Source organism: Cornus florida, unplaced genomic scaffold, assembly GCF_030987335.1.
Source record: "Cornus florida cultivar Cherokee Brave unplaced genomic scaffold, ASM3098733v1 CherokeeBrave_3.0.0_Hap2_Chr11, whole genome shotgun sequence".
Lineage (NCBI taxonomy): Eukaryota > Viridiplantae > Streptophyta > Magnoliopsida > Cornales > Cornaceae > Cornus > Cornus florida.
This window is the reverse complement of record NW_026775581.1, coordinates 115,661,916-115,734,004: the sequence shown is the minus strand read 5'-3', so window position 1 is coordinate 115,734,004 and position 72,089 is coordinate 115,661,916. Positions and strand designations below refer to the sequence as shown.

The 72,089-nt window shown below is 36.4% G+C and overlaps 7 protein-coding genes across 9 annotated transcripts; 4 read left to right on the top strand and 3 right to left on the bottom strand.

The window, feature by feature from the left end:
* Positions 1–7,949: 7,949 nt before the first annotated feature.
* LOC132284570 (F-box/kelch-repeat protein At3g23880-like) lies at positions 7,950–9,981 on the top strand. Its single transcript, XM_059786680.1, has one exon. The coding sequence runs from the start codon at positions 8,281–8,283 to the stop codon at positions 9,616–9,618; it is 1,338 nt and encodes a 445-aa protein (XP_059642663.1). The 5' UTR covers positions 7,950–8,280; the 3' UTR covers positions 9,619–9,981.
* Positions 9,982–18,002: 8,021 nt separating this feature from the next.
* LOC132283976 (U-box domain-containing protein 38-like) lies at positions 18,003–20,275 on the top strand. Its single transcript, XM_059786036.1, has one exon. It carries the CDS (start codon positions 18,365–18,367, stop codon positions 19,976–19,978), a length of 1,614 nt encoding a protein of 537 aa, XP_059642019.1. The 5' UTR covers positions 18,003–18,364; the 3' UTR covers positions 19,979–20,275.
* A 2,181-nt stretch (positions 20,276–22,456) lies between these two features.
* LOC132285247 (peroxidase 41-like) lies at positions 22,457–23,801 on the bottom strand. The gene has a single exon (XM_059787417.1). It carries the CDS (start codon positions 23,638–23,640, stop codon positions 22,654–22,656), a length of 987 nt encoding a protein of 328 aa, XP_059643400.1. The 5' UTR covers positions 23,641–23,801; the 3' UTR covers positions 22,457–22,653.
* Positions 23,802–38,762: 14,961 nt separating this feature from the next.
* On the top strand, positions 38,763–57,206 carry LOC132286686 (alpha-mannosidase I MNS5). Of its 3 annotated transcripts, XM_059789051.1 has the most exons (15): positions 38,766–39,062; positions 41,110–41,152; positions 41,239–41,304; positions 41,385–41,446; positions 41,818–41,917; positions 43,404–43,586; positions 47,506–47,554; positions 47,642–47,821; positions 48,037–48,157; positions 49,723–49,804; positions 49,887–49,972; positions 50,766–50,866; positions 55,129–55,270; positions 55,468–55,615; positions 56,309–57,206. In XM_059789051.1, exons 1-15 carry the CDS (start codon positions 38,923–38,925, stop codon positions 56,534–56,536), a joined length of 1,731 nt encoding a protein of 576 aa, XP_059645034.1. In that variant the 5' UTR covers positions 38,766–38,922; the 3' UTR covers positions 56,537–57,206. The 3 variants fall into 3 exon arrangements, with proteins under 3 accessions (XP_059645035.1, XP_059645034.1, XP_059645036.1); XM_059789052.1 differs by lacking the exon at positions 55,468–55,615 and having other exon boundaries at positions 38,763–39,062; positions 56,309–56,508; XM_059789053.1 differs by lacking the exons at positions 38,766–39,062; positions 41,385–41,446.
* Positions 57,207–60,285: 3,079 nt separating this feature from the next.
* On the top strand, positions 60,286–61,549 carry LOC132286190 (gibberellin-regulated protein 11-like). The gene is made up of 4 exons (XM_059788469.1): positions 60,286–60,370; positions 60,482–60,526; positions 60,689–60,731; positions 61,065–61,549. The coding sequence occupies exons 1-4, from the start codon at positions 60,314–60,316 to the stop codon at positions 61,334–61,336; spliced, it is 417 nt and encodes a 138-aa protein (XP_059644452.1). The 5' UTR covers positions 60,286–60,313; the 3' UTR covers positions 61,337–61,549.
* Positions 61,550–65,220: 3,671 nt separating this feature from the next.
* LOC132281919 (uncharacterized) lies at positions 65,221–65,607 on the bottom strand. The gene has a single exon (XM_059783571.1). It carries the CDS (start codon positions 65,605–65,607, stop codon positions 65,221–65,223), a length of 387 nt encoding a protein of 128 aa, XP_059639554.1.
* A 15-nt stretch (positions 65,608–65,622) lies between these two features.
* On the bottom strand, positions 65,623–66,003 carry LOC132281918 (secreted RxLR effector protein 161-like). Its single transcript, XM_059783570.1, has one exon. The coding sequence runs from the start codon at positions 66,001–66,003 to the stop codon at positions 65,623–65,625; it is 381 nt and encodes a 126-aa protein (XP_059639553.1).
* Between the last annotated feature and the right edge of the window lie 6,086 nt (positions 66,004–72,089).

The following is a 72,089-nucleotide window of genomic DNA, read 5'->3' as shown; positions in this document are numbered from 1 at the left end:
CACAACACACAACATATATATATATATATATATATATATATATATATATATATACACACACACACATACATTAAATCATAACCATATATAACACATTAAATAAAATAAATATGATACAACTGAATCCAATTAAAATCCCCATATGCAACAATTCCGGTAGCGGGTCCTACACGGAACCGTCCGGCCCCAAAAATTGAAAAATGTCAAAATGATCACCCTTACATTTCAAAGAGTCCTGAACTCAATGAAATGCCCCATCCAACTCTCCGACACACCCGGCACACCTACAGTGTCTGGTATGCAAAATGACAAAAGACGAAAATGCCCTCGCAACAACAAAATTTTCAAAAAAATGAAAAATGCCAAATATTAGAAACATCATAATCTCCCCAACTTAAAAGGATTTCGTCCCCGAAATCAAGCCATACCTAGGGAAGAAAATAGCGCTAGGTACTTGGAGCGAACCTCCTGTTCAAGCTCCCAAGTAGCTTTCTCGACTCCGTGGTGTCTCCAAAGAACTTTCACTAACGGTATCGTCTTATCCCTTAATACCCTCTGCCGTGTGTCAAGGATCTAAACAGGTCCCAATCCAGAACGTGAGATAGATCCGGTTCATACTTCCGTAACATCGACATATGAAAAACATTATGAACTCTGTCCATCTGCGGTGGCAAAGCAAGTCTGTAGGCAACCTCTCATACACGGTCCAAAATCTCAAACGGTTCAATGAATCGTGGCGACAACTTGCCACTTTTCCCGAATCTCATCAATCGCTTTTGTGGAGAAACCCGTAGAAAAATATGATCTCCACCTCAAAAGATAACAGTCGTCTCCGCCTATCTGCATAGCTCTTCTGTCAGCTCTGAGCTGTGAGCAATCTCTGTCTGATTAGCTTAATCTTCTCAGTAGTCTCAAGTACTATGTCGGGCCCTAAGGCGGTTGTCTCGCCTACCTCAGTCCAACATACTAGAGACCTACAAAGTCTGCCATACAACGCCTCAAATGGAGCCATCTCAATGTTCGCCTGATAGCTGTTGTTGTAGGCAAACTCAATAAGTGGAAAGTGAACCTCCCAACTACCTCCCAAATCAAGCACACATGCCCGAAGCATATCCTCCAAGATTTGGATGGTACGCTCCGACTGGCCGTCCGTCTGTGGATGGAATGCCGTACTAAGATGCAACGCTGAACCGAACGCTGCTTGAAGTCCTTCCCAGAACTTCGAGGTGAACTTGGCATCCCTGTTCGAAACAATGGTTATAGGAACTCCATGTAACCTTACAATCTCATTCATATAAAGCACAGCAAGTGCCTCCGCATCATCTGTTGCCTTAATAGGCAAAAAGTGAACCGTCTTGGTCAATCTATCAATGATGACCCATACGGCTTCATTGCTCCTCCGAGACTTAGGAAGACCTGTCACAAAATCCATAGCAATCTGTTCCTATTTTCACTGTGCTACAGGCAATGGCTACAACAAACCTACTGGTCTCTGATGCTCGGCCTTCACCTACTGATAAGTAAGGCACTTAGCCACAAACTATGCAACATCTTTCTTCATCATGTTCCACCAATATTGACGTTTCAAATTGTGATACATCTTGGTACCTCTTGGATGAACTGCAAAGCGGGAAGTATGGAACTCCCGTAGAACGTCCTCACAACAAACTGTGGGAACAACTAGCAAATCCCTGAACCGTAGACCTCCATCTACATGCAAGGTCCAATCTTTCACCGTCTCACCAATGGAGATTAAAGTGTGTGTAACGACCTAAACCCGTAGGTCCGAACCGTTAGATGGGTCCTTTACCGAACCCGAGGTCAACTAGAGACAACATCATTCTTTCCTATATCAATACATATTATACGTGTCATTTCGGATTTATAAAAAAAATAAGTAATAATAAAATGAGATTATAGCTACAAAGTATGTCAAAACGGTCTACTAACCTATTAAACCCTGTGGAGGAGCGTCGTCCGCCACTTGCCATCCGTGTCCTGAAAAATGTTAAATGTAATGAGGTGAGCAAATTGCTCAGTAGGTAACGCCTAAGACCCACCTCTTGTAGTCCCGTCAATCCAAATAATGAATAGGACAATAGGGAACGGGGTCATACAAAGCCGGGAAAAAATACAATATACATTTTCAAGTCTAAAACAAAAGAATGTCGTGCCATGAATGCAATATCATGCATGTCACTCCCCATTTTTCAGAAAACTTCCATCATTTCACAAACTGTTAATATAACCCGCCCTTTGGTGACTCCGCAGCGATACGAGAGAATGATTGGCTACTGTCCCTGACCTTTGGTACCTCCACAGCGTCATTTGGGGCCCAGATAGCTCAACCACGCTAGGGCAATCTCCCTAGTTCACTCTAGGCTATATTAACACATCGGCCCTTTGGTGACTCCGCGGCGACCGAGTTTTCTCAAAACTATTTCATCAAATTCTCTCCAAAAATCCCCGTTTTCATTCTTATCAAATCATTGTACCATTTTTCATGCACATGCTATGAATGCATATCACATGTCTTTTTAATATTATGGAAATTGAGAGAATTATAATCACACAATTAACATACTTCCACATAAAATTTCCAATAATTTATTAAGCATCATAGGCATGAGAAAATTAACATATTAAGCATACTTTACAATAATTCTTAGAAAATTTCCATATGCTTCCATGTATCATTTTTAACAATTTTGTCAACACAATAACATATAGAAATCAATAATGAACCATGACAAGTAATTCTAAGGAAATTTTCCTAAGCTTCCATATATCATTTCTAACCAATTTAACAACATAATAAGTATAGAAAATTAACATTCAAACATATTTTCTATACAAATCCAACAATACACCCAATAACATGCTTCACATACCCAAGTAAATCACTTTTTAAAAAATAATCAACTCAAATTAAACATATTTAACATGGATTATAGTAGAAAATTCACAAAGGTGCAAGAAAAATGGGAATTAGAGACCCCTACCTCAATCTAAGCCAAAAGCTCCAATTTGTGCCCTAGATTTCAACTCTCCTAGAGTACACCAAACACAAAATTGCTCTGATTAACTTAAAGATCTCGTTATGGGCCTCAATTTGCCGCAAACGGCTTCTAAAAATTCCAAGGATTGGTGGAGAAATCAAACTCTAAAGCTTTGATTAAAAAAGAAAAAGAAAAGAAAGTAAAGAGCAGAGAGAGAAAACCAGCGGGGAGAAGAGAGAATGGAGACCAAACATGGTCTCATGGCATTAAGTTTGATATTGATGGGTCCCACCATTTTTATTTTATTTTTCCTTTTTCCTTTTTATTTTTAATTTACACCACACACACACATAATTACACATGTAATTTGCAATTACTCAAAACACAATAAATAAAAATAGATATGGTGCAAATAGACCCAATCAAAATACCCGTATGCAACAATTTCGGCAACAGTCCCACACGGGACCGTCCGGCCCGAAAAACTGAAAAAAACAAAAATGACCATCCTTGCATTTCAAAGAGTCCCGGACTCAATGAAATGCCCCAATCAACTCTCGGATATAACCGGCACACTCCACGGTGTCAGTTCGCAAAATGTGAAAAGACAAAAATACCCTTGCATGAACGAAAAATTCCCAAAAAAAATAGAAAATGGAAAAATTCAGAAATATTACAATCTACCCTCCTTAAAGAGATTTCATCCTCGAAATCTACCCTCGTTAAAAGAAGGAGGCTCACAGCCACACACTTTTCGAAAACACCTCACAAAACCCGGAGACTAAGAACTCAATAACCATATTGTCTTTAACACCGGCGCTAACATGCAATCACACTCTGCCGCCAGAAAACCCAATGATCACCTTCTTATGAGGGTACTCATCACTCATAACATCATACACAAAACCCGCTGAATTCTACACTGGACTTAAAACCAACACTGGTCCCCGTTACACTGCTACACAAGGCTCGAAAGAAGAATGGTCGCAATACTCCTGAACATGACAACATCCTATCTCAACTCATCCCTTTAAAAGACACATAAGTCACAGACAAGGAACCCTATCCACCACACAATCAGACTCAAACTCAGACCTACACCTTTCAGTCAGACCAACACTTGCCATCCAACATACGGCTATATGACTACAAAATCATACAACGACCACCAACTACACTAACGGGCAATTATTATACTGATCAACCTCAAGATAACTAAATGATGAATCTCCCAACAATTATACAATCATGAGCCACCAAACCGATAGAGCGTACCCTCCTGTGCCCAGGACTCAAATCCTCAAAACCAGATCTTTAATAATGAAGCGGATTGGACACTTGGTTCCACCTAACACACCTCGTCACCCGAGACAACTTCCTGAATCCACACCCTCACATTGACACAACACCCAATACCATACTTTCACTATTTATGACAACTCGAAACAATCATTGACCTTCAAAATATCATTCGATTCAATTCTGACCTCGTCAAAACACACAATACAACTATCTTATACCTGAGATCTCAAAACCAGAATCAATTATTCCTATTATCCTCAATGGAATCCCATAATTATTCTCCAACTGCATAATATTCAACAATACCAACACCTGTCCCCAAGACATTGCTAGAATCAATCACCTATAAAAATATTTGAATACATAAGTCACATCACATCACCTAATCATCCTCAATCTTTCATTCATGACAAATTCCTTGCGGCCACCACCAGTACCTGACACTGAAAACATACAATCCCTATTAGACAGCTCGTGCCTCACACACCACCAGTCAAAACCACACTCAAAACAGGCACTACAGAAACCCAAGACTCCACCTCCCTCCGAGGGAGTGAGTCGACCCCTTTTTATCAGAGTTTCTACCATTAAACCCTAACAACATAACAAACTACACACAGGTCCGTCCACCCACGAACGCACACCACTCCTAAAGGGAGAACAAGACTTATGACAAAAGATGTCCTTGCCAGGACTAGAACAAGTGGAAAGGGTAACGAACCCCACTCTCACAAAAGACTGACAACTCGTACTTGAATGCACTCGACACCCTATCACACGTTACTCACCAATCGTCCAGCCATGAACACCCAATCTCACCTCAGATGAAGTGAACTTCCTATACACAAGGAAATAACTAACTGAAAACATATATGGGACTACGATCCCGATTCTAGGCGACCTCGCCACTAACGAACCGTCACACTCTATCAACACAGAAACCTCGCACACTCTTCTCCGCAACACTATGTTAACCAAGACCAATCAGATAAAAACACCAACACCCTTAACATACTAACACTAGAAACCATCATTGCATATTGGACACCGCGTCCCATCCTACCCAATAATCTCCTAATAAGAAACTCTATGCAATACAATGACACCTGATCATCCATTCCACCTCTACCCTTTGAAAGCGACACTGCCTCAACCACCATACACACAAGACCCATGACCTCGGTCACAACAACCCACTAACTATTCAAAAGAAAAAAAGGCCTATCTAGCAACACCGCTCTCACTGGTTCTAAAAACTCATCTATCTGCAATCGCCTCAACTAGCGCACAATCCCATCACCTACCTATCAGCACATAACAACAGCTTATAATTTCTAATCCATCCTCAGATCATACCTTAAACTATCATGCTCATCAACACTAAACATCACACCATGACACCATAACACCTCCACTGTCACTCATTCCAACAACAGTTCAAACCTCTTATCCCATCGGATCATCAAGTCACTACTAAAGGAGTTTTTCCTTGAACATCCTTAAGATAATATCATCGTAACAAAAGAACAAACACAACCTTCGATACTCCCCATAACAATCACTATTTACCACTAGAAAAGAATCTCCATACAACAATGCCATGCCAACAAATCCTCGAACAAAATGAGGACAAGATCCGGAATGCTCAACACCCAATTGTCTCCTTAAAATCATTAACGATGCAATCATTCACAAACGCCTAACTAACTACTTAAACCACTCTTTCTAATGCGATCTACGTGCCTAACCAAGGAAACTTCACACATTAGGTTCAACATCATCATTTCTTCTCCGCACTGTTCCTCAGAACACCTTTGGCCCCAACAAAAGTCAAATGGTCTACCAACTAAACCTACAAGATCAACCTCGTCCCAATCATTCTTATAACCAGTCTATTTTTCCGAATCCTCAAACACCAAGCACTATCTCCTGATACGTCAGACACAATTTAAAATATAACCCCAACCCGCAACTTCCAACATTTAAAACACAGTCCATTTGGTAACACACACTTACTATCGATCACTTCATCCGCAACAACCGAGCACTTCAATAACCTCAAACAACATGCCTTATAGTACAATCCTGCGCTATACGACTAAAACTAACCATTATACCTCACCTCGAGACCCTCTAGATAGCCGTGCTAACCCAAAACCCCGCTCATCAACTAAGCAATGCAACCGACTCACCGAAAGTCGATTACCCGCAACACGTTCCCGTAACAATCCTAAATGAGAATCACTCCTCGATAAACTAGTCTCCAAAACAGATTCCTTTAAGACCATGAAATGATCCACATCCGACAACCGGTCCTAAATCACCCTAGACATTCAAAATCCAACAAGTCCCCATGACAGTCAGGATCAACACGTTTCCTTAGACCGTACCACAAGATACACATTTACAACTCGTAAACTACATTCGTGACTTAAACAATCTTAATCACACTTACCACGATCGGTTCGATAAGAACCTCCGCACCAAACCGTAACCCAAGTCACTAACACCAACATCTTATAGCCATACCAAAGCCCTCACTCGCACACCAGACCTCCGTGGTCACTAGAACCCACACGCCAAAACATGAAACTCACACACGACACGGTCACAATGCCTTGAAATACAACCCGTTCGAGGTCGTGCTCTAAGCACCACACAAAATGCAACAAGAGGATAAAAATATCTACACACCAAATAGCTCAATCCACGAGCTAATAGACCAAGCCATCCATTCGATAAGAACTGAGCAACCGAGCTTTTTACCAACTCAGGTCAAAATCCACACAACCATCCCATGCTCGACCGTATAAACACATAAAAATATAGATATGCACGTATACAAAATGGACAAAACCACAATACCATGCTCATTATTTGTCACATTAACATAAAAGAAAATTGCATTGACCGTGCTTACTTCTCGCCACCATCGTATATCTCATACTTTCCGCCCCATCATATATGGCATGCTTGCAATTAACATAAACACTTTATTTACATGTATCACAATTTAAACACGTATACACTTAGCAAATAGGCATGTCTTTCAAAACAATAAACATTTAAACAATAACTAATTTTCAAAACTTTTGAAATGTAAAAAGTCAAAATAAAGTTATCAAATTGATTTTATTGCCATTAAAAAATAAATAAAATAAATAAAAGACTTCAAAATATCAAAACTGAAAATGTTACCGAGCTAAGTCTTTAACCTGGCCTAGTGAGTTAGTGCTTCTGGTGAATTCTATTATAATTCTTGTCACGATTTTTCTCTTCTTTAGAGTCTTTTCCTTGAACTATAAATTATAATCCTCCTCAGTGACAACAACTTCTATTATATTTCTTTTTGTAATGAGATTTAGCATACCAATTTTTAAAAAAAAATCTTACTATATTATTTATTATTTTATTTGTATATTAAAACAAAATAGATTATTTTGGATTTAGTGATGTATTTGTTTGTAATGTTGACATCATTCTAAAGTTTTATTTAACGACAATTATAAATTTATTAAATAAAATGCTTATGAGTGGATATTTAAGTTTTTATATTTATGATAATAATAGTTTAAGAAATTATAATTTATTTCATCATATATTCATGGTTTACAGTCGCAATATTGTTGCGATCGCTATGTAATAGATTCTAGGACCAATATTAATGTAAATTGGCCAGAGCACGAAGGTGTTCAACGGTATCCGTACATCACGATCACACTCCAGGCATGAACAGTGGGAGCAGTTACCCACCACTACTTGGACTCCTATCCCACATCAAGGATCGCACCTTCGAACCGTCTCTTTTGCTTTATATTTCGTCGTCTCTCCTCTTCCATAAAAATTTCCGATCATCGTTTTAGTTCTCTCTCCCTTCATAGCCTTACAGTAAACATTGATCAATACAATCAACACATCACAATAAGTTTCACAGCATTGGTTGAACGAGAACCAAACACTTCGCCGTGGAAGATCAAAGATGTGGGCTGTGTACTTAGAGAGGGCTCGAGCTCTAGAAGTCCATGCTTGTCTGTTTGTATTTCTTTCCTCCATTGTTGTTGTCTGGTTCATTGAATTATTTTGTCTTTCGTGGTTTCGTTCATGCACTTTGCCTCGCAATGTTGAAAATGGAATACCTAAAACACAAACACACCCAGATGGGGAAAAGGGGAAAAAACGTAAAAATAAGAGAAGGAAAAGAAGAAGAAAATTTTATTTGCCCGATGATGTTGTGATTGGAATTCTCTCAAGATTGCCTGTGAAATCTCTGATGAAATTCCGATGTGTCTGCAAATCATGGCATGCTTTTGTCACAAACCCTAATTTCATCTCAATGCACTTGAACAATTACACTCGCTCGTCAACCTCCACAACCACAAGTGATGGTTTTGCCCAGCTGGTATTTGGGCCTCTTCAGAGCAATACACGTGAACCCATCTTCTCTTTAGTCTCCTTTAATAAACTTAAGCTCGATACTGCAGTTTCTGTAGTTAAATTTGATCTGTCACCATTCATAAACGGCTACCATTTCGGTGATCCGGCACTTCATGGTTCTTGTGACGGCATAGTTTGCTTATATGGTCTAAAACCGGGTAGCATTGCTCTGTGGAATCCTGCAATTAGACAATTCAAGATTCTCCCTGTATCCCACATACCCCTTCCGCCCAATTCAAGAGTTGTTAATGCTAGTGTTGGACTTGGTTTTGATTCAACATCTAATGACTACAAGGTTGTACAAGTTTTTCGTTGCCACATAAACTATGACCCCACTTTCCAGGTTGAGATATACTCCCTAAAAACTGATTGTTGGAGAAAATTAGATGTCATTGTGCCTGCTAAAATTACTCACAATTGCTGGAGCTTGGCGTGCACGAACAATAGAATCATCTGCTGGTGGGCTGTGGTAAAAGACTTTGGTGGGGTGATCCTTTCGTTTGATGTGTCTAATGAAGTGTTCCTAACCACACCAGTGCCATCATTTCCTGGAGCTTTCGTGGGAAAGGATAAAGCTACTAGAGCCATTGTGGCTTTCGATGAGTCCTTTGCCCTGGTTGCTTTTACTCCATCCCATGACCAAGTCCATGATATATGGGTGTTGAAAGAATTTGGTGTTCAGGAGACTTGGACTAAACTATTATCTATTGATTCTATTTCAGAGCCCTACAAACCGATCGGCTTGTGGAAGAATGGTAGGTTTCTTCTCTACGATAGCTCTGAACAGCTGGCCTTTTATAATCGGGTACTCAAGAAATTAAATATCTTGGAATTCGAGGAAGAGCACCCTTATTGGATGCTCTTGTTTACAAGGAAAGCTTAGTTTCAATCAATGGAAGAAATGTGTTACAGGAACAAATCTTTTGAGTGACATAATTTAAAGATGGACACCATCTATTTGTTTGCGAACTCCAGTAGTAGCTGTATCAAAGCAATTCCAACTCCACTACTCCAGTTTAGATTATGTCCTCAATTCATCTAAACAGGTAAAATGATATCCCCATTTGTGCACTAATATTCTTTTTGAGTTATTTAATTCTCAACAATTTTTGTGTTGAACTCACAACCACAAGGGCCTGCATTTTTAAGTTAGATCGAGATCATTAGAACTCTCTTTAGCTTGTAGTTTAATCATACTAATATATACTAAAAAAAATTCAGGTGTGTCCGCTTTATATTTATCTCTTCTTTGGTTGTTTTCTGGTTGATATTCTTTTATCTGTGGTGGTTCCTTTGTTGCCTTTTGTCTGGCAGTGATGGAAAATAATTAATACAAAGAAATATTAAACAAAGAAAAGGGAAAATGTAAAAAGAAGAGAAGAAGAAGGAAGTACATGTCCAATACCTGGTGATTGAAATTCTGTCAAGGCTGCCCATCTAATCTCTGATAAGATTCAGGTGCATTTGGAAATCATGGCACACTCTTGCCACTAAGTCACTAACCCTAACGTCATTTCACTCGATCCTCCACTTCCAACACCAATGCCATTGCCCATATCCTTGTTGGCCCTTGCTCTATGGAATCCTGCAGTTGGACTGCATAATTTGTTTATATGAAAACTAAGGAACATCTGTGAAACCCTGCAATTAGAGAATTCAAGATTCTCCTTGTGTTCCACCTACCTTGTCTGCCCAATTCCGACATCATTAGGTTAGGCTGATATTCAGTTTGGTTTCTAGTCCAAAACTATTGACTACAGAACTGTAGCATTGCTTCTCTAGCAGCTGCATCAACTGCCCAACTTTGTAACCGTCTGCTGGTGGGCAGAGGAAAGGCGTGGTATTAGGTGACCCTTTCCTTTGATGTTTTCTAATGAATTTGCACCCGTGAAGGCTACCCTCCATTAACTCTAAATTAGTAACTTGATTATCTATTTAGTAACTTGAGTAATTGTTTGACTTTGTGAGGTCCTCAGAACACACTAATTATCTTTTTAGTATCTTGAGTGTACAAGTCAATAATTCTATTTGTATAATATATCCCTCCCTCCCTCTCAGAACACACTGATTATCTTTTTAGTAACTTGAGTAATTGAGAGTATTGTGGGAGGATTGTCTTGACTGACTATTTCAACAACTTGGTATACGTGGATATTGGTTTGCAATTTTGTATATTATTAATAGGTTTTGGTTACAAATTGAGTTTCCTCATCATAATTTATTATCAATGGCTAAACATTAGTGTGCTTGGTATTGATAAATGTATTCAGTTCTCAGCCACTTGTATCCATAAATGAGAATATATAATGAGAAAAAGAAATTTGCATATTGTTTTCCTCGAAGAACAAATGAGGTTGACAGCCATTTTGTGCTTAGTAGTGTCAAAACTCATAGGCTAGGTCATTTTTTCTCGAAAAAGGAATGGGCAAATGATCTTTTCTTAAGGAAAGAGGTTGGTGGCAAAGTTTTGATGCTAAAAGTATTTAAACCTCTACCCTTTTAGGAGGTAAGCAAACCATGTAATGGTCCATATGGATTATATCTGGTTGTTAATTGTCTTCATCATTGTTTAAAACCCTCTATAACTTTGGTTCCCAATATTATGCTTTGTTTACCCATAACTTAAATTTTTTTATATATACAAGGAAAAAATTCAAAATGAAGTGAACTATAAGTGAAATAGAATAGTGGACAGTAAAATGTTCTATTAGCTAATTTAGCTCCCAGTTTTCAGCCATTTGTAAACATGTCAGAATTTGGACTGGAAATAATAAAGGAGGAGATTCCATTAACAAGAATTAGTAAATGCTTTTGAACTTTCAAAAGAAAATGAAAAGATTTGAACCCATCAAAATGTGGAAATAAAATATGATTTACTGGGTTAGGCAGTAGAACAACTTCAACAAAAGGGATTCACAGAAGAAGACATAAATCAAAGACATGGGATGAATTATTACTTAGCCCATTTTTGTCCTATTGGAGAATGGAACATTCCATAATATTATATACTACTTGAGCTATGCCTTGATGGTAATTATATGGATACTTGCTAAACTATAACCCTAAACATAAACAGAGATTCAAGCAAAAATAAATCAATCCAAGATATAGAATTAGTTATATGGGCACTTGCTAAACTATAACTCACATCTATAGCCCTTTCCATCTGTCTCTGTAGAAAATTGGCTTTCAAATGTACTATACGGAACTCAGCTTGATTGGGCCAGTTTGTCGTCACTGTATTCATAGACTCTCTGTGTCTCCTCTCTCCTCTTTGTGTATCCATCTAGTTTCCTCTTGCTTCTCTCCTTCTTCTTCTTCTTCTTCTTCTCATTTTTGGTTTATACTCTGATTATGGTTCAGACACATCTACATATTCGCTCTCTCTCTCCCCCCTCACAAGCCATACCTTTTGTTCCACCTAATTGAGCAGTGCCAAACCCTATTAAAAACCACCACCACCCTCCAACTCCAAAATTACCCTCGAGGAATCTTAACCAGAGTCTGGACACCATGGTTAGCCACCTCCTACAAACTCCAAATCGGCTTAAACCGATCACCGTTATCTAAACCATTAAACTTTTGTGCTAACCAGCATGGCCTCTCCTTGGGGATTCCACTACCTTAAGCTTTTGGAAATAAGGCAAATTGATGGACTGTGTGATACGCAGCTGCTTGAAATGTGATGGTTTGCATATTTGGGGAAGGATAAAGCTGCTAGAGCTATTGTGGCTTTCGATGAGTCCTTTGCCCTTGTTGCTTTTACTCCATCCCATGACCAAGTCCATGATATATGGGTGTTGAATGAATTTGGTGTTCAGGAGACTTGGGCTAAATTATTATCTATTGATTCTATTTCAGAGCCCTACAAACCGATCAGCTTGTGGAAGAATGGTGAGTTTCTTCTCTACGATAGCTCTGAACCAAGAAATTAAATATCTTGGAATTCAAGGAAGAACACCCTTATTTGATGCTCTCGTTTACAAGGAAAGCTTAGTTTCAATCAATGGAACAAATGTGTTCCAGGAACAAATCTTTTGAGTGACATAATTTAAAGACGGACACCATCTATTTGTTTGCAAACTCCAGCAGTAGCTGTATCAATAGAGTTGTAATTCACTAGTTATTCCATATGCTTGCCAAATCTATAAAAAAAAATCATTAAGTATTTTTATGGATTGACATTTCATTTAACTAAGCAAAGAAAGAAGGGCTACCTTTGTCTATATAAAGGGTAAGTCTATTGTGTAGCAAAACAATTGTTACTGTTGAAATACTTGTCCATCAGTTGTTGAACTAGCAAGTGAAATGGGCCGAGTAGGACGTTGCACGACTAGTGCAGAGAATTTATATTGAGAGACTTTCATAATAGTGTATAGTACTTTAGAATGGTGTAATATTGTGTATGGAGTACTAGTAGATAGTATTGTGTATGAAGTACTAATAGCTTGTAGATGTGCATATATTTTTGTATAGAATTTTAGAGGAGCAATCTTAACCATTGATTGAGATGCATCTTAGCAGTTCATTGATGAAGGAATGTCTATAAATAGGTAGGATGTCTCATTTGTAGACAAGAAGTTCTATGGGGTGATTGAGATGCATCCTAATGGTCTATTAAAGAAAGAATGTTTATAAATAATCCACAGACATGTCATGGTAACGGAAAATTCACAGATTTTCCAGATTTAAAATCTATTTTACATTGTTTTTGCATACAAAAAAAATAAAAATAAAAAAATACATTATATTCTCCAAAACCAGCTCATGAGGTCATGGATGATTCATGAGCAAACACAGGCTGAGTACACATTGAGCCGATTATGTGTTGAAAAACATTAAACATCTAGAACAATTTTGGTGAATTGAAAAGTGAAGCAACAAGCTGGAAATACTAAAACATTAATTATATCGTTAATTTGTAAAATTATGTCTCTTTAGTTAACAAAATCAGATTTTGCAATGAAATGTAATTAGCTTAAATTTTATATTTAATATGATATGCGTAATTAAGATCAACAAATATTAATTTAAATTTTAAACTACATTTTTTCTGATTTCAAACTTAAAATATTGATTTAATAATACTCTAAAACATAACACGATATTCTCATATTTGAACGACATGTATTTGTAACATGTACAAACAAATAAAATTTTCTTATGCTTGATATTCGATCAAGAAATTCACATAAATGTTTGGACAATTAACAATTGAACATAGAATATTTCTATTTGCTTGAAAAAAAGAAAAAAAATCTGTAAAGAAGTAAAAGACCAAAGTAGAGTTTACTAGAACCAACCTTGGAAGTGTATGAGACACATTCTTTCAATCTTTAATCCAGCCTTGCCTGACAAGTGACAAGACACCGGTACTGCATAAAGAATTGATCATTTATTACAAAAATAAAAAATAAAAATAAAAATCATTTATATCCACAAGATTTGGCTATTTAATTGTGAGACTGAGACACAGAAGCAAGACATACTTTTCCAATTTATTGGAGCCTAATTAACACACATTAACCTTCCCTTTAAGTTTGAATTTTCCTTACCTTTTGACCAAGCCGTAACCAAAAGATTCATGAATGTATTATTTGAGAATTCATTTGATTAGTATTAAAACATACATTAAAAAACGCTCAATCATTATATAATTATGTCTTCCGATAGTGTCCAAAAGTCTTGAAAAAACTGTAGGAAACACTGACCTAATTCCATGACAGATACGTAAGTCTATATAATATACATTGTTATTAGTTTGTGACTGTACATTATCTAGTTCAACAAAACTCGCAAACAACACGATGTAAGGGTCTTTAATATATATATATATATATATATTCTTTACCAGACAAAAGAAATCTAATAAGATATACTACGCTTTACGGTTTAAAGTTTTAAACAGCAAGCAAAAGTTGATAGTTTGGTAGACTTAATTTAGCTCTATATAAAATGTTACCAGCCAATGTTAAACATGTTCTAGCTGCAATGTATTGAAATTAATATATATATTGTGTATCGTTGATTGTGCTGTCGAGATTTTTAAAACATTTAATAATTCATCATTCGTTCCTCGTCTCATATGCATTAAGCAATTATAGAAAAATTGTATGCATAAACTTAGAAGCCCGGCATAAAAAAATCTAGCTAATTTGGATGGACATGAAAACAGTTTTTTTTTTTTGTGGACACACAACAATCTTTATGGAAGGAATTGTCCCATTCATAAAATTATAGCAAATACTCCAACCTAGTGACCTGTTGCTTCCATTTATTTAAAATTGAGCACCATGTGTGTGTTTGTATATATGACTTTATAAGTTACAAAAATATTAAAAACAGAGTGATAGAACATGCAACATATATCAATTTGTAACACTACTTCTATAAAAATAAGTTCCCTTGGTATTTGGCTGCTCTTCAGCTTTTTAGCACCAAAATCACCATAACTTTATTCCAGGTCAATGATTTTCCACTTGCACTAAGTGAAAGATTTTAAAAATAATAACAACACGGAAAATGAGTTGAACATAACCATAATGTATTCAAAATGCTTGCTTTATTACAATTTTTTTTTTTTTTTTTTTTTTTAATGTCAAGAATGGTTTAGAAACTGTCTAATTAACTAAAACAGTTTTTTAAGTCTTCAAAAAATTTAAGTTTATTAGAAACTAATACATAAAATGCTTTCAAAATTCATGGATTTCAATTTTTAAGATTTTAAAACTGAAAATAAAAATGGCCAATTTTAGAATTCCCATGAGTTGATAAACATGCGCGGTTGTTGATGAAAAGACAAGAGGCATCAATTGTAATTGAAATTTGTATAACAAGTGTCCTAAAAAGTTTTGGATTTAATTGAGTGAACTTCTTCTGTTGACAGGAGTGTCACTTAAGCTGAATCCATTAATTACCATACATTTTAAAATAAGTGGATAGAATAATTGAATTGTTGGTGGAAGAATCTCCACTTTTTAGTACCAATAAGACAAGCCCTCTTGTGCTTCCTCAAGACTTTGTCATTCATATAAAATTATTAATCAACACAATCTTTGCTGTCACTGCAATACACAACACAATCACCACTTCCTTAAACATGAACATAAATATGTGTGTCTATAAATTATTTATTTGTGTCTAAAAAAATGTAGACATTGCACCCAACAAAATAAAAATTAATATATAATTAATAGATATTTAATACTTTGATGTGCAATGCGTATAGTGGGTGTTGATTATCAGACCTTTCTTCGGGAGAAATAGAAGGAAATTGGACCACGGAACCTTCTTTCCCATTCGACGACCATGAACCTTCTCCTCCATTCGACAATTATGTCAACACCATATAATTGTCGAACGGGGAAGAAGATTTTGTGGTCCAATATATACGGGTCAAGTGGAGAAAAAAAATTTGTATACTACATGTATAATATATAGTGCTTTCGCTTGGTAATTCAATCTTTTACAATTTATAAGAGGTGTTGACAAGGTTGTCGAATGGGGGAGAAGGTTCCGTGGTTCAATATATATGGGTCAAGTGAAAAAAAAAAAAAAAAAAAAAAAAAAAAATTGCATACCATTGATATGGTACAAAAAAATTCATGTGTAGTTTATAATTCCTTATATTATTGATTTGGTGCAAATATTTCTCTCAAGACTTAAAATAACAATAATGCCCTCATACTAGTAGAAAAAATTAATAAGTAGAAATACTAGTCATGTAAAATGATGATTTTGTCCAAATGTTATAGGAGTTTGTTTGTTTGAGACAAGAATAAAATAAATCTCATTAAATAATAAATCACAAAACAAAATTAAATAGATAAATAAAATATATAATGACACAAGCAAAAAAAGGAAAAGCAATAATCTAGTTATAGGGAAAGAAAAAGAGAGAAGGAGAGAGGAAAAGGGCGTATAGGGAGTGTTTATTTTTATCTTTTCTGAAAAATAGTAACTGAAATACACATTTTTTTGAAAATTAAGAACTGACGGGGCACAAGTTTGAAAGGAATGGTGCATTATGCACAAAACCTGGAATTTTTTTATATTATATCCTACATCTGATGAATTCACTATGGTTATTTTATATCCTTTTTTTTTTTTTTTTTTTTTTACTCACTATACCTATTGTTATATCATTATAAATTATATTGTTACTCTTGCTTCGTCGGAATAAATCTGACCCCTTTCCCTTTTTCTACCTACCTATGTAGGATATTTTAAGAAGTGTAACATCTTTGGACAGATGCTTTGGTATTTTCCATGTGAGGATGATATATTAAAGATTAGGGATAGAGACACTTGACTTTTAGTTTTAGCCACAAAAATAATTGGAATTTGGATCCTTCTCTTCTCTTCTCCACCATGATTCGGAGACCAGCAGTGACATTGAGTGCTTACAACAAAACGTGTCAATCACTAATTACAACTATCAACCAAATTTGACCGCGTAACAAGCTTGGCTGCTTAAGCAAAATTAGCTTTAATAAACCCCACTATTTTGCCCCATAAACCGATAAACGGTACGTCTAAGTTTCATAGAATTATAATGATGATGCCAAGTTAATTGTGAATGGACTTATCAAATACTCTGTATGTGATAAAATTATGAAAAAATTATATTTAGGTATATTTGTTCCATAAACATACACATTTTTTTATTGATTGATGGTTTAACATGCATACATACGGATCAAAGTGGATCCCATGTTAAATCATCTAGTCCGAACACGTGACAACTAGTATAAGTCATAACTAATTTTAGAACCCTCATGTCGTAGCTGAAACCAGCCCATTTCCTAAAATGCCAAACCAAAAGGTTCTAATCGGACTTTTAAGCCAATTTAATCAGGTACAAATTAGCCGAGAACCGATCTAATCATCTGTTTTTTTTTAATCTATTTTGGAGGGTTGAATTAGATTAACAAATTACTCTGTAAAATACTCCAATGAACGAAGCTTGACATTCCAACACTCCTATTATCAATTCACTTATAACCCTAACAATGCCCAAGTTTAGTAAAGGAAAGAGAGGGTGTTTAACATATTTTAGTCACACATATTTGTACTAATTAAAATCAAATGTCAAAATCAAATGCAGCATATTAGTAAAAGTGATATCATGACCCGTGACATTTTAATTAAAGTTTAAAGGATTGTGTTTAGGGATCAATTTTTTTATTGCAAGGTGAAAATCAAAATCAAAATCAAAATCGAAGACTATAATTTGTTACTACTAGTTTAATCCAATAAATTAATCGTCGCAGACCATAGTAATTGTATAACCTAAAGCAATAGAGTTGTTTCGCGAAACGTCATCTGATCGATCCACTCTGTCTTGCTTCTTCCAACGCAGTCAATTCACCTCTCTCTCTCCCTCTGTGGGACTCGGTCTCAAAGATATAGTCTTCATTCACCAACTTCAGAGCTTCATGGGGTATATAGATTGAACGATTTGGAAATTCCTATATTCCCCTAAAAGGTTGTTGGATTTTCATCTTCTAGCTCTATCAATCTCAGCAACAGTTCTTCAAGCTCTGACTGTAATCGTTAAATTTAAGTGTATAGATCAACAGAGCTTGTTTGTGTTTGTGTAGTGTGTGCAAATACTTATATGTACGCAGATGGGTGGTAATGGCAAGCACCGGTGGAAAATCTCCATACACAGGTCATCGTCTTCGTCCACTTCCAAGCTCGAAAAAAAGCATCCTCCCACGGAATTCGTATGTCCGATTTCTGGGTCGTTGATGTTCGATCCGGTCGTCGTCTCCTCAGGCCAATCCTTCGAGAGAAACTCCGTCCAAATCTGCCGAAATCTAGGGTTTGCTCCAACCCTAGCCGATGGCTCCAAGCCCGATTTTGATACAGTAATCCCCAATTTGGCCCTCAAATCCACCATTCTCAGCTGGTGCAACACCTCTGGTGCGGAGCGACCTCGCCCACCCGACTACAGCTCCCTGGAGGACACCGTCCGTGCAATTATGGACTCGTCCAGAGAGGAAGAAACAGAGGATGTAAACAATTCGAGAATTAGGGTTTCAGAGAGGGAGTTGCTGAGAGGGGTGGCGGAGAAGCCGGCGGTGATGTTCTCGCACGCCGCCACGGAGGTGAACCACCGAGCGAGTCACTTCTACTCATCCAGTTCCGAAGAATCGGTCATCGCCAACGGCGCGATGACTCCACTTCTTCCTTTCACAACTCGACCCCTCTGTTACTCCTCTGCCTCGTCGTCGTCGGAAATCACTTCCGACGACACCCTAAACCCTAACATTAATTCCGAAGACGAGGAGTTCGTGGTCAAGCTGAGAAGTTCTGAAGTCTTCGAGCAAGAACAAGGCTTGATTGCTTTGAGGAAGCTCACGAGAACAAAGGAAGAAGCTAGGGTTTCGGTATGCACGCCGCGCTTGCTTGCCGGACTCAAATTGCTGATCCCGTCGAGGTACCACGGCGTGCAGGTCAACGCCGTCGCTTCTCTGGTCAACCTCTCGCTCGAGAAGGCCAACAAGGTGAATATCGTACGGTCGGGGATCGTCCCGCCGGTGATCGACGTGTTGAAGGGAGGATTGGCTGAGTCGCAGGAACACGCTGCGGGCGCACTCTTCAGTTTAGCTCTGGAAGACGATAACAAGACGGCCCTGGGCGTCCTCGGCGCGTTGCAGCCGTTGTTGCACGCGCTGAGGTCGGAGAGCGATCGGACTCGGCACGACTCGGCGTTCGCGTTGTACCATTTGACTCTGAATCAGAGCAACCGAGCCAAGCTCTTAAAACTCGGCGCTGTGCCGACGCTGTTGTCGATGGTGCCTGGCGGTGAGTTCGGAGGGCGAGTGCTGCTGGTGCTGTGCAATTTGGCGGCGTGCGAGGAGGGGAGAGCGGCAATGCTTGACGCGAACGCGGTGGAGACTCTGGTGGGGTTGCTAAGGAGGGGGAGCGAGTCATCCTCTGAGTCGACTCGGGAGAATTGTGTAGCCGCGTTGTACTCACTGAGTCACGGAAGCATGAGGTTCAAGGGACTGGCTAGGGAGGCGAGGGCAGCGGAGGTGTTGAGGGAGGTGGTAGAGAGAGGAAGCGAGCGGGCAAGGGAGAAGGCGAAGAGGATACTGGTGACGTTGAGAGGGAGGGACGAGGAGGAGGATGGGGAGGAGGAGGTGGATTGGGAAGGGGTTATGGAGGGAGGGGTGAGTCGGAGTCGGTACCGAGTTGGGAGGAATGTGTACGGTGCCAACTCAACCGAGTTTTGAATTTGATTGTTTTACTCTTTTGTTTTTTTTTTTTCTTTTTCTTTTTTTTTTTAAAAAAAAAAAAATCTTTCCAACTAGTAGGGGTTTTGTTTGGGTACAGGGGCGTTGTATTTATTGGTGGATGATGTTGATATTCATGCTTATTTTCTTTTCTATTTTGTGATTAATTTTTAGTTTAATAATTATTTGTGCGCTATATTTCTGTGAATGTAATTATGAGTAATTATTTGTGCGCTATATTTCTGTGAATGTAATTATGATGTAAATATTAGATTTTGTGAGAGGGATTTTGAACTTTGGCAAAGGTTATTCGAATTTATAACTTGTAATGGAGTTTCATAATGCACGATATTTATTGGCAGCCTAATTTCATTATATCTCATAATTTTGGTAATTAAAAATAAAACAAGAGGTGTGGAGGGATTGACCTATTATCTTCAAGGAAAGGAATGGATGTGCATTCGTTCTCCAACCCAACATGTTATTATTCTTATGTCAAATATTGTATACAGGGTACAACTGTTTTTCTTATTAATGTAATAGACTAATACGGAGTGTGGAATAAAATAACGAGAGTATTTCATTGTCTAAAATATTAAAACTAATTTAGTCAAAAGGTTTTGGTGGGTCTAATATTCAGTTTCCTTCACACACACAATTTTGACGTAGAAAGTAGAAAGTAGAAAGAAGGAAGAAAAGGTTAAGGTTACAAAATACACACAATCGATCAATAGCTTTCCGACATTCTCATTGGTTGCTATAGTGAGGTTTCATTACACGGACCAATTAATTTTGCCAAACTAAATGCTCACTCTTTTATTTTATTCTTTTTTAAAATAAATATTCTTAAAATGTATTTTTTTAACATTATTAATTTAATCTCCCTATATTTAATTTATAAAAAAATAAATTATTACGTAAATTTATTGTGTATATATTTAATAATTCATTCACTATTATTATAATAAAAATATATAAAAACTCAATATCTTAAAAAATTAAATTTTTAATGAGCCAACTAAAAACTATAAACCTAATATTTTCTTAAATACCAGAGCGCACTAAATATCAGACCAAATGATTTTATCAACTTGAGTAAAACTCGATTTAATACACATTTCAATAGAATCGGCAATGGCGAATGAGCATGGCCCCACCACAATGTCATCACATCATGTGAGGTCCACGCCTCACTACTGTTAATGTTTTGAACTTGTCCGAAAACAGAATCAAATTTTTTTTTATTTTTTTTATTTTTTTTTATATGTTGATTAGTGATGGACTAAAACCAATGATGATAAATATCGTACAGTTAAATAGTCAATTTAGGGCACTAAACAACACATTTGTCTATTGAGTCTTCTTTTTTTATTTTCTTTAAAAACAAAGGTTTTAGTGTTTGGGTTGTGTGTAATGAGAGAGGGGAGTGAGTTTTAGTGTTTGGGTTGTGCATTGTTTAGTCCTATTATCAAGTAAACTGAAGCAATCATAACAGTATGTATTTTTTCAAACACTATCATATACTATTGTGTATTCCTACTATCATATGATATATATTGGATGGGGGTAGAAGGGGAATGGATGATATTATAAGAATAACTAAAACTAAAGAAACATCACATATTTGGGTCGATTAAGTGAAAGACACACATTGACAAAGAAAAAAATTACCAGATGAGGATGATGATGAGCCCTGTGGATAACAAAATAATCCAAACTTTTAGTTTTATATATAAATGGATAGAAAGTCTTACGCAATAACTTAAATGCATATATTTTTTTTATTATTATTTCAAAAAATGCATATTCCATTGCATGAATGCAATTTTAATATTATAAAAAAAAAAAGTAAGAGTAAATTATATTGATCTCTCTTGACTTTTGAATAAATTATATAAGGATCAATCTTATTAACATATTATTGGAAGTCTAAAACCATAGAAAATCAATCTCTGTAATATGAATTTTTATTTCTATCGAAATATTTATACTATGTAATCCCAAAAAATACGCTAGATTTTCGTTAGCAGTAGAGAGAAATAAAAACTAGATTAAAGATCGGCTGAATCCACTATAATGTCTATTTAATAATATTTTAAATTTGAAACATGTGTCATTATTTACTTGGTCTCTATAGAAATATGAAAACCCAAAAACCGTAAAATTCAATTGAACCAAATTCCGATGAATACGTTTGGTTCATTTAAGTTCGGTTCACGTCCCCAGTTGGATTACCAGTTTGATTCCAACATATCGGGTCCCCCGTTCGATTAAATACGACGGCTACCCAGTTTGATTCCAACATATATGAAATTATTAAAATTTGTTTGGTTTTAATTTATTATTTATCTCGCAAGTAACCATAATGACTATCAATAGTCAATGTAAAAAACAGCATCGACCATTGCCGATCCGGACGTTTTATTGTAACAAAGGGTACCATTAAATCCGAAAAAAAAAAAAAAAGAGAGGACACTATTTTAAACCATAATACGAATAATATTGATGCATTAATACTATATAATCATGATGACTATTTATCAACCTCAATACATCGATCATGTCATCTCCCACCTCCAATCAGATGGTTGAAAAACAATTTCAAGCAAATCAAAAAATAAAAAATAAAATAAAACTTCTCATTCCCTCCTTATCACATCCATATTGTCACTTAATTACTTGGTGTTGAACTTATCGCATCTGTGCCTTATTTCCCCATCATTTCCTGTCTTGATTCCAATCATACTAATCTTCACCATTGCCTTAGCAAATGCCTGGAAGAATTCAGTCTCACTTTTGGCGAACTTTTCGCATAATGGCTTTGTCCTGGGATCAGCAATCAGTAAATGGTCGGACGCCAAGAGCCCCCATCCCTTGAACAAGTTCTTGAAGAACATGTTGTCGAATTGTCCCGGTGTCTTCACATCATTGAAAGCTGCAATGGTCCCATCTTTCTGGTAGTTAGCACACAGCTGTTTCAATCTCGCAGCATATGCAGGATCAAGAGCTGGATCGATATCCGCGGTCTTGCTGAAGTTAAAGATCCTGTCGCTGAATTCCTTGCAGTGAGAGAAGCCGATGGTGTGTCCCCCGCCGGTCGACGCCACCATATCCTCAACGTTCAACCCTTTACCTTCGAATTGCTTGATCATGGTGTCCATCGAGAAGTTTGCCCTAGCTAGGTTTCCATCGACACGCTTAGCATCGGAGACTAGGCCGTCCTTTCGCCCTAGTGACACGTTGTAGAACGGTCCCCCGACCATTTTGACAAGGTTACGGGTGGTGAGAGCGAGTATGTCTGCGCAGGAGACGACGCCGGGGCAGGCGAGCTCGAGGGCGGTCTTGGCGCGGGTCACCACGTCAAAGCCGTCCCCGGCCAGGGACTCGTTCATATCGTTCTCTTTTTCGGCCTTGCCATTGGGTACGGAGCCGATCAGGACGGAGGCGTCACAGCCGTCGACCATGCAGTCATGGAAGAAAATGCGGAGGGTTGCGGCGGCGGTGACGGGGTTAGTCGTCTGCTTGTTGGTGACAGTTTCTTGTATGATTTGGTCGAGCCTGGGACATGTTTTGGCGTAGTAATCGACGGAGAGGGGGGTCTGGGAATGAGCTAAAGATGAGAGTGATGCGAGCACAAGAATGAGAAATAAGTTGGAAGCCATGGCCGGAGAGATCGAGAATGAGGAGGAAGGAGGTGTGAGAGAGACACCTGCTTCCCCACAACCAAAGTTGATCAGGAGAGTGTGGAGGAAGCAAATATTAGGTTTGATTAAAATTATATAAAGAGTCGCTTGAGAAAAAAAGGAGTGTTGTGGAGGTGAGGGGTTTTAGGAGAAGGTTGGCTTATATTGAGAAAGGGAGGCATGGGTTGTTTTTTTTTGTGCATGCAAAGGGATGGTGGAGGTTTTGGGTTGAGCGCCAAATGCGCTGGTCCTTTGGGAAGTACTGCTTTGATTCATTTGTTTTAGTAAGCACAACACGTACGAACCTAATTGTAATGGGAGTATATATATAAATAAATAACAAAATCATAGACACAATTATTTACTTTTTTAATAGTTGATTGTTTATGTTGATCGTTTTATTAATGATTTTTTTTTAAGAAGAAAAAAAGTACAATTATTTAGTGAGAGTCCTGCCTATTTAATTAAATTATTTATTTTTAGAGTTCAAACTAATGCATAGACACACTTAATATTGTATTTGACCTATTTTATTTATTTATTTTTTTTCTTGACAAGAATGTTAGGAGTTAGTGGTGAGAGAGGAGGGAAAAAGTGCAAGACTTGAACACGGGAAGTAACATAATCACTCAAGTAACACCACCTGCATGTTCATAATTGCAAAATTCGATTAAATTTCTTTTGGTGTGTAATTATATATATATATATATATATATATATATATATATATATATATATATTGTTTTCAAAAGTTGTCTTGATCAATAAAAGTTTCTTTGGCCTTCTTCAAAACAATAAAATAAAATAAAAGGTGATATGAAAATTTAAAAAAAAATTGCCTAAAACAATAAAAAGAGAAATATGAACCAGAATACCATTAATTTAAAAAATTATGCATAAGCCAGTTTTACTTTAGAGAGATTAATTGAAATGGCACCGTTCTAGAAAGTTAATTCTTTTTTTGCAGGAAAATCTTTAATTTGTAAAGCTCAGTCTCAATAATAAATTATTTTTTTTCAAATTTTTTCTTCCTTGCTATCCAAACTCTTAAAATATAAATATGTTTACAATTCGTTCACTTTCTATTAAATTTCATCCAAAACGAAACCAAAAGAGATAATAAAAAGAATAGATAAAAAATAAATAAAAATTATAAATAACAAAAATCTAAAAACTCAAAATAAAAAGGAAAGGGGAAAAAAAAAAAAAAGAAATAAACTATATAAAAAAATAAAATACAAAAAGTCATTTATAATATATGATTGATTTAAATAGACATATAGCGGGATATAAAATCTATCATTTTAAATTTATTTTTTAAATAAAAAAAATATAATAATATCAAACCAGTCCCACACTGCACTTCTTTATGCTCCGTTTGGTTGGAGAGACCGAAAAATGGATGGCAGGGAGAGGGGGAGGGATAGATGAGGCATCCTAGTGACGGTGTCTCACTTTTTTTTTGTTTGGTTAGATGGAATAGATAGGAGAAAGAATATATGCGTGATATGTATGTATATATATATATATATATTTGAAAGGAAGAGAAATAGAGTTTTTATATTATTTTTACCAATTTACCCTCGTTAATGTAATAAAGCTTAACAAATAAACTATTTTGCAGGTAAAAAATGTAAATGATATATTTGTAGCTTTAACCTTCTTTCTCTCTCATTTTCCTACCAATTTCGAGTGGATAGGAAAACACAAATGAATGAGGGATGCTTTTCCCTCCTTGTTTCCTCCCTATCTTCCCTTTCCTCCAACCAAACACGAACAAATTATTTTATCCCTCCTCTCATCCATTTCTCCCCAATCCTTCATTCCAACCAAATACACCTTTATGATTCGTTTGGTTGGAGGGATGAAAAAATAGATAGAAAAAATAGGGGGAGGGATGGATGAGATATCCCTGTGGAATGGAGGGTGTCTTTTCAATTTAATGTTTGGTTGAATATAATGAATAGTAGAAAAGATGAATGAAGTGATACTTTTTTCTTATTTGGTTGGAAGGAAGGGAAAGAGAATTCTTATATTATTTTTATCAATACACCATTTTATATAAAATTATATAAGGTTGATATTTATTTCAAAAATTTTGAAAAGGTATAAATTATAAATTATAAATTTATTGGCATTTATACCTTATTTCTCTCCTCAATTCCCCCTAAAAGTGGACGGATATAAAAACATAAATTAATTTATAGGGATAATTTCACAGACACTTCCAGTAGTTTAGCCAAATATCAGTCTAAAATATCTTTCGAAAATAACTATCAGTTAGGTCCAATTTCGCTTTTCCGTTACTGTCTCCGTTAAAAATGTGTGAAAATACACGTTTGTCCCTAATTTTTTAATCACATTTAATACAAACTTCATACCATCATAAACTCAAAACCATCTTCCATCCAAATCAACTATCTTCTCCACCGGCGAGCTTCATTTAGATCCACCAAATCCCTAATTTTTTTTATAAAATTACAAATTATATATATATATATATATATATATATATATATATATATATATATATGTGAGCGGATTTGAACGATGATTAGGAGTAGAGAGTTGTTTTGACAAGGATCTGAACTGCGAGCACGAAACGGCATGAAGTAAGAACTATCGTGCCTAGCGAGACGCAAACTGAGCCGGTGAGCACGGACTGAACCGGGGAGACTAAACTTACAGTTTAGCAAGAACTATTCCGGCAATCAGAAACTACGACAACAAATTTGGAGATGTATAACTTGATTGATTGTACAGATCGCCGACGAAGGTGCGTGCACCAGTCCGGCAACGGTGCGAGACTGATTTGGCAGAGGGAAAAACAGGGGAACCAACGAGTGTCTAACGCTCCATCAAACCAAAGACCGACGAGCTTCAAAACAGAGCTTCGGTTGCTTTTCTGACAAAGTACCTCCAGCCCTAAAACAATCACATTTACGGTGGAGAAAATTTGATTATTTGAGCTCTGATGTCACTGGTGAGTTCAAAATGCCCTTAACAAACCAACCAAAGCCTTTTATTTTCTCAACCAAATTATCCGACTAGAATCCATTGTAGCACCACCATCACTCCACTTGCTAGTGCAACATAAGCAATCTAAAATTACAATCTGGGTCTATATATGTATAGTATATTTATTTTATATGTAGTATTTGATTTCAGTCCAACCTCCACGCAACTGCTAGCTAATGATGTTGAAGTCGGATTTGATAAAATTACAAATTATATATATATGTGTGTGTGTGTGTGTGTGTGTGTGTGTGTGTGTGCGTGTGTGTCTCTCATATATAAAGAACATTAATAGGAGCTTTAACCTAAGGCAGTGGTTGTGATACCCCTCGGATCTGAGACACGGGTTGATCAGGCCCAGGCCCAAACCCGAGGGAATATCAAATAATTAAAGTATTTTAAAGCGAACACAGATGACAAAATGAAACAAAAGTGATGGAATAAAACTGAAAGAAACATTAATTATAAAATCCTCCATGGACAACTGAAAAATGAAACTCCAATCCTCCAAAACTTCAAGGTTACAACTTGGGAATCCACTGATGGACCTCTAACCAAAAGTTCAACTGAAACTGAAAACTGAAAATAGATAATGCTAGAAATATCGAGAGAAGTTCTACGTAATCAGATGAAGGTGAGACTGTCCTCGACAAGCACGATCAAGCTCTAAAGCTGGAACCGTCCTGTCCCTGAAAAGAATAATAAAGGAGTGGGTCAGACCCACGAGCAAGTTCTAATCTAACTGCAATCCATACAATGACCCGATACGCAGATACACCGTAGACACCTCACAATATCTATCTAGTCCATACATATATATCCGCACTAAGGGACATTCACTAGTCTATAATAGGGGTCTCAACCTGAATAGAAGGCAACATGCGAATACGCACCCAAAGGTGGGCATGAGTACCTAGACCTAACATGGTACACCTCAACCTATTATAACTAGCTACGCATCCACTGCATATACGCACCCTAACCAACGAGTCTGAGACTCAAGCTCAACTCGTGGTACCATAAACATATATATAAAGTCCGTCCAAATCCAGGGTAAGCAGTTCAACTATTTATTAAACTGACCTACAATAAACCAACTAGTTAGTCACTCCACTTATTCAGTTGATATGACTTAACTACCATCCGTTAATCCAGGAAGTCATCAAACTTGGTTACAGCTGATCTGACTTAGCCACAATTAGGATTCGATATCTTTCAATCCATTCCATTAATCCATTAGGTTAGGTTTATGCGTTTTGAGCTAAACCGTCCCTAGTATGTCACCATCCCATACCGGTACATACCATCCTCCATATCCATGTAAATTACAACATATATGACAGTTTAATAATTTACAGACCAAAAACTACCATCCAAACAATTGCAGAAAACTATTTAAAGCTTCAGCAATTTAAATCCAAGCATTTAACCATATAGTTGCAGGAGACGATTTTAACAAATCAACAACTAACATCCAGAGCATGCATAGACCAAATTTAATATGTCAGGGACTCCATCATGCATGTGAATAGGTTAAATAATCCTATTATTAACCAATAAATTGCTAAAACAATTCAGAAGATTGTTTAAATATTTCAGCAGTTTAAATCCAAGCATTAGCCATATAGTTGCAGTAAACAATTTAATAATTCCGCAACTAGCCTCCTAAGCATGCATAGATCAAAATTAATAATTAAATGACCTTATCATGCACTTGAATGTATTCTAAAACAAGTTTTATAAACACATTATGTTCCATCAAATTGCTGAATTTTAATTCAACAATTAATTCAATTCCATTTGTTAAGTGCCTTAATTTTTACACTGTTTGTCCCGACAACTTAGAATTAAACTTTACTCAATTTAGGGTCTTACTAACACTCAAAATTCATTCCTTGATCCCTCTGTAAAGTTCCAAATTCATTCAAACAGTCTCCATGCTCCAACAGTGAACATAGTATGTAGAAAATTAAAAAAAAAAACGTAAAATAAATCAAAAATACCAAGGGAGCCTGCTCCAGAATTTGGAGCAGGCTCTTTTCCAGCCTAGAGCCGGCTCTAGGACTCCCTAGAGCAGGCTCCACTTTGTTGTGGGAGCCGGCTCCCACTTCCATGGAGCCGGCTCTCACTTCCTCTGAGAGCCTTCGTCCCCGGTGCGTTGTTTCAGCTCTTGTGCTCCTTCTCCGGCTTATTCCTAACCCTCTATTAGTCTCTGAACTAATCTTAGGACTCATAATTTAGTCTAGAAGCATTCCCCAAGATTGTTTACAATAGTTTTGAAAGCAATTATAGAGTTTACTCAGGCCATTTAAACTAGCGTTGTTGAAGAACGGCACTGAAACTAAATTGCAAGATCAGTTTTATCCCAACCCCTCTGTTCTTTCTCCAATTTAAATTTGAAGTCTTAATTTACGTCTAGTATCCAGTCAGACCTTGATTGATTTCAGTAAGATTCAAAATAAAAATTAGAACAGTGGGACGTTATGCCAAAACAGAGTCAAGAAAACATACGCGCTATAATTATTTTGTAAATAAATTTTGCACAGATAAAACGATCAAGCAAATCATATATCAAACATGCATGGTTCAGTTTAAGGCCAATTAATCTCCTAGAGACTGTCTAGGTGCACAGAACACAAGCCAAAGGGAAGGAGAAAGAGAAGAACTTGCCTGTACAGTTTTATAAACAGAACCTTGACGCCGTTGTTCTAAGCTTTCCGGCAACCACTGACTACCTTCTAGCCTCCTCTGGTTCTGATCTAATCCACCAAACACCTCCCTTGGTCCTCTCTGTTATTCTCCTTGACAGACCGTTACGACGCTCTGTTCTCTCAACTTCTCTCTTTACTGTATACGGGAATATGGTGAATAGGGTTTTAGAAACCCTCGGCAGACGTATACCCATATATTTATAGAGTTATACCAAAACCCTAAATTAATTAGAGCCCTAACTAAATCCTAACCGGCCCATAGAACTTAATTAAATCCTGTGTCGGCTAAAGAAACTAAACCCTCAATTATGAAAATAAAATAGTTAATTAAAATACTTCCTAAATTACTTCCTAAATTAAAACCTTTAATAATCAATAAAATAAAATAAAATGCAATAAAATGCAATTTAAACAAATAAATAGATACCAATTAAATACACGTCACACAGGTAAACAATTAAATAAAATAATTAAACCAAATAATCATGCAAAAATTCAACAAAAATAATAAATAAATGCCGAGACTATCATTTTAAATTAGGGTATTACATTCTTCCCCCCTAACAAAAGGAATTCCGTCCTCGAAATTCGCCCTTACCCTCTTCCAATATTTCAGGAAACTGCGAGCGAATGACATCCTCCCGTTCTCAAGTGGACTCGGCCTCATTGTGATGGCTCCACTGCACACGAACCAAAGGGATAACCTTATTGCGAAGGATTTGATCCCGACGGTCAATAATACGACATGGTGGCTCCAAATAAGTTGCATCCGGCTGCAACTCAATCTCCCCAACATCGATATGTTGATACCGATCCTCATCTCGCAGAAATTTCCGCAACATGGACACATGGAATACATTGTGAACGCGATCCAAGTTATCCGGAAGTGCCAACCGATAAGCCACAGCTCCCACTCGATCCGTAATCATGAATGGGACCGACAAACCGCGGTGACAACTTCCCTTTCTTCCCAAAGCGCATTACACCCTTCATAGGAGATACTTTGAGAAGAACCTGATCTCCAACCCGAAACTCCAAAGCACGAGTGCGACGATCAGCATAGCTCTTCTGCCTACTTTGGGCAGTACGCATGCGATCTAGAATAAGAGCAATCTTTTCAGAGGTATCCTTAATGAACTCAGGACCTAAGAATCGATTCTCTCCAACCTCCATCCAACAAACAGGTGATCGACACGGTCGACCGTATAACGCCTCAAAAGGTGCCATCCCAATAGTCTTCTGGAAACTATTGTTATAAGCAAACTCCACAAGTGGCAAATATTCCTCCCAGTGGCCCTTGAAATCCAGGACACACGACGGAAGCATATCTTCCATAATCTGATTCACCCTCTCAGTCTGTCCGTCAGTCTGAGGATGATAAGCAGTACTAAGGTGTAACTCCGTACCTAAAGCCTGCTGAAAACTCTTCCAAAATCCAAATACAAAGCTCGAATCCCTGTCCGATATAATAGACAATGGAATGCCATGTAGCTTCACAATCTCTGAAATGTAAAGCCTCGCCAACTGCTCCGAAGTGTAGTCAGTGCAAATAGGCAAGAAATTAGCTGACTTGGTCAACCTATCCACAATGACCCATATGGAATTATTCCCCTTGAAAGAATTTGGCAACCCTTCCACAAAATCCATAGATATGCTCTCCCATTTCCACTCCGGAATTGGTAGTGACTGTAGAGCTCCTGGCGGCCTCTGATGATCAATCTTAACCATCTGACAAGTACTGCACTGAGAAACAAAAAGAGCAATGTCCCTCTTCATACCTGCCCACCAAAACTGCCGTTTCATATCCTGATACATCTTATCGCCTCCTGGATGAACAGAGAACTCAGAGTGGTGAGTCTCAGTCATCACATCCTTCCTCAAATTATCAGCAGAAGGTACCACTAACCGTCCCTTGTACCTTAAACCTCCATCAGCCCCAACATAGTAGAATGGAACCTCTCCGGAAGCTATCTCTACGACCTTGTCGACACACTGCTGATCGGTGAGTTGTGCTTGTAAAACCTTGCGAATGATGGAAGGTGTAACCACCATGCAAGCCATAAAAGTGTCTGACAACTCATCTACATTCTTCAAAGCATTCCACTCAATAGCGAATAGAGCAGAAAGACTACCAACAGGTCGGCGACTGAGTGCATCCGCCACCACATTCGCTTTCCCTGGATGGTACTGTATAGAAAAATGATAGTCTTTTACAAACTCCAACCATCTGCGCTGTCTCATATTCAGCTCCCGCTGAGTGAACAAGTACTGTAGACTCTTGTGATCACTAAATAATCTGAAGGACTCACCCAACAGATAATGCATCCAAATACGCAAGGCAAAAACCACTGCTGCCAACTCCAAATCATGTGTTGGATAATTAAGCTCACGAGGCTTAAGTTTCCGAGATCCATAAGAAATCGGTCGCTCCTCCTGCATCAATACACATCCAAGACCCTGCAATGAAGCATCCGTGTAAACAAGATACTCTATCCCGCTCTGCGGAATAGCCAGAACCGGTGCAGAAGTCAGCTTCCTTTTCAGCTCATCAAAAGCTCGCTGACAGTGTTCATCCCACACGAACTGTACACCCTTCTTGGTCAGATGAGTGAGTGGTCCTGCTATCTTGGAGAACCCCTGGATGAATCTCCTGTAATATCCGGCCAGACCGAGAAAACTCCGAATCTCAGTAGGTGATGTAGGCTGTCCCCACTCAACCACCGCTGAAACCTTGGCCGGATCCACTGCTATCCCCTTTTCTGACACCACGTGACCCAGAAATTTCACCTCCCGCTGCCAAAACTCACACTTCTCGAACTTGACATATAACTGGTGTTCACGAAGCGTCTGCAAGACTATGCAAAGATGTCTAGCATGATCGTCCTCCGACCGAGAATAGATCAAGATGTCATCAATAAAGACAATAACAAACTGATCCAAATAAGCCCGGAAGACTCTATTCATTAAGTCCATGAACACTGCAGGTGCATTAGTCGTCCCAAACGGCATAACACGAAACTCATAAGAACCATATCTCGTGAGAAACGCTGTCTTAGGAACATCCTGCTCCCTAACCCTCAGCTGATGATACCCAGAACGCAGATCAATCTTGGAGAAGTATGTGGCTCCCCTTAACTGATCAAACAAGTCATCAATCCTGGGCAAATGATACTTGTTACGAATCGTAACCTTGTTCAACTCCCTGTAATCTATACACAGACGAAGCGAACCATCCTTCTTCTTCACAAACAGAACCGGTGCTCCCCAAGGTGAGTAATTGCTGAATCTGATCCCTCAGCTCTCTCATCTCTACCGATGCCATCCTATAGGGTGCCCTAGCAATAGGCGCAGTGCCTGGAGCTAAGTCTATCACAAAATCAATCTCGCGACTAGGTGGCAACCCTGGAATCTCCTGAAATACATTCAGGAAATCCTGTACAATTGGTATGTTATCCAATGATACAGTAATCCCCTCATCCTTTTCCTCCTCCACATGGAACAAATAGGTGCTACCGCCTCCTTTAGAACGTGGCATAGCTACTACATACATATCCTGACCAGGTATGGTAAAAGTAATAGATCTATCAAAACAATCAACTTGGGCATGGTAGTGAGACAACCAATCCATCCCAAGTATCACATCATAAGTGTGCATGTCCAGGACCAGTAGATTGGCTAGAAACCTGAGTCTGCCAATATCTAGTGTCACAGGCCCATCACTCTCATGTATAATTGCTGTATCACCCAATGGTGTAGAAATACCCTGAGGTCTAGTGCATACCCTCGTCCTCATCCCAGATAAAGCAACAAAAGTCCTAGCTACAAATGAGTGTGTAGCACCCGTATCAAATAAAACACGTCCAGGTAAACCATGAATAGGAAACTTACCCTCAATAGTCTGAGGTGCCTGAACATCCTGTGGCTTGGGGTTATACACCCTGCCATAATGCAACTGCTGTGGTGCCTGTCCCTGAGTCTACGGCGGTGCAGGTAAAGCCAGATGTGTCTGTCCCTGAATCCGTGGAACCTGTGGAGCTGGTAGAGGCACTGACGCCCTCTGTCCCTGCTGCACATACTGTCCCTGTCCCTGTCCTGCTTTAGGACACTGCCTGGTGGTATGACCATACTCTCCACAAGTGTAACAACTACCCTGGAAAGTACCAAATGGCCTCCTCTGTCGGTTAGCCTGTGGCTGACCCTGTCCTGCCTGTGGTCCTCCATTCTGTTGCCTCTGAATAGGTGCCCCATTCCGGTGAGCATCTGAACCACCCTTGTGCTTCTTCCAAGGCTGTTGTCATTGGAACTTGCCTTTGTCATTCTGCCGATGACCATTTCCATTCCCCTTTTCAGCTGACTGATTAGCAGAGTCTTTATCACCCCGCTTCTCACCACGAGCCTGTCTTATGTCCACAGTCAACTGATACTGTTGTAGCGCGGCGTCTACCACCTGAGCATAGGTAGTATAGGCTGGACTACCTGTAATAGCTCTCTTGATAGACCACATCAGTCCCTTGACGAAACTGTTACGCTTCTTCTCCTCTGTATCCACCTCCTCCGGTGCAAAAAGAGACAAGCGTGTAAACTGCTGCTCATACTCTGCCACTGTCATGTTTCCCTGCTGCAGACTTAGAAACTCGGTTTTCATAGCTGCCCTGACTGCATAGGGAAAATATTTCTCGTCAAAGCGAATACTGAACTCATCATAAGACAATGTCATCCTCTCCTCTGGGGTGGTAACTGACTCCCACCACTGTAGTGCATCCCCAACTAGCTTGAAAGTAGCAAGCATTTGCTTTTGAACTTCCGTGCACTGAACCAAACGAAGATGACGCTCAATGTCTTGTTTCCACTGGTGAGCTGCTCTCGCATCGGTGGAGCCTGAGAATACAGGTGGACTCCCCTTTGTGAAAGAGCTCCTTGCCTTTCCCCAAGAATCCGTCTGAACCACTGGTGCTGGTACAGGTGCCTGCTGAACCTGTGGTTGGTTCCGGAGTGCAGCTGTTACCCCAGCCTCTATAGCCCGAGCAACAAGGTCATTGAGGTGTGGAGGAATCTCTGAATCTCTGTCCCGACCCTGAATCTGTTGAACTTCCTCCTGCTCCTCCTGAAACCCCGGCATTTGCTGCTCTTCTTCATTTTGTCGACATTGTAGACGTTCCTGCTGTCTACGTGCCGCTCTCCTCTATCGACTGTTCATGTTCTGTCCTCTTCCAGTGTTAACCATGCTGTTAACATAGAAAGACAGACATCAGTACGAGTTTAAACGAACCGTAAAAGAATTCAACGAATCCTAAACATAAGCTCTATATAAACAAAACGCTACGCGGAAGTCTTAATACGAAACGTCCTAGAGACACTTGAACCTGGAGTGCTCTGATACCAACTGTGATACCCCTCGGATCCGAGACACGGGTTGATCAGGCCCAGGCCCAAACCCGAGGGAATATCAAATAATTAAAGTATTTTAAAGCGAACACAGATGACAAAATGAAACAAAAGTGATGGAATAAAACTGAAAGAAACATTAATTATAAAATCCTCCATGGACAACTGAAAAATGAAACTCCAATCCTCCAAAACTTCAAGGTTACAACTTGGGAATCCACTGATGGACCCCTAACCAAAAGTTCAACTGAAACTGAAAACTGAAAATAGATAATGCTAGAAATATCGAGAGAAGTCCTACGTAATCAGATGAAGGTGAGACTGTCCTCGACAAGCACGATCAAGCTCTAAAGCTGGAACCGTCCTGTCCCTGAAAAGAATAATAAAGGAGTAGGTCAGACCCACGAGCAAGTTCTAATCTAACTGCAATCCATACAGTGACCCGATACGCAGATACACCGTAGACACCTCACAATATCTATCTAGTCCATACATATAAATATATCCACACTAAGGGACATTCACTAGTCTATAATAGGGGTCTCAACCTGAATAAAAGGCAATATGCGAATACGCACCCAAAGGTGGGCATGAGTACCTAGACCTAACATGGTACACCTCAACCTATTATAACCAGCTACGCATCCACTGCATATACGCACCCTAACCAACGAGTCTAAGACTCAAGCTCAACTCGTGGTACCATAAACATATATATAAAGTCCGTCCAAATCCAGGGTAAGCAGTTCAACTATTTATTAAACTGACCTACAATAAACCAACTAGTTAGTCACTCCACTTATTCAGTTGATATGACTTAACTACCATCCGTTAATCCAGGAAGTCATCCAACTTGGTTACAGCTGATCTGACTTAGCCACAATTAGGATTCGATATCTTTCAATCCATTCCATTAATCCATTAGGTTAGGTTTATGCGTTTTGAGCTAAACCGTCCCTAGTATGTCACCGTCCCATACCGGTACATACCATCCTCCATATCCATGTAAATTACAACATATATGACAGTTCAATAATTTACAGACCAAAAACTACCATCCAAACAATTGCAGAAAACTATTTAAAGCTTCAGCAATTTAAATCCAAACATTTAACCATATAGTTGCAGGAGACGATTTTAACAAATCAACAACTAACATCCAGAGCATGCATAGACCAAATTTAATATGTCAGGGACTCCATCATGCATGTGAATAGGTTAAATAATCCTATTATTAACCAATAAATTGCTAAAACAATTCAGAAGATTGTTTAAATATTTCAGCAGTTTAAATCCAAGCATTAGCCATATAGTTGCAGTAAACAATTTAATAATTCCGCAACTAGCCTCCTAAGCATGCATAGATCAAAATTAATAATTAAATGACCCTATCATGCACTTGAATGCATTCTAAAACAAGTTTTATAAACACATTATGTTCCATCAAATTGCTGAATTTTAATTCAACAATTAATTCAATTCCATTTGTTAAGTGCCTTAATTTTTACAATGTTTGTCCCGACAACTTAGAATTAAACTTTACTCAATTTAGAGTCTTACTAACACTCAAAATTCATTCCTTGATCCCTCTGTAAAGTTCCAAATTCATTCAAACAGTCTCCATGCTCCAACAGTGAACATAGTATGTAGAAAATAAAAAAAAAAACGTAAAATAAATCAAAAATACCAAGGGAGCCTGCTCCAGAATTTGGAGCAGGCCCTTTTCCAGCTTAGAGTCGGCTCTAGGACTCCCTAGAGCCGGCTCCACTTTGTTGTGGGAGCCGGCTCCCACTTCCATGGAGCCGGCTCTCACTTCCTTTGAGAGCCTTCGTCCCCGGTGCGTCGTTTCAGCTCTTGTGCTCCTTCTCCGGCTTATTCCTAACCCTCTGTTAGTCTCTGAACTAATCTTAGGACTCGTAATTTAGTCTAAAAGCATTCCCCAAGATTGTTTACAATAGTTTTGAAAGCAATTACAGAGTTTACTCAGGCCATTTAAACTAGCGTTGTTGAAGAACGGCACTGAAACTAAATTGCAAGATCAGTTTTATCCCAACCCCTCTGTTCTTTCTCCAATTTAAATTTGAAGTCTTAATTTACGTCTAGTATCCAGTCAGACCTTGATTGATTTCAGTAAGATTCAAAATAAAAATTAGAACAGTGGGACGTTATGCCAAAACAGAGTCAAGAAAACATACGCGCTATAATTATTTTGTAAATAAATTTTGCACAGATAAAACGATCAAGCAAATCATATATCAAACATGCATGGTTCAGTTTAAGGCCAATTAATCTCCTAGAGACTGTCTAGGTGCACAGAACACAAGCCAAAGGGAAGGAGAAAGAGAAGAACTTGCCTGTACAGTTTTATAAACAGAACCTTGACGCCGTTGTTCTAAGCTTTCCGGCAACCACTGACTACCTTCTAGCCTCCTCTGGTTCTGATCTAATCCACCAAACACCTCCCTTGGTCCTCTCTGTTATTCTCCTTGACAGACCGTTACGACGCTCTGTTCTCTCAACTTCTCTCTTTACTGTATACGGGAATATGGTGAATAGGGTTTTAGAAACCCTTGGCAGACGTATACCCATATATTTATAGAGTTATACCAAAACCCTAAATTAATTAGAGCCCTAACTAAATCCTAACCGGCCCATAGAACTTAATTAAATCCTGTGTCGGCTAAAGAAACTAAACCCTCAATTATGAAAATAAAATAGTTAATTAAAATACTTCCTAAATTACTTCCTAAATTAAAACATTTAATAATCAATTAAATAAAATAAAATGTAATAAAATGTAATTTAAACAAATAAATAGATACCAATTAAATACACATCACACAGGTAAACAATTAAATAAAATAATTAAACCAAATAATCATGCAAAAATTCAACAAAAATAATAAATAAATGCCGAGACTATCCTTTTAAATTAGGGGTATTACAGTGGTGTAGAAGAACATTAATGGGAGCTTCAACCTGCCACCACCAGAAAATAATAATAAAGTAGAATAAAAATTTGTAAAAATTGATGCAGAATCCATTTGAAATAGTCAAGTTGCAAATTTCAAATTCTACAAGACATAAATCCTTCCAGGAAGGTGGTTTTCTTCATATGCAAAACATGGGAATATGCTTCCGTAGACAATCAAATGTTCACACAAATTTAATACAATATATTTACATAAGTTATGTAATAATTCAGTACTAAAACATTAAAAGTAATAAACAAGATTGATTTAAGGTTGACAATTATTAGTGCAGACATTTCCCCAGGTTTTATGTTGAGTATCAATCAGTTGATCTAAAATAACCATAGTGAGAGAAACATAACTGGAAAATAGCACAAGGAGAACAAGACCCATTATCGGCAACAGCAGTGAACGGCAAAAACTTAACCGATAATGCTCAAATGACATGTTCAAACAATGTGGCTTCCGTCCTTGGCGCTGCGAGAGGTATGTGGTTGAGCTTGGAACAATGGGTCTTTGGACCGTCTTCCTTCCTCGCCGTAACAAGTTTTAGTCGGCAATTTCCATGGTGAAGGTTGAGATTTAGAATCCAACAAGCTCTTGCTGTAATTGGATTAGTGATGGTCGTCGAACCGAGAACAATGATGGTCTTTGAAGGTTAGAGAAGTGTAAAACATGTGAGGGGTATAAAAGTCAAACATTATAAGGATAAATATGTCATTTCAGTCATTAAAAAAAAATTAAATTGGTCAAACCAAAGTTAAAGGGTAAGAATGTCTTTTTACATATAAAAGTGGTAAGACATACCTATTAACTAACTTTTGGGGTGTGAGTGAAAAACGGAACAAACGTTTGTAACGTGAGTGGCAGTTATTTTTGAAATATGTTTTAGACTGAAATTTTTGCCAAACCATTGGGTGTCAGTGAAATTATCTTATTTATAATTACAGTTCGATAACTTTGATTTAAATCCGCTACTGGTTTTGTGGTGAGGGAAAAAAAAAAAAAAAAAAATTTTCCGCCCCTAAAATTGCAGGATAGTTCATCATTTCATCCTCGTGCTTTATTGTCTCTACACCCCAACGAGATCTGCGCTCTCCCGTGCTTCCCGCAAACACCTTCCCCATTTTCTCTCTCTACAAATACAATCTCTGTAATCTGCATTTGACCCATTAGACATGTTGTGTCGCGATATTCAGACATGGGTTCTCATATTTCTTGTGATCTCTCCCACCATCTTCAACATATCCTTGTCCGCCGGGCTCGATTCTCGCAGGGCAGCTAAGAAGAGACGCATGAGTGAGAAAGTTCGTAAGATGTAAGTGACTCACAATAACCTCTTGATTATTCATGATGATTTTTATGAATTATTCTACTTAGAGATACAATTGAATCATAACGACCCACTTGGTTTCTTAGGTTAATTTTCAAGATTAGAGATGCAATTGAATCATCACGACCCACTTGGTTTCTTAGGTTTAGTTTCAAGATTCATTCGATATCTACTATGTTTGTTTCTCTCTTGTTCAATGTCTCTCCTTTAATATTATAATGTATATATCCTGACCCATTAGAGTTTCTAGGTTGAATTTCAACATATATATATTCAGAACTTAAAAAAGTCTTACATGCTTTTGTGGGTTTTTGCAAGATATCAGTGAATGATATCAAGAAACAAGTAGGAGTTAAGGGATAATTCCAGTTACTTCAAAATTAACTTGAAAACTTGAACGACAATGATCCCCAAACAACACTTGCTAGTTGATAACTAAAAATACATAGGGTTTTCCTACTACAATAGACTTAATCCTAGCCATAAAAGTAAACACCAAAGAAAAATAGTACAACCTGTAACTTGAGTTCATATTGTAACCTAGAATCATCCAATGCTGATTTATCTATGATGAATGGTGCTCCCAAGTCCCAGCTAGTCCAAGGCTCTGGTGCTTTTGAAATCAACAGTCCGCTGTTTATGTCAACGCAATTACCACCGGTAATCTGCTTTTCTTCACTATTGATCCCGTTGCCAACATTTTATCATGGTACTTCTTGGATGGGTTAATCAAGTAAAACTTCAGTCTCTAAAATGAAGACAAATGGATGGTTGATGTAGAACTTCAAAGGATGAGGATGATGTAATTCCCCACTTTAGTAAAGAGCACTCAGGAAAAATTAATAGGTTTAACCAAATTCATAACTCTAGAACTAAAGTGTAACTGTCTAAGCAATGAATAAATCTTATTATCAAATGAAAAATTGAAAAATCTTGTGAATTTTTCACTAAGAAATGTAACTGCTAAGATCTCAGTTTTCTTTTTTTTTTTTTGTTTGTTTGTTTGTTATTATGCCTCTCTGGTTGAGAATCACAAAATATGTTTGTATACAAGTACATATATATATTCCTCTGAATGATTCCTTAAAGAATTAGACTTGTTGAAGTTGATTTGAATTAGAAGTTAGAAATCCCCTGTAAAATTGCGCATAAAGAATTAGACTTGTTGATGGCTCAGACTAAGACCCCTAAAAGTAAAGCCAATGGAGACCAAACTCCTCCCTGACAGCCTGCCTCATGCTTGGGAATTTTGAGTTTGAATTTTTTTTTGACTGTTTATAACTTTTATCCTTACTTAGAAAGAAGGAAAAAACTTGTTGGATCTCCTTGCACTTGTTTTACCCATTTGTGGTATTCAATTGAACTGGAAGATCATAAAATTATATTTTGTAGTCAAATGTCAATAATCACTTCTTGTCAGTAGGAGCTATTTTGTTTGGAGATTATCGTCCCTGGCATTGACTTTCATGTTGCCCACAAATAACATTTGTTGCATGTGGCATCCTTATTTTTCTTATGGTGGTTTGGTCATGAGAACGGAAAAGAGATGCAATTAGCTGATAGAATATTGTTTTTTATAAGGGTGTTGGGAGGTGTGGACATTGTACAGACCCTAAACTTTTGACCTCCAACACACTTGCACAAAGTGGCTACTTCATGCTAAGTGATTGAAAAGAGAGAGAAGAGGAGGAGGATGGGGGAGGATAACATGACTCAATTAAGTCTTCAGCTGCATTTTGGTGTAGTAGGTTTAAGTTTTACACCCCCATGAACCAAACAGTAGATTATGTAAGTGTGGGTGTTATTTTCCTCGTCTTATTTTACCTTGTTCTCTTTATAATCAGAGTAAGCCCAAGGGTTTATCTGAAGCTATTGTCAACAATATTGTGTATTACTGAAAGACCTATGCAAGTAGAGAAGCGGAAAAAAAGGCTTACACTTTTTTATTTTATATTTATTGGAATCTCTTTGTTGGCTAATCAATACAGGGAACTTGTTTTTGACAGTAAAGTTGTTTTTCCTCCCTTTTCAGGTTTTACCATGCATATGACAACTACATGACTTACGCATTTCCGGTCTGTTCAAGCTCCCAATTTAGAATTCCAGATTGATACATTATCTTATTGCATGAAATGTCAAGTTTTATTCTGTTGTTCCGCAGCATGATGAGCTGAAGCCCCTTACGAAAACTTTCACCAACTCTCTTAGCGAGCTTGGAAATTTGAAGGTAATTATTGCTTGCTTGAGAACTTCAATTCTCATCAGCTACAGATGGATAATTTAACCGTATACTGTCTCAATTTTTAGCTTGAATACTTACCGCAAAAGTATAATGGATCAGCCCTTACACTTATCGAGTCATTGTCCAGGTAAGATATATTTCTTTAGAAACAAGTTTATATATATATATATATATATATATATATATATATATATTCTCCTAGTTGGTACTCACACACACTTGTCTTTTCTGAGACTTGAACCCTTGACCTCCCTTTGGGAGGTAAGAGGCTGATACCGCTAGGCCACTGGCCCGTTGGTAGTTTATATTTAATAAAGATGTAGTTAGTTATCATAAAAAGGTATTTAACAAGGATTTTGTTATATTTCTAGATTCTGTCTGTGTTGCCATTAGTATTAATACACACACACACACACACACACACACACACGGTGATATCCACTACTGTGAAAATGTTATGATGAATTTTTATTCTGATACTCTCTCTCTCCCCCTCAGCCTTGTAATCATGGGTAACAATACGGAATTTGAAAAGGCTGTTCTTTGGCTTTCCGACAATCTAACATTTGATGTTGATGCAAGGATAAATCTTTTTGAGGTATGCAATTGAAAAGTTCCATTTAAAAGCTTTGTTTTACTTAAATTGTTGGGTAAGTTACACTGACCTCCCCTGAGGTTTTGTCAAATTACACTTTGATAGTGCGTTTGAGACTTATTATTTTAATCTCCCCTGAGGTATGACATGTATGCTCAAAGACACCCCTGCTGTTTTCTATCTGTTACAACTGTTAACAAAAAATTATAAAATGGCCATATTGCCCTTCTCTTGTGTGAAAAGACAACAATAGCCTTAAAGTTGATTTCAATCTCTCTCAACCAATCTGTCGCAACTCATCATCCAATCTAAGTAGCATCCATCACAGTTTTAATCTCTCCCAAATTCATGCGGATTTACATACTGATGATGGTTTCAATCTCTCCCAAATTCATGTGGATTTACATATTGAAGTATGTATATTTATCACCTATACACATATACATCAATTTTGTATGCCCTAAATAACTTGACCAATTAATTTCCAAATTTCCCCAACACCAAGTGCGCAATTACAGTGGATTGTGTGTGTATATATATTGCAGATGATGAGTAGACTAATCTGTAATATTTCTTTTGTCATCTTTTATCATATCCCTTATTTGTCGAAGAAGAACCATCACCAAGTGAAAGTCTTTTGAGGAAGAGGAGAGACTCACACATATATATGTGTATGTGTGTGTGTACTGTATACATATATTTACAGAGAGACAATGTTTATATATCTTTATATAGTCCTATGGCAAATTCTCATGAACAGACCCAAACCCAAAATGGGTTTCTACCAATCAGATGTGTGTGTGTGTATATATATATATATGTATATATTAATTTATATGTGATTTGCTGTTGAGAGAGGAGAGGAGAGGAGAGGTGGTATGGTGATTGCAGTGGTGGGTGGAGATAGCTGCAGCTGGAGAAAGTGACAGTGGGAATAGGTGGAGAGGAGAGAGGTAGATGCTTATAAACAGGCCCAAAATGGGTGTCAACCAAGCGAGAGAAAATATGTTTTGGGTATTACATATACATATACATATATATTAATGTATTTGTGATTTGCTCCTTAAGAGATAGAAAGGTGAGAAGAAAGAGATGTGGTATGGTGGCCATGGCAACTGTGGATGGAGATGGGCGGCTGGAGAAGTTGATGGGGGCTGAAGTGGAGAAGAAGAGAGAGGAGCAAGAATAATTTACTGGGTGTAAGATATTTGTATTATAAAATTAATTATTACAAATAAGGGCATAATGGACTTTTTACACTCACATTTAACATCTGTTAGTCAACTAACGGCCTTAGGGGAGGTGAGAGTAATAAACACCAAACGGTCTATCCAATTGTGATTTGGCAAAACCTCAGGGGAGGTCAGTGTAATCTACCCTAAATTGTTTTGACTCAAAGCTTCATCTAATATCATTTTAACTTTCTTGGGATTTGTTGCTTTTTAATTGTGATTTAATGATGTTTCTTCACTTGGTTGTTGTCGTGTAGTGCAACATAAGAGTTCTTGGAGGACTTGTTTCTTCTCATATTCTTGCAACTGATTCTACAAGTAGGTTGGTTCAAGGATTGTACAAGAATCAGCTTCTTTTTTTGGCTGAGGATTTAGGGCGACGTTTCCTACCTGCTTTTGATACCCCAACTGGATTGCCATATGCATGGATCAACTTAAAGGTGCTTTCTATATCATGCTTAAGTTAAAGAATAGAATTTCCGATTCCAAATTAGTATATCAACTGTTACGTATTCTGGGTATATATACACCAATTTCACCCTTGTAAAGTTTTATCTCTTTTGAATCATGAAATGTAGCATTGTATACCATGTTCCGCACTTCCACTCATGTTGTTTCAACTTTTTGACCTAACATGGTTGTAGATCTTCAAATAGCAGGTATCATTATAATAAATGTGTGCATGACTTGCATGGACGATGATACAATTGTAAGATATTGCAATTGTATAAGTAATTCTGGCTAAATATAATGACATGTGCAGCCATTAGCTAAACTTGACCTCAGGATGGAATCCAAAAAGGTCAGTGTGAAACTACAAGGAATCAGCCAGAGGCCAATTGAGCGATCTTGAATTAGAAGCCACCTCTTCATATAACGCTCGTCAATAAGTGGGATAGGGAGTGATTCAAGTTCCATACTGCAATAGGTGAGTGGGTGGTTCCAAATGGAAAGGGATAGTTTCAACTAAAACAATTAATGACCTCCCCTGCACACAAGTGGGACTCATGCTTTTACTATAAAGAAGTAATTTTCTTATCAAAGTTGATATGGCCCTGTCAGGGAAAAGCTAAAAGATTTTTAATGTTTCTCTGCCAACGGAGAGCCCTCTTTGCATCAGGATACGACTTCAGACGCTTGGAACTACTTAACGGTCCACTTGCTTACTTAGAGAGCCATGATTGGGCCTATAGGACTGTAGTCGAGTGCATGAGACTCATCTAGGCTGAGACTCCTTTGCTTTAACACTGTTATCTTACGAAGAGGGAGCTAAGCTGTGAGAATTTTCCGTTGCATATACATAGGGTTATCTCTACAGAAGAGGAGGCGGCATTATATTTCTGTCTCCTGATATGAAATGCTACTGCGAGTGTAGCTTAGATCTACATTTTGCTTTTGGAATTAATGAATTCCCCATGTAGGGGTTTGTAGAAAAGGTATTTTAAAATTAATCTTTAATTCTTCTTCTTTTTTTTTTTTTTTCCCCATTTAATTTGGAGGTGTTCATCTCTTTTAAGAGGATGAATTTGTGGTATGATTTCAATTGGATTAATAGTAAAAATCTTATCCCACAAAAATGGTCAACTTCCATTCAACGAAGTTCAACAATGGATACTTATCCAAAAAAAAAACGAAGTTCAACAATGGATGTTTGAAAGTGGAAAAGCAACTTGAGCTATTAAAAAAAAGAAAAGAAAAGAAAACCTCGTCCCAGCTTATCTCTGTCTCAATGGATGGCAGAATCAGAATAGTGGTCTATACTGGCGTTGGACATTGTCATTATAATTGTCATGTTGATGATGGGCTGAATAATTGAAGGATTATACAAGATGAAAGTTTGCGAATATAGACTCTTCCCTGAAACTGGCATTGACTTGATTATTAAGGAGGCCTTTCTCTGAGCTGGGAGCACAATAGCTTTGTGATGTATCTTGGTAGAGAATGAAACTAGTATAATCGAAGTGTCATTGATTTGATTTGCAATCGATCACACAAAATGCCAGAAGTATTAGCCCATTCTGTTTTAATTATGAATAACATCATTTCCATTTTTTCCTTTTTTTATAAATAATTGAGCTTATTTAATGAAAACATTCACATTTTGGTCTCTCTAGATCCTTAATCTTCTTGTATTTCTAGACTTATAAAAAAAAAAAAATATTCTTGTATTTCTAGAGGTAAAATTACATTTTATATATTCAGCTTTTTTTCTACTTATCTTAAAACTCTTTTGATTCTAGGCCTTATCTCTAACCATCTAATTTTGCACTTATCTTACTTAAATTTCATCAATTAAAACAATATCATCAAAAGACAGTACACATAATGGAATCTCGTATTGAATTGGTTTTGCTAGTTCATTTATAATTAAGGTACTTAATGTTGATAAGCATTCAATAATAAAAAAGTTCACTTGTTTCTCCTATAATTGTTGTTACTACGGTTACAGTTCCATGTTACTACGGTTACAGTTCCATGTTACTACGTCTAGATATTTCTCTTTTCTTTACTAAAATCCATTATATTGCTTCTCTAGGGACTTTATAAAAAGCTTTCTCCAAATCTATAAAAGTCATACGAAGATCTTTTTTCATCTCGCTTTCTTTTCATTACGACCTTCTCAGTGTAAATTGAATTGATTGTCTTGCAATGTAGTTCAATGTCTTAGTCGTTAGTTAAGAACTCTTTCCCAAAATTTCTTGGTATGACTCATTAATTTGATATGACAATTTGTACAACTTTGAATTTTTCCTTTTATTTTTACATATAGTTACTACTTCTATGTGTAGTTTGTCAATAAGAACAATTTTGTCGACCATCACTGACAATCATCCTCTAAACACTTTCAAATAGATTAACCCTTCTCATTTTCATCTCCCTTAGGGCCAGTTTGGTACAATGGAAATGGAAGGAAAAGAAAAGAAAGGTAATGGAGGGAGATGTTAATCTATTTTTACCTCACACCCCAATCCTGCATAAAAAAAAAATTGTTTTCTAATCTCTCTATGTTACCATTTTTTATTTTTAAAATATAAACTTCCTTTCTGACCACCTTCCAATTCCATAATCTTTTTCTGAGAACCTTGGATCCTCACCCTTGATGCACTAATTATCATTATAATCTTTAGTTTTTCTCTCCCATAACTTTAAATTCGAATAAAATAGAACACGTTACCTAGCCTATTCTAAACAATTACTTTAATTAAGAAATACTAAAAAGAATCACTGCTCTCTTCATCTTTGTCTTCTTTAAAAGCGCAACTTATTACAATTTGCAACCAAAATATCCTTGAAGCTTGATGACGTCACTTGCTTAGTTTTCTGTCAAAACTACTTTCTTGTAGTACTGATGGCTGAAATCGATTGCAGTTTTTAAGTTATTCTAGTATAAGGAACTTATAAGAAGGATGTGGAAAAGACATTTACAAATTTTCAAGAAAAAGACAATTGCATTAGCAGGCAAATGGACATCACAGTCTCAATTTACTGTGAGGGTAGAAGTGGAAGTCTATCTCAGATGGAGAATGTTTTCTGCTATGTTACTAAGGTTCCTTCGCAAAGTTATAATTTAACATGGTCCATGTTGTTGGGTCTAGTGTCTCAAATTCCTAGTTTAATTAGGTTTTTATATTAGAGTTATATTTTGTTAGGAATTTCTTGTTAGACAAATTTTGGTCTCCAAGGAATTGTGTTTGTAACTCTATAAATGGGTACCTGAGTTGAGACTTGTGAGATTGAGAGAGATGTCGTCTCATGAGGGAGTTGAAGGGTAGAGGTAGTCTATGGGCTCGTAGAGTAGGAAATACATCTGTGGCACTGGTGGCGAGGGACGGACTCTTGGGTAAACTTTTCTGCCATCCTGAACCTGTAACAGAATGACTCTATGCAAGGTATTGCCACCTCCATTTCTAGCCTGAAATTTAACTGGCTGCGGGTTTAGAAATAAGAAAAAGTAGTAATAGGTTAGCAAATGGGAAGTTCATGCACGATTCTTTTTTTATTTTCTTTTTTTTCGGTAAGTATTTAATGCACCATTCTTTCTAAACTGCTAAAAGTTTGAAAGTTGGGTCTTGTACAGTGGACATTAGTTGAAACTGTTCATCTAGATACGTAGTTAGAAACTCCCAACACACTTCAAAAATATATGAAATGTCCTCAAATTTGAAGTTCCATAGAATATTCATGCAACTGCCTTTTCATATTTATATTACACTAGAGACATGCTTGGCCATGATTTTTTACATGATTTCTTTTATCAAAGTTCAACTTTTAATAAATAAGAAAATATAAATATGGTTTGATGGTTTTGTTTGTAAGAAGGATTTATGACACCACATCAATGCAAAATTCTATGGACAGTATGGAGTAATGGAGAATGAGACAACTGAAACAAGCACTTCTGGGTGTGGTGAGGAGCATACACTTTGCAGTTTAAATGAAGCCTTTAAAGAATGTTATGTCCTGAAATAGGCTGACTTTCTATTTTTGGGTTAAGGTTCACTGATTCTTGAAATGGGAGCACTCTCACGGTTAACTGGTGACCCCAGATTTGAGTCTGCAGCTTTGCAAGCTCTTCGTAAGTTATGGAGCATGCGGAGTTCATTGAATCTTCTAGGAACTACTTTGGATGTAGCAACTGGGGAATGGATAGAATATTCATCTGGTATTGGGGCTGGTATGTCTTGTCTTGGTTTTTATCCCCTTTAATACTAGTTTATGGGCACATAGTTCGTGAGATTGTTTTTATTCTCATCTTCTTTTAGTTATATTAGTTTTATATTAAAATAATTTTTAAAATTTTAAAACTAAAATGCTCTTTGTTACAGATTGCGTATATGTTGCTATTTCTCATGCTGGATTTTATTTATTTATTTATTATTATTTTTTTAGGGGTTGATTCATTCTATGAGTATCTAATCAAAGCCCACATTCTTTTCGGAAGAGATGAGTTTTGGAGAATGTTTCAGTCTGCTTATCTTGCTGTTCAGAAGTATTTCAGACATGGCCCATGGTACTGTTGACCACTTATCTTCCAGAATATATATATATATATATATATATATATATATATATATATATATATTCTTCTCCATGTGCTCAATTTGTCATACCCGTCCCCTTTCTTTCATTTCCGCTTTCAGGAAATAGAGAACCTGCTTAATTGTTCAAAACATTGCGCTTTGAACTGTCTTACTGTATTGACTGGGGGAAAAAAAGTTACTAGCTGTGATATCGAGCTAAAAGAACAAAAAAGCTAGAAAAAGAGGTTGTGTTGCTTCACTTATCAACGTTGGACTCGGGAAAAAGTTAAAAGAAAACTAATGATATCTGTTGGTTCTGTCCTTGCTGCAGTTTTTACTCCACAAATCAATTTGACTTATTCTCTCTTTTTCCCCCCTTCATGAAGCCTAGTTTGTTCAAATTGACAATTCTGCAGCGACTTTGGATACCCTGACTTTTGTTATTGAATCCAAATTTTAACAAAGTTCAGGCAATACCAAATTCATTGTATAATTTTTGGTGAAGAGCATCAAAGTGGCCAACTTTGTTGAATATCCTTCTAGTTTTGGCCAAAATTTTTAAATTAAGATTGAGTCTATATCTGTACAAAGATTGACAAGGTAAACTGTGAAATTTTAATTATGATGCAGTGACTAGTTGTGTAATTTGGAACCATTCACCAAAATCAAGGGTTGTATCCTAGTGTTACATCCTCACCTTCCAAAGGTGAAGGTCGAGGTTCATGTCCCCCATAAGGGCAAAGTGGTTGCCTGAGTTTCTTGCCAAGGTAAAATAAATAAATAATAAAAAAAAACTATTCGCCAAATTTGAAAATCATGATCCTGACAGCGAGGTGAGGTTGTCACTTCTCCTGATGTCATAATAACTTTTAAATAAATGCTAACATTATTCATACAAAAAGACGAAGAAAAAGAAAGAACGAAAGAAAGAAAGGGAGCGTAGGAGTCGAGATCCCTTTGATAAGGACAAAGTGGGTGTGAGTTTCTTGCCAAGGTAAAAAAAAAAACTATTTGCCAAATTTGAAAATCATGTTCCTGACAATCAGGTGAGGTTGTCACTTCTCCTGATATCATAATAACTTTTAAATAAATGAATACATTATTCACAAAAAAAAAAAAAAAAAAAAAAAAAAGAAGAAGAAAAAGAAAGAAATGGAGTGTTGGAGTCGGGATCCCTTTGACATTAAATTGCAAATGTTTTATTCCAATGTCAGAGCCCCTTCTAGTTAGAGTTAGTTTTATTCACTTGTAGATGTTTGAATTTTCTCTTCAATTATAAATCATATTTCCTTATAGTTATGATTATCACATAACATCCTCTACTTCTTTGGTCTTTCTTCAGATTCTAAATCTCACAACTAGTAGGCATAGCACAGAAACACTTAAAACCTCTTTCAGATTGAAAAAACTTTAAATTTTCAGCTATGAAACCATTAGAATGTCAAATCTCTTAGATTCAGTACACATTTGTATAAGGAATTCTAAATGTTAGAGAAAAAAGATGGTGCTTATATCAGAGTTTGCGAGTGACTTAAAATCTTTTACTGTAATATAGGTATCATGAAGCTGATATGAGGACAGGAAAAGCAACTTATTGGCAGCTCACAAGCCTTCAAGCTTTTTGGCCTGGTCTACAGGCAAGTAACTGAAAGACCATGACATATTCTCGAGTGTTAATTGAACCTGATAATAATTTGTGATATTTATTATGTAAATTAGGTTCTTGTTGGGGATATTGCAGCTGCTAATTCATCACACCGTGAATTTGTTTATTTATGGGAGAAGTTTGGAGTATTACCTGAAAGGTATCACTTCATCTCTGTTAACCACCATCTATTCTAAAAGCTTAAGCTATTAGAGAGGGTGTAACATTAATATTTAAGCCCTCTAACATGCCTGTCTTCTTTTTGGCCCCTTTCAATTTCAATTATTAGGGTGACAGTGAGGTTTGAACTCAAGACCTTGCCTACATTGATACCATGTTTACAGCCATCTACTCTAAAAGCTTAAGCTATTAGGAGGGTGTAACTTAAATATTTAAGTTCTTTGACAAACTCTTGGCTTTATTGGTTATATTTAAGTTCTTTAACAAAGCAGATTTAATTGCAATTGCATCTGTTTTTGTTTGCATATCCACACACCCTTTGCTTTCTTGGTTATAGCTTGCCATGGTTGCATTTTAGATGCATTTGTTTATATTTATCTATATTTATTAACCACTACCAGCAAATGCAATTACATGTGATTTTTGTTTTTTTGCTTTTTTTTGTTTTTGTTTTTGTTTTTGTTTTTGTTTTTAAATTGACGTTATGGGAGAAAAAGGAAAATATGATTCGTGTACAGACCCAGTTTGAACAAGGCTTTGTTGAGTTTAGTTTATATGTGGGCCACTATTCAATATTGGTCCAACCTGTCTTGGGATTTTGGATGGATGGACTGACAGAAACCTAACCTTTGGCTTATTTTTGCACGATGTGGTTGCCCTCAGAGTCTCTGACTTGAACCTTCATTCTCACACTTGAACATCTGAGTTTTTATCACTACACCAAGCTATGATCCTTTTTTAACAATTTAATGGGAACACTTGTAATGTTTTAGGTATTTGCTGGATCATCAAATGTTGCATCCAACAGAGAAATATTATCCTTTGCGCCCTGAATTAGCAGAGTCCACATTTTACCTATATCAAGCGACCAAAGGTTCGCTATTTTCTTCCTCACTAGTTTGCATTTGTAGCTTTTTATAAATGCATGATTTTCTTTTATTGTTCCATTGAGTATTTTATTTTTCTAAATTCAATGATAAAGATCCCCTTTTAAGTATTTAAACCTCACAAAACAGAAAATTCAACTTTCTTGTATGGTATTATAGTGGCCAGAGGTGAAATCCATGTGGCCTTTCTTGCATGGTGTACTTATTCTGTGTATGAGGATGCGATGTACCCAATTACCACATTCCATGTTTCTTTCTCAGATCAAATTTTGATATACTTTTTGATTTAAAATTTAATGTTATCTTCCTAAATTATACCTCTACGTCTTATTCTATGGTTGATATTCGTTGTATTCATCTATAAATATATATACTGTAAGTTTCCTTTTTGGTATTGATTAACAATAGAAGTAATTTAGGGGTGTCCATTCACAAGGCTGACATTTATTGGAGCAATCTAGACTGACATCTTCACAATCATGATGCACATTAAAATTGGTACTTCTACTTTTGAATGTATGCTCTTGTCTCACTTGACCTACAATTTAGCTGTTCAATTGATTTCAGCGTCTTGATAGGAAAATATTGTACAATGTGATCAATGGTTGTATTGAATATATATACACATGTTTGTATGATATGTCCATCATTGGGGATGGAAAAGGAAAAGAGGAAATATAAAGATGGAGAGGAATTGGGGCTGCAAAATTATTTGGATTTTGCTTGGCCTTTTATTGACCTTGCCTACTTATTATAGGAAATCGAGGTTTCCCAAAGTTACAACTTGGGGTTCAGTAGTAGGGATGGCAACGGGGCGGGTTTGGAGCGGGTTTGGCTAAACCCGTCCCCGCCCCGTCTGTTTAGTGACAAATCCATACATATATATATACATATATGTATGTATATATATAAAAGTAGTAGGGATGGCGGGGACGGGTTCTGATTCATATCCACCCTGCCCCGTTATATACAATATTATGGACAGGTCCAGTTCATGCAATGAAGCCAGCTCTTGAAGGACCGTCTCTCTGACATGTGGAGGCATCTCATGCACCACAGTGAAGCTTTTAACGGGGAAGTTTGTTACCTAGGCAAAATTGCTTAACCTACAACACTAATGCTTTATCCTACTTCTAATTGGACAGTCCACAACCTTGTGGAGACACTCTATTAACTCGTGGTTAGGGCTGGCAATTTGCCCCGACCTGTTGGATCCCCGCCCCGCCCCTAATGGGATGGGTATGGTGTGCCTTTAAATAGGGTAAGCGTGGGTATGGGATAAATAGGTTCAACCTAAATTGGGTTCAGGACGGGGATGGATATGTATGCACCCCGTCTCAATTATATAGCAAATTACAATTAAGTCATTATTTTAGTTATTATATTTCTCAACTGCCCTTGCATATATATAGCATACAGTCTCTTTCTCTCATTAGTGTTACTGCCACCCTCCCCTTCACTCCCACCCCCCTTCATGCCCGCGATGATAGTTGATTCTCAGTCCTACCAATCAACTATCATCCGTGAGATGGACCACAAATTAATGGTATGGTCGACCAGCAGATGCAACTATATCATGGGTGGCTTACAGCCCTTGTAATCTTCTTCTGGGAGCCTCTGCTCTTCAATCTTCAGCCTATGCCCTAAGTAAGTTAGATCCTTCTCTCTCTCTCTCTCTCTCTCTCTCTATATATATATATATATATATATATATATAGGTTGTCCCTCTGAAAATCTGATCTCATCTGTCTCTCTCTACACACACGCACACACACACACACATGCATCTAGGGCATTTGCCCCATTTCTCTCTTTGTATCTGCTCTCTGTCCATTTTCAGTAGAGAAACTGAGATGACGGGTTGGGACGAGGTGGGGACAGGTGTACGATCTTGTCTTGAAATGGGGATGGGATTGAAAATGGAATCCTGTTACGGGTTCGGGGCGCTGTCGGGGCTTAGAATTGATAATCAGAACGGGTTAGGGTTTGGTCAAACGCATCCATACTTGCCCTGTTGCCATCTGTACTCATCGTAGGGATGGACAAAATTACTAGACTAGACAGCGAAGTCAGCATGAAAACCGCCTCATCTTACCTCCACTATGAATATACCTAATTCTATATTTTGCAATAAAAAAATCCAGATCTATCTTCAAACTCACCTCAAGAAATGCTATAAGCAATCTACCAAGAATCTGACTCCGAGGAGTCTTTGGTGATTCTCAAAGCCACTCTCTCTTTGGTGAATCAGTTTCAATCTCTTATATTACATGGACTTAAATTAGTGCACTAGTCATGTTGGACTCATGACCTTGAACATGGTAGAGGAAATATATTTAACTTGTTTGGTTAGACATGCACCTAACAGGCATATCTAGTAATTAAAAAATAGTATACACAAAAATCTGTAATTATACTTCGATATATTGTTGCTTCAAAACAAGAGAAGTGCCTATGTTAATATTCCATTATTTACTACAGAAAATAATGTTAACTGTGATGTTAGTGGCCCGAATTTGGTGATGGGTCATGTTGCGACCCGACTATCCGTTGTTGCTCGAGAAAATTTTTTTACCTGGTTTTTGCTTGCGGGTCGTGGACCCTATTTAGTACTCTCTTGTAGCCCGATATATAAGGGCACTTAGAGTTTGGAGTGGGATTTTTTGAGAGACAATGAAAATCGCATAAAAGAGAGTGAGAGTGAGAGCTAGCGTTTGGGGTCTGAGAAAATTAAAAGTTTCCTCAAACTAATTTCTCTATTTAGGAGATTTTCCAATATTCTTGGTGTTTTCGTCTCTTTCTTCTCTCTCTCTCTCTTTATTTTTTTCCCCTTTTCGGGACAAATGGTTTTAAATGTGGAGAATTAGGGTTTTAGAAAACTCCAATCACAATAGACACACACGAACATATATGATACTGGACTCTCCATTCACCTTCTGATCTTGTACAACAAGATGTCCAAATTCTTGACCCCAATCCATCATCTCTTACACACTGCTCTACTTAAATAAAAAAATAACTCTTAATTTAGTTTTTAATCTCATTAATTTTGTTTGATTTTTTCCTCAAGTTTACACTTGGTTGGACCAATTAACCCTACCGGCAGAACCAGGTGTGTACCGATCCACCCACTAGACCATATTAAAGACTAATAGGATATCGAAACATTGATATTGTCAATTGGTTTGGTCCGTGAGGCATGAGCATTTTCACGAGTCAACATAAAATTCCTAGTGTCAACATAGGGCTGACACTGCTTGGACACGTAAGTGTGTAACTGTCCATCAGCACACTTACGTGTCCAAGCAGTGTCAGCCCTATGTTGACACTAGGAATTTTATTTTAAACTATTGTCTTGCATAATATGCCTAGATGCATGCCTCCAACAAAGTCAGAGGGTCATGATTTCTAACTGGCTCGTGAAAATGCTCATGCCTCACAGACCAAACGTGTCCATCAAATAATATTTCCTAGCATGAAAAAGGAGTATGGTTGTAAGAAAAATCAAATTAATATTAATATATAGAAAATTTGATCATATTAAAAAAGAACGAAAAATATTGGAAGGTTTGTTGAACATGTTGGGTGAAAGTAGGAGAGGAATTAATCCAGTTATGTGTGCATATATATATATATATATATATATATTATCCACATAGTACGTACATACAAAAAACATATGAATACATTTGTCATGTTCTTATCATGTCGTTTTCTTCAGTGATTGTAATTATTATGATTTATAAGTCACAAGTTTCATTTACAGTTATAGGTTATTAGATTTAGCAAGTGTCGTTGCTTAGTGTTGTGGTAAAATGCTTGGGTTTTCAAATGTGTGAATGCAGGTTCAATCCTAAGAACATCCACTTGTGCGAAATAAATGCTAAGTTTGTATCTAGTCAACCCCTCCCAGTACCGTTGATTAACGGGGATCACACTGGATAGAGCATTAGATCTACTTACCATGAATTGTATTACATACTTCGTTGTTTTATGTATTGTTGCCATTTATCTGTCCTACTTTAAAAAAGAAAAAAATGAATAAATATAATTGTTACATAAGTGTGTCCATGTAAGTTTAAAATAAAATGTCATTGTGGCAGTGCCTTATGTCCATATCCATGTTTATTAGTACAGATATATTATTGATAGTGTTTCATTTGCAGGATGAGCTATAATATTTTGGCTGAACTTTTGATTATTGTAATTACTACCTCCTTTTATATATTTGGTTGTTCATTATTATCAGATCCGTGGTACATCGAAGTGGGTGAATCAATTGTTGATTCTCTTAATTTATACACCAAAGTTGAAGGCGGGTTTGCAAGCATTAAAGATGTGACTACTATGGATTTAGAAGATCATCAGCATAGTTTCTTCCTCGCTGAAATGTGAGAATTCTCTATATCCTTGCTTATTAGATAAAAAATTGGTTTAGTGATTCTTTTGTCTTTATCATGTGTCAAATTGTGTTAGTATCATCTTCTATATTTTAGCTGTAAGAATTCTTTACTTCTTCATGCAAGTATGAAAAATCACTTCTTAACTACACTTAAAACTTTATCTGAAGTAATATCTTTATTTATAGGTGCAAGTATCTGTATCTTCTTTTTGATGATTCATTCTTGGTTGACCGGAATTATATTTTCACGACTGAAGGCCACCCTCTTCCAGTAATGAGTTCTTGGCATGAAAGGATTCCAACCTACATCCAGAGTAACGGGACTTCTGTCAAGGTGTTTTTTCAACTTTCAGTGTACCCATGATAGTTCCTCCTTGTCAGAAGAAACACATTACTACCGCGTCCACTTATTGATTCCTGATCTTATCATGAACTTTTTGCTTAATATCTCTCGTCTTCTCATGATGGCATGCTCAGCTTACTTGAATGTTTTTTTTTTTGCCTCCCCTCCCCAACATCATTTATAAATAGTCAGTTGAATTTTCAAATCTCTAAATGAACTTTGTACTCTTTTTGGTTATGGTTACAAAAACTGTGAAGAAACTATCTCGTCAGTTCCAGCTGCTGGTATGGCAAATGAGATACTCATTTGTAAGTTATCATTTTGCTGTGTTTAGAGTTCTGGTGCAGTCTGTGCTTTTGGTTTATTCAAATACAGCTCAAACATCTTTGGGCCCATGAACGAAAATGTGCACAAGCAGCACAACTGAACATGTGAAATTTTGTCACCTGATTCAAAATACTCCTGGATGGTTGTATTTTCATTTTAGTTTATATAAATATTTTTAGTTCTGTTATCTAGAGACATTAAAAGTTAATAATTTCTTCTTAGTTTTTTTTTTGCATTTTACATGATTTGACTTTAAAAAAATGCAAATTTGTGCAACAGCAATTTAAGAATGCAACTGTCCACACTTGTACCATTCATGTTAAGAGTTGAAGAAAATATAGATTTTATTTTGTGCAGAGTGAAAATCTGGCAAAACGAGCTCATGCAATGTCTTTGCGAGTCTGTCCAGCAACTACTTTGAACTCTGGACATAGCAGTCAACGGATTGAGAGTGCTTGCCATATCCATGATGCTCGTGGTGACCACAGGTGTTCGACTGATGATGATTGTGGTGTTGATTCGACCACTTGTAGGCAAAGATCGTGCAGCATGGCTGGCTACTGTGGCCTGTGGTTCTTCGTATGAAATCCACTACAACCTGAAATTGATTCTGGGACAAAGAAATAAAACCAGAAAGACTACGGGCCAAGATAATTGATCTTGCAACTTTGGCGTATGGTTGTTCACATGGGACCCGCGACAAGTGAGATATTTTTGGGACAAAGAAATAAATGCAGATCCAGTGGGTATAAGGAAGCCTGCTTGCAAAGATTTAGTCTTGCAGGTATGTAATCTTACACCATTCTGATTAAATATAAAAAATAGAGAGAGTGTTGATATTTGCTGCAAATGTCTTGTAATTTAGTAGTAAAATTTTTCGTACCTCAATTTTGGATTAATAGCATGCAGACCAGAGTATTCCCAGTATGCTGAGATGGTCACGCATGACAAATTCTCAAGTTTCTGCTTAAAATACTAAAGATCAAAATAACAGATTGAAAGTGAGAATTAAACATGAATCAGTTTGTGAGGGATTCATGTTTCTTCATGTTTGATTCTTTTTCCCCGCTATGGTGGATAAAAACTATGCTTATGCATGCAATATATTATATATATATTGTTAAGAATTTAAAAAATTCGAATATACTTTGGATTCTTTGGGGTATGTATCATAATGTAATCTTTGGGGTATGTATTTATCATAATGTAACAATGTATCAGATGCCTAAACAATGTTGACTTTCTTATTGTGCAATATCTGCCTATATTGTTTAGAGTCCTTGTAGATGTACAAACTACAAAGGAGCGGCTAGTCTCGGCACAATAATAAAGTTGCTTCATTTTATTATTGGGTTTTTTTTAAAAAAAACGGAGGTGAGACTGCAGCCTTCCAAATTCTGCAATGGTGGGAGTCACGTGATAGTTCATTTATGGATGTACCAAGAGAGGGGGAAACATTCCTTCCTATCTTTTCCTGGCTTTTGACAAATGAACCAAACGATGTCTGTCCACTTTATTGGATCCCAAAACATGTGGTGCAAGTGTGCAATGACTAACATTATACATCTTCAGGAAATTATTTGATCTCTTACTGCAAGGCTGCAATTAGGAACTTTATCCACCTGAAGGCGCGCACACACACACACACACACACACACACACACACACACACACATATATATATATATAATACACCTAGCAAAGTAAAGCAATTTCCTTGTACCATGGACGCGCATCGGATGCATCAGATGAACAGAGTGACGGTGAAGAGAATCCTTATCCAAAGAGTGGGTTGGCTACCAAATTTAAAGGAGGAACAGCTGTAAAAAAGCTGAATCTGTAATGATGAAAAAAGCGAAGTGACGTCGTACGGAGGAGCAGGTTAAGTCGGACACGCACACCAAGTGTCTAAAACCAAATGCATGTACCGCACTTGGGGTGAGGAGGCCCAGTTTTAGGTTGGGGTCTGTGTCCTTTACCAAGGGGTAAAAATGGCAACCAAAAAACAATCGTCCTTCACCACCAAGCAGAGGATGAGCTGTCAAATGAACACGTGGGATGCTATGATTTGAAAATGTACTTAAAACCTATTAACTTTAGGGATTCTGGGGCTTACCACTGACGACTGGTAAGATGCTTACAAACCTTCCAGCTGTCTTCATTAAAGACTTTACTACTCCGTGTATACTTGTTCTCTTGTCTCCCACCAATTGTTTTTTTTTTTTTTAATTTAATTTTGAAAGAAAAATAAACCATGTTCCTTGTTTTTTAATTTTTTTTAAGTTCAAATTAAAAAAAACCCTTGTTCCTTGTTCCTTGTTTTTAAATTTTTTTTAAGTTCAAATATTGAAAGAAAAATAAACCTTGTTCCTTGTTCTCTTATCTCCTAAAAAATGGAGTCCACGAATACTTCGAATATAATTTTTTTAATCATGACAAAAAATTCATACTGCTATTGTGACATTCCACATCTTAGCAATAAAAGATTTTCACACTTTCACTGATTTCTACGTTCCAAAGAAATAAAAGAATTTTCTGAATTGGTTTCACTTTCACCCCTTATTTACCGATTATTTACATTTTCAGGGTTATGAATGGTCAATGGGGGTCTCATCTTACCCACCCAGATGAGTGATTTGAGTTTCAGAGATTTTTGTCGTTTTCTTTGCAGCTCTTCGTATTTTTTAACCAACTTTATTTGTTCATTTTTTGAAAACATTGTGAGGAGTATAATTAATTCATTAAAAACATTTTTTTTTTTTTAACCTTTAAAAAAAGAATTAACTTTCACTTACATAAATTAGTCATAATCATTATAGTTGAATTTTTTATATTTATTTTATCAAATCCCATCTATAATTTTGCATTTGCACGTTTAACAATGCAAATTTTTATTATTGCAGCAAATAATATTTGTCACATATAGTAAAAGAAAAAATTACTGATTTTAAAAATAGAACCAACAATGGCCAAGGATTATTTAATTGTATCTACCGAACTTTAAATGCCAAAGAGGTTGATGCCGAAGAGGTTGTTGCGTTTTTAATTTGGTGTTAAAAAAAAAAAAAAAAAAAAAAACACGAAGGGACCTTTTGGTCACATGAAACAAAATTATAACATTATAACATTAAATTCATAATTATAACATTAAATTCATTCTTAAATGAAAATACAGAAGTCAACTTCTGCCATTTTTTTTTTTTTTTGACACAACTTATGCCATTTCCTCTAGTGGCATTATTAAGTCTCTAATTGTAAGTATATTATACTATTATGGCACAATATCTTGACATATACAACCACCTGCCTTATCTTATTTGTATGCAAAATTATTATATATCATAGGTGCAATTGTTGTTGCATAATAGATATAAAAGTAGTTGTTATATAAGCGAAATAATGTACTCCACCGGAGAGAATTTAAATTTTTATTTATAAATCTCGTCAATGGTGTGAGACCAATACCATTTGACCGAATCAACTATGCGTGACTCAATCATAAAATAATTAAGACAATTGTTTAAAGCCCCCAATATAAATATATTATTTATATATTTATTTTAATAAATTAATTATACTTCTTGAGTTCGTGTATTACATTAATTACATAATAGATACAGCTTTTGTTCATTCTTTGGTCAAGGCAATTTTCTTTTATACTTATTAGTGTTATATTTATATATATATATTAATGAATTATGTATACTTCTTATTAATTACCAAATAAGTATAACAGTTCTTTTATTGGTTAATTCAAGTTTCTTTTAGTTTTATTTTATAATTACCTCATTTTTTATTCTCTCATCAAATTTACACGTTTTGAAATTCTTCTAATTTAAAATTCTCTTGCATATAATTACTTTTTCAAAATTTTATATTTTGTAATTTATTGACTTTTAACCTAAATTTTTAGTACAATTAAATCACTATCTATTAAGTTATAAAAAATAGAGAGAGTTATTACTACTTCATTAATATAATTGATATGAGAAGGCCTAATTTATTAGTTTTGGATTAGGTCTCAAAATCCGAGCCCATTTGGCATTATTGTTCGAATAAAATAAGCGTTTTTATCATTAGAGTTGTCAAAAATCTACTATTAAACAATCCGAAACGAGCGTTTAAAACTATTCCAATCAGCTCAACTATTCCATACAACTGGATTCATCTGTCATTCACTAGCACTATAGCGGAGCCTGGCATTACCTGCCCAAAGCATTCCTCTGCAACGTAACGTCAAATGTGGACACTTAAAATTTTTTTTTTTTTGGGTAAAATAAAACGAGGGCACTTTTGGAATCACGAAAATTACACCCCTCTATAAAGAGAGCGTCAGAGGCTATTTGCACTTCGCCTTCAGTCATGGCTAAGCTGGCGTTTCTTTTGGTGGCTGTTTTCACAGTCATCTTCCTCGCTGAGGTACATAAATGTTTGCTTGCTTGTTTTTTGGGTTTTTCAGATATTAATATATATATTTTTTTCAACAGAAGAAAACCATACATGACTTCCCATTTAATTACATTCTTGCAGGTTTCAACTCATCTCAACTTTGAGGACATACCCTATCCTGGACAGGCACTACATTCTCTCTCCATACACTCCTTTTTTTTTTTTTTTTTAATAACTGAGTGTTCGGGCTTTGTCCTCACTAATTAACGGGACTTGCCCTCTTTTTATTTTCTTGAATTGTCAATGGTTATATGACATGGGCTTATGATTGTTAAACATGTTTTTCAGATGGTTGTGAAAGGTGTAAACAGGAGGCAAACCCAAGAAAAAGGTAATTTTTTTTTGGTGTCTTTTCTTTTCTCAATCAGTAGATCAGTGAGAGGTCTTCATGATAGACTTACTTTTATTTTTATATTTTTATTAATGTTCCTTCTAACTGCACAAAATTCTCCTTTAATTTCTTAAATTTCTTGCATGCATTTTGATTTTTCTTTAGTCTATTACCACATCTCTTCACATGCACGTTAAAGCGTCTCCTGTTTTTTTTCAAAAGTTCAATCAAACACATTCACAATATTTCTTCTGGTTCGAACACTCAACTTCTCTTTTAAAGAGAAATGTATGGAACCATTTGAGCTAATAAAAAAGTGTTATCTTAAATTAGGCAATTTGGACAACGGACTTGCCGTTGCTCGCGGTCACGCTGTCGTTCTCGTTCCCGCTCCTGCACCGCGGCCTGGCGTGAGCCTAGATTGTGGAGGGCTGTGTAAGAGGAGGTGTAGCCTGCACTCGAGGCCGAACCTGTGCAACAGAGCATGTGGTACTTGCTGTGCAAGGTGCAAGTGTGTGCCACCAGGGACTTCAGGCAACAGAGAAATGTGTGGGAAGTGCTACACCGGCATGACCACCCACAGGAACCAGACCAAGTGCCCTTAAATTAGGCACCCCCCATGGAAGCTCTCTCATTTTCTGTCATGTTAATTACTCCTAATATGCACTACTACTACTACTCTCTTCACTCTTCTCTCTCTCTCTCTCTCTCTCTCTAGCCAACTGTACTATGCTTGGGATGGTTTGTTCAATGTACAACTACTTAAAAGTTATTACATATATCCGTATGGGAAATGATAAAAGCTTTATTATTAGGAATTCATGTGTTTACTGTTCATCTGAACATTTTAATTCATCATACGATGATTGAAATAATGGAAAAAAAAAAAATGATAGTTAAGTGTAGCAGTAGTCTATTAAGAGTTGGAATTGTTAAATCAATCTTATATGAGAATTAAGTGGGACAACGTTAGAGGTTGATTTTGTTTCCTCTGGTCTAGTTAATTCACTTGTGGATTGGTTTTCATTGAATTGTTCTGATTTCATATGGTTGGCAATTTAATGTTTCTGGTCAGACTCTCTTCACTCCACCTTTATAAGATGTGGTCCCCACTAGTAGGATTGTTAGACCAAATATGAGTTTGTTGTTTTGCTTTAAACAAAATCAATTTAGGCTATTGATGTAGTAGGAAAATTTTGGACTCTACTACTCGGATTGATTGTGGATATTTAGTTGAGTGAGATTTGAAAATAGAGTTGACTAGTCAGTCACTGCCATTGAGGACTCAAATCACCTATATCTTTTGACAACGCGTTGACCACCTCTCTATTCTTTGTATAATCAAACCAACCAAATTATCTAACAAACCCAATTTTCAAAAAGAAAATAAATAAATATATAAAACTAAATTTGAAATTGTTGTGTAGATGTGTGCTGACAGAAACATGGAGAGGTTTAAAGAGTGGAGATATTAAGACTGAGGCCAGGATTTGATTTTTGCCCCAATATATCTAAACCCAATAATTTACTACTTTTTTACTCCATTTTTATCACTTAACGGATGGAATTGCTAGAAAACTTGATTGGAGAGGATTTTGTTCATGATAAAAAGGAGCGTCTCTTCTTCTGTTGGGACCTAATCAAAAATTTTCTTTAGTTTAAATAGTATCAATCTTAGGTTCATAATAAAAGATGAGCATGGAAAGGGAAAGAGGACAGAGTGAGAGGAAGAGAGGAAATGTGCTCACGGGTGATGGCGGTGGTATGTTAGGCTTCAGTGACAGTGATGATGAAAAGCTTTTGAATTGATAAAAGAGAGGTTGGCCCATTTTTTTTCACTCAAGTATATATATAACATCTCATGTTTATATTCAGCCAACCAAAAGGGACAAGATTGGGGTCATCAATTCACGTGAGAACAGAAGCTCCATGGTCATTCATTGGTTTCAATTATGATGTTCCCGGGGAAAGCAAGAGGCATAAGTGTTTGCCACAAAGTCTGGAGCTGGCTAATTCACAGTCTCACAGATTTGCCCAAGCTCAAGAGTAAGAGTACCACGAAACAACATGCATGTATATTTATATAATATAATTCGTAATATACTTAATTTGATGACGAGTCTCGTGAAAACGGATAATACAAAACAGAAAATTTGGGCAAATTTTTGCTTAAGTCTGGTTAAGAATTTTTTACGAATCTATAAACGAACGCGTTTCTCTCCGTAAAGAGAAGAACGCATATATTTATTTTGTCAAATTTGCTTCCGGGTGAATGAGAAATTAGTTCTAGAGTAATTCGCTTAATTATGCGTATGCAAAATGTGAGAAGTGGTTGTCTCATGAAAATAAAATGAAACCAATTAGAGTTTATATAACCAAAGTTTGAAATTTGGGTTTTGGGCCCAATGACACTCAAGTTTTAAAAAGGGAATGACCTAGACAAGATTGGGTCCAAACTACTTATCACACGTGCCCCTGGGCTTGGGCGGTTATTTTTTTATTAAACGAAATTTTGAACTGGCCTTTGTTTGGACTTGATTTATTTTTTGGGCTGGACTTAGATGGGTTTAATGAATATGTGTGACTGGTCCGAACGTGCATTTAAAGGGTTGCACTTGGTCCGAGCCAGTGCTTCGTTTAAACTAAAGCATCACATCCAGTGCAGGTGATGGTTCAGGCCACCCGAAAAGGTATTATGTTGCCTATAAATATCCCAATTTAGGTCATTTGTGAATTACACCAAAATTCAAAATTCTTCTCTTTTACTTCTGAATTTTTCCTCTCCTTATTCTCACTTCTTTGCATAAAACATAGTATTAGAATGTGAGTTTTGAGTCTAGTTCAGAGAGAGTACTTACACCCAGCCGGCTCACTCATTTCTTCGATTTACAGTGCTACTACCGAAGAAATAAAGATCGTTGTATTCTGAAAGACATACACTATAGAGTCTGTCAGCACCATAGTAGAGCGAATTTGTCTTAAAGATATAAAATCAAATTCTAGTCTCAGCCTATTATCAAGTTTCTTTATATATATAGTTCGGTTTTTATACTAATATAAGTATTTTTTATTTACAGAATATATATTATTATTTTATAATAATTATTATATATATTATATATTTTTATAATATTTAAATAGTAATACTATAGTATATGGTACATTACACATGGACTATTTTTGAACTACAGTCTTGGTGCTAACGTTATTCTATTATCATCTGGACTACTGCATACATCTAATTCAATCATTCACTTAGCATATTATTATTATTTTTTGTTTTTATACTAAAAGATAAATAGTATATGCATGATAATAGTGTTTCAAAAAATATAAATTTTATAGTGAAATCTTTGTTTTTAAATGACAGGTCAAGAAAGCTATAAACATATATTTAATTTCTTCCGAGATATTATTTAAAATTTCATACTCGACTACTTTTAAAAAAATTCTAAAAAGTGACTCTCTTGAGTCAATAAAATAAAAGTAACAGTTAATAAAATTTTAACTTGTACTTTAAAAAAAAAAAAAAAACTTGTTTGGATTGTTCTGTCATCATGACATTTTTATAGTAAATAATATAAAATCATAATAAGTGGGTGACAAGGTGGTAAGAATTCGAGCTCTTAGCTGAGAACGACATCCCTTTTCATCAAAGGCGGATTCAGGATTTCTAGGTGGGGTGGGCTAACATTAAACATGAATACTAAGGAATTGATTTGGGCCTTTATTTTAGTATGGTGGCTGAGTTTACTTGGGCTTCATTGAATTTTTTGGGTGGGCTAATACTATTGTTTTTTTTATTTTATTTTGTGGGCTGGGCTAATATATTAGTATAGTAAAAAAATTTTTTTTTTTTTTTGGGTGGGCTAAAGCCCACCTTTGCCTACCCCTGTGTCTGCCCCTGCTTTTCATCCGTGTATATATATAATTCATACATTGAATCTCATTAACAATTAATAAAAATAAAAGCAAGCAAAAAGTTCAAAGTATAATAAAAATATATGTAGATATATATCTATATAGTAATAATATTAGAGAGATGAAAAATAGAGAGAGAGAGAGAAAAAGGCTGCCTTTTCTTATTTTCATACACCATTTGTACACAAGGTAAGCCTATTTATAGGCAAAATGTCGTGGGCACCAAGCATGGCCAAGCAGCTTACTCCAAAAGCTTGTCTCAAAGTCTTCCATTATCATTACATGTGGACCCCACACTAAAATATATATAACACTCCCCCTTGGGGTTCACAATATTACATTAAGAATATGCCTCGTTAAAACCTTGCTAAGGAAAACTCAGTAGGACAAAACCCTAACGAAGGAAAAAGAGTACAATATTCTTGTGTATCTTGAAAATGGTATTGCATAGATTAAAAACTGCCTCATTAAAACCTTACCAGAAAAACTCAGTGGGATAAAACCTGGACAAAGGAAAAAGAGTACAGTATGCCAATACCTCTTCAATCAATTGCTCCCTCTCATTAGATCAACCCTGGAGATCCTTTAGTTGACGCATTCCAATGTTGTGCACTAACTTCTTGAATGTTGTAGTTGGAAGCATTTTAGTGAATAGATCTGTTAGATTTTCACATAAACGTATCTTCTGAATATCAATATCACCATTTTCCTGGAGTTCATGTGCATAAAAGAATTTTGGTGAGATGTGCTTGGTTCTGTCACTTTTAATATACCCTTCTTTCATCTGTGCAATGCATGCCGCATTATCTTCATATAATATTGTTGAGCTTTCTTTTATTGATGAGAGACCACATGTTGTTCGAATATGTTGGATCATTGAACTCAACCAAAAGCATTCCCTGCTTGCCTCATGAATTGCAAGTATCTCAGAATGATTCGAAGAAGTGGCAATCATTGTTTGTTTCATAGATCACCATGATATAGCATTGCCGCCACAGATAAACACATATCCTATTTGTGAATAAGCTTTATGTGGGTCAAAGAGATAGTCGGCATCTGCATATCCAATTAATGGAGAATTTGGTGCCTTCGAATAAAACAAGCCCATATCAGTTGTGCCACGAAGATATCGCAGTATGTGTTTGATTCCATTCCAATGTCTGCGAGTTGATGCAGAACTGTATCGTGCTAATAAATTGACTGAAAAAATTATATCAGGTCTTGTGCAATTTGCAAGATACAAAAGAGCACCAATCGCACTAAGATAGGGCACTTCAGGACCAAGGAGTTCTTCATCATCCTCTCGAGGACGAAAATGATCTTTCTTGATATCAAGTGATCGGATAACCATGGGATAGCTTAATGGATAGGCTTTGTCTATATGAAAACGTCTTAGAATCTTTTATATATATGTTGATTGATGAATGAGAATACCGCAAGAAAAATATTCAACCTACAGCCCAAGGAAGAATTTTGTCTTTTCATTTCAAATTATTTCTTTAAATAAGTGGTAGTCTTTTCGATCTCGTCCAATGTTCCCATAAGATTCAAATCATCAACATATACTGCAACAATAACAAAACCAGATTCTGATTTGTTAATAAAAATGCATGGACAAGTGTGATTGTTCACATACCCTTCTTTAAGTAAGTAATTGCTAAGGCGATTGTACCACATTCGTATTGATTGTTTCAATCCATATAAGGATTGTTGTAATTTTATCGAGTACATATTACGTGGTTTTGTTTCAGACATTTGAAATCATTCTGGGATTTTAATATAAATATCACTATCTAGTGATCCATATAAATATGTTGTGACCACGTCCATTAGATGCATATGCAATCTTTCTGTGACTGCCAAATGTATTATGAATCTAAATGTGGGTGCATCTATCACAGGGGAGTATATTTCCTCGTAATCAATACCAGGTCTCTGTGAGAAACCTTGAGCTACAAGTCGGGCTTTGTATCTCACTATTTCATTTTTCTCATTATGCTTTCGTACAAACACCCATTTGTACCCAACAGGATTAACACCCTTAGGTGTCTGGATTACTGGTCCAAATATATCACGTTTAGCTAATGAATTTAACTATGCTTGTATCGCTTTTTTCTATTTTGGCTAATCATTTATTCGTCGACATTCTTCGACGTTTTGAGGTTCCGGATCCTTATTATCAATATCAAGAGTAATAAGATATGAGAATATGTTATTGACAACAATTTCATTTCTATTCTATCTCGTTTCAAAATTTAGTAAAATCTCATCATTTTCAGGTATCTGCGTCTCATCAAGGGCATGTGCCTCATCAAGGGCCATATCATCATCTGTTGTCTTTGTCTCATCAACATTTCTTATTTCATCATTTTTAGGTACCTGAGACTCGTCAAGAGTCTCTGCCTTATCAAAGACTATTGTCTCAGATTGATCAATAATATATGTTGCTCCTTTGGTGGCCTCTTCAATAGTGCCAGCTTTTCTTTGTGATTTCCTCTTACGAGGAGCAATATCTTTTGCACCGACTGGTCTATCACGCTTTAGACGTGTTTTAGATGTATTTGCTGCATTACTAACAGAAGGTCCCTCAGGGACATCAATTCGTGCTGGAATATTTGCAGCTGGTATATGTGATTTTATCACTTTCTTTGTATCAGTAAATGCATCAGGTAATTGATTTGCAACATTTTGCAAGTAAATGATCCTCTGAACTTCTCGTTCACATTGATTTGTGCGAAGATCAAAATGAGACAATTCCAGGGCATTCCAAGTAAGATCACGTTGCTGTTGTGCCTTTTCTCCCCCTAATGGTGGGAAAACAATTTCATCAAAATGACAGTCAGCAAATCGTGCTTTAAAGATATCACCTGTCAGAGGTTCAAGATATCTAATAATAGATGGAGAATCAAAACCAACATAAATTCCAAGTCTACGTTGATGACCTATTTTAATGCGTTGGGGTGGTGCAATTGGAACATATACAGGACTACTAAAAACTCGTATGTGGGAGATATTTGGTTGTTGACCAAAAACAAGTTGCAATGCTGAGTACTTACGATAAACAATTGGTTGTATACGAATTAATGATGCAGCATGAAATATGGCATGACTCCAGGCAGAAATAAGTAATTTTGTTTGTATAAGCAAAGGACGACTAATTGACTGAAGTCTTTTAATAAAAGATTCAGCCATACCATTTTGAGTATGAGTGTGTGCAACAGAGTGTTCAACATTAATTCCAATTAACATATAAAAATCATCAAATGCTTGAGAAAAAAATTCAGCGGCATTATCAAGACGAATTATTTTAATTGGATAATCAAGAAAATGTGCCTGTAATTTGATGGTTTGAACAAGAAGTCAAGCAAATGCAACATTACGGGTGGAAAGCAGATAAACATGCGACCATCACGTTGAAGCATCAATTAAGACCATAAAATAGCGAAATGGTCCACAGGGTGGGTGAATTAGCCCATATATATACCCGTGAATTCGTTGTAAAAATGGGGGAGACTCAACAATGACTTTTGAAATGGATGGTCTGATAATCAACTTACCTTGTGAGTAGGCGGTGCATAGATGATTATTTGGTAAGATAATTTTTTAATCCTTTAGTGGGTGTCCATGTGAATTTTCAATAATTCGACGCATCATTGTACTCCCTGGGTGACTTAGTCGATCATACCAAAGCATAAAAAGTTTTTCGTTACACAATTTTTTATGTATCACAGCATTTGATTCAATTGTCCTAATGGTTGTATAGTATAACCCAGAAGAGAAAACATGGAGTTTTTCTAATATCAGTTTCTTGCCTAAGGTAATGGAAGTAATGTAGAAATATTCCACATTTCTTTCATTTGCGATCTCAATATGATACCCATTACGACGCAAGTCTTTAAAACTCAATAGATTTATCCAAGATCTTGTAGAATATAAGGCATCATTGATTTGTAATCTTATTCTATGTGGTAAAATGATGTTGGCTCTTCCAGATCCTTCAATCAAGTTGATGGGACTTGATATGGTACTGACACTGGCGTCTGTCAGAGTTAAGTGGGAAAAATATTTTTGATCTTGAAGAATTGCATGTATTGTTCCACTATCTGCAAGACATATGTCTTCTCCATTTATTTTGGAAATAGTCCAATCCATTCCTATTCATGCAAATTTCTTTATCAGAAAAGAAACTTTAATACAAACTATAAAACAAAAACTTTAATACAAGGAAAATAAAAACATAGTAGACAGAACATAAAAAGAAAATAGAATTAATTGGTGTGGACATTTCCATCACCAATCAGGAAGTCTATCCATCACGGTGCTTAAAAAAATCTGATACATCCAGATTTTGATGTTAACTGGCTCATTATCATCAATGAAATTCATTTCCAGATTTATGATGTCAACTGGCTCATCATGATTAAGGAAATTCATTTCCTTTTGTTTCCCCTTTTCTTTCATTGAGGCTTGGTAAAGTTCAACCAGATGTTTAGGTGTACGACAAATACTTTGCCAATGCCCTGTCATGCCACACCGATAACAAGTATTATCATGTGCTTTGGAAGGTTGAGCCATATCCTTCCCTTTTATTTGTCTCATTTCATTATAATCTCTCTTTTGGGATATGGTGTGGATCTCTGATTGCGAAAATGTGAGGATTGATATCCTTCACGGTAATAAGAATGATTTCTACCACGAGTATAGTCATTATTGTGGTAGTTATTTTTACCATGACCATACTCATTATTGTGGCCAGTTCTACCACCACGACCACATCCACGTCCGCGTCCACGACCACGGGATGAGGCAACATATGTTTCAGGGAACGGTGTCGATCCAATTGGACGGGCCTGGTGGTTTCTTAACAAAAGCTCATTATTTTGTTCTGGTACAAGCAAACATGATATCAGTTCTGAATATTTTTTAAATCTAGCTTTCAATATTGTTGTTACAAGAGTACATTCGAGACGAGAAATGTGGTGAATGTTTTTTTCCAATAAAAGTTCATCAGTAATAGTATCACCACATAATTTCAATGTAGAACTGATTTTAAATAAGACAGAGTTATATTCAGTAATAGTTTTAAAATCTTGCAACCGCAGTTGCTGCCAATCAGTCCGGGCCTTTGGGAGGATCACTGTTTTTTGGTGATCATATCTTTCTTTCAAATTGTTCCACAAACAAAGTGGATCTCTCTCAGTGAGGTATTCAGTTTTTAGTTCCTCACTAATATGGCGCCGGAGAAAAATCATAGTCTTTGCTTTATCTTGTAATGATGCATCATTTTCTTTTTTAATTGTGTTTCGAAGCCCATGGCATACAAATGGATCTAAACATCCAGAATCTAAGATAAATAATTTTTGCCAGAAATATCCAGGGTCACGAATTCCAGCTTTGTCAAGTTTGACATTTTCAGAATAACTAGACATGACAACAATATAAAAATATAATTTAGCATAATATATAAATAAAATGGCATTAAATGAAATAATAACGTAATATAAATTATTTAAATAACAAAGATGGTAAATCCAACCATAGTAAATAAATTATTAAACAATAAAGGCGATAAAATCGGCCATAAATCATTAAATAATAAAGGTGGTAACATCGACCATAATTAGTGGATCAGTAAATAATAAAGGTGGTAGAACCGACCATAATGTAAGCACATATATCATTTAAGTGAACCAATTTATTTTATGAATAATAATTCATAATTAAAATTTTCTTACCCTTTGGAGTCAGAAATACTATTTTATTCGATAAAGCAAACTAACCCAACAATCTATCAAAACTAATATCACAAAATAGATATATAGTTGGGATAGAAAGAAGAAGAGAAAACTTTTTCTTTAAATCTCAGATAAATAGAGCTCGTGCTGATAATGTGTAATAAAAATATATGTTGATATATATCTATATAGTAATAATATTAGAGAGATAAAAAACACAGAGAGAGAACAAAAGAGAGAAAGAAAAAGGCTGCCTTCTCTTATTTTCATACACCATTGGTAGGTACACAAGGTGAGCCTATTTATCGACAAAATATCGTGGGCACCAGGCATGGCGAAGCAGCTTACCCCATAAGCTTGTCTCAAAGTCTTCCATTGTCATTACATGTGGATCCCACACTAAAATATTTATAACACAGTTTTATTTCCTGAGTTTCATCTTCGTGGACAAGTGTAGTAGCTCACACACTTCTCTAGAGGTGTCATGAATGGCTGGGACACAACATGGACGCATATGAAAAAAAATGTGGACATATTTAATTAGTTAATTGGAACACAACGAGGTAATTTTGATTTATTAGTTTTTTTTTTGAGAATAGGGGCTCCAATGAAATTTTAAATTATATTATGGCTAATAAAAAACTAATATAAAGTTCTAAAAAAAATTAACGTCCCGCTCAAAACTCCAAATCAGTGAATATATATATATATATATATATATATATATATATATATTTTTTCGGTGAATATATTCTTGATAATGTGTATAATGAGTAAAAAAATAATTGCTTATATATTATTGTTTTTTTTCGTATCTCTTCCATATTCACGTTCGTGTCTTATATTTTTTTAGACTTATAGTATTATTGTGTCTGTATTATACTGTAAAAATATTTTATATTCATATCTGTATATTCATATATGTGGAAGAAAATATACATAAATCAAACTGAACCAAATAGATCATCTTCGGTTCTGTTTTACTGATTCTACATTTTGAATTGATTCTAATGTTTTTGATTCTAATGTTTTTGAAACGGTAGAGATTGATTTGATTGTGATTCATTTTAGAACTGAATTGAATGAATAAATATTGAGTATCTCGAGTGTACGATAAATCGGCTCATTTGAATTATAAGTGCACAACACGTACTCACACATGTAAAACACATACAATTCGAATAAGCCCAGTTCAGAGTATACCAGATCGAACCATGTAATACTCTTGACAGTGAAAGGCCCCGCTTAGGGGAGCTTCGTAATATCAAAATCACAAGGATACGGTCTAACCGAGTATTCTGATAACTTTTTCTCTGAGCTAAGCTACAATTTGGGATTCTTTTTCTGTTAAGCCAAATCTAGTCCAGAAATGTTAGGCCAAGTCGTAGATGTCGGATTAGGCCTGCCTAAAGTTGGTCCCAATTTTGACTTTTGCATTCAAAAGCAAGAAAAACATTCTGAAATGTGAGTTCACGATGCCTTAGATTTCAGATGTATCATGCTGTCATGTGACAAATTGTCTAGTTTTGGTAGGTCATGCGCCCACTAACTCCTCGAGATTTCCCAAGCCCGTGTGCCTAAAGTAAGACCTATAGTTTTAAGGCCCATGCCCTTTGGATCATGCTTCTATGCGTGATAATTTATTTATTATTTTTATTTTTATATTTTTATCATTTGAAAGGCACCAAGGCCAAATTAAAGT

Bases quoted from the DNA above. Each gene is read 5' to 3' on its own strand.
- LOC132284570 (XM_059786680.1), top strand. From the start codon at position 8,281: ATGTGGGCTGTGTACTTAGAGAGGGCTCGAGCTCTAGAAGTCCATGCT.
- LOC132283976 (XM_059786036.1), top strand. From the start codon at position 18,365: ATGGGTGGTAATGGCAAGCACCGGTGGAAAATCTCCATACACAGGTCA.
- LOC132286190 (XM_059788469.1), top strand. From the start codon at position 60,314: ATGGCTAAGCTGGCGTTTCTTTTGGTGGCTGTTTTCACAGTCATCTTC. The intron at 60,371-60,481 runs GTACATAAATGT...ACATTCTTGCAG, and splicing joins CAGTCATCTTCCTCGCTGAG to GTTTCAACTCATCTCAACTT. The intron at 60,732-61,064 runs GTAATTTTTTTT...ATCTTAAATTAG, and splicing joins GAGGCAAACCCAAGAAAAAG to GCAATTTGGACAACGGACTT.
- LOC132285247 (XM_059787417.1), bottom strand. From the start codon at position 23,640: ATGGCTTCCAACTTATTTCTCATTCTTGTGCTCGCATCACTCTCATCT.
- LOC132281919 (XM_059783571.1), bottom strand. From the start codon at position 65,607: ATGATTGCCACTTCTTCGAATCATTCTGAGATACTTGCAATTCATGAG.
- LOC132281918 (XM_059783570.1), bottom strand. From the start codon at position 66,003: ATGGTTATCCGATCACTTGATATCAAGAAAGATCATTTTCGTCCTCGA.
- LOC132286686 (XM_059789051.1), top strand. From the start codon at position 38,923: ATGTTGTGTCGCGATATTCAGACATGGGTTCTCATATTTCTTGTGATC. The intron at 41,153-41,238 runs GTCTGTTCAAGC...GTTGTTCCGCAG, and splicing joins ACATGACTTACGCATTTCCG to CATGATGAGCTGAAGCCCCT. The intron at 41,447-41,817 runs GTAAGATATATT...TCTCCCCCTCAG, and splicing joins CTTATCGAGTCATTGTCCAG to CCTTGTAATCATGGGTAACA.